This window comes from Melospiza georgiana, chromosome 3, assembly GCF_028018845.1.
Source record: "Melospiza georgiana isolate bMelGeo1 chromosome 3, bMelGeo1.pri, whole genome shotgun sequence".
Classification (NCBI taxonomy): domain Eukaryota; kingdom Metazoa; phylum Chordata; class Aves; order Passeriformes; family Passerellidae; genus Melospiza; species Melospiza georgiana.
In genome coordinates, this window is record NC_080432.1 from 26,712,404 (window position 1) to 26,783,492 (window position 71,089).

Consider the following 71,089-nt stretch of genomic DNA (forward strand, 5'->3'; position numbering starts at 1 on the left):
ACACTGCAGGGGTATTTATGCCACCTTCTGCAGCATCTTATTTCAGCTGTGGTAATTCACTCTGGTCTCTGTGGGTTCCCTATACAGGCAGTGGAAAGAGAGATGCTTCTCCAGAGAATGATTTAGCAGGGATGATTTTGATGTCCTGAATGGTTTTCTAGAGGCCTTAGCTCCAGTGTTTATAAAAGAACCTGGAAGAAACTCACTTCCAACCAAGCACCTAAATGTAGATGCCTGATCTCCTTTTCACACACATGCACACATCCTGTGTTTGAAGTTAAAAAAATAAATAAACCAGATATGGAAACAGTAGACCAGAGATAGGTGACTCCAGGTGTTTCCCTAAGTACCTATTAAGAAAGAAACCACAACCCTAAGAAAGTGAAAACCAGCAAAAGCTTTCAGTGCTGAAGGCAGAGGGAAGGTTATGCATAAATAACAAAATAAAGAAGACACTTGCAATTTTGCTTCCACAGAGGTTCACCTATCCTGCCAGGCTTGGAAAAAGATCTGAATAAAAGGTTCTTGAAGAAGCCAAGGCACTTAGGGAGTGCCTGCACAACATTCCACAGGCAGTGCAAGCATCTTCTACACATGGGAGTAAGAAACAATACACTCTTATCAACCAGAAATTCTAATGATGTGGGAAGGGCTCTGTAAGCATGTGGCCTTTATTTACTTTCAATTATTTTCCATATTGCTGAGAGCAGAGTTTCTTATTAGCAAGATCCAAAGGAATTATTGGTTATGGGAACTTTGGGCGGCTTACAAGCAGGGCCTGCATTGCCAGAAACAGGTGGCAATAGGAAAGCACTGTGTGTCTCCCCTTCCACTGAAAATAAAGCCAGATAAAGCAGAACTGTGTTTCAAGAGATTTATCACTTTTCTTAGACTGAACAGGGTAACTTTTTTTCACTGTCCTTTTTGAACTGTTCAGCACTGGCACGTGTAAGAAGACACGGAACATTGCCTTCTTGGAATTCAAAACATGCAATAGCTCTTGGCTGAGGAGTTTATATACAAACAGCACCAGAAATGACAAATGTCTCAGTACTGAGCCTTCATTCCTTAATGGTCTCCTACACTTGAATGTAGAAGAAACAATGCTGGTGCTCCATAGATATTGAGGAGGTTACAGCAGCAAACAAATCTGAGCTGATCTGCTTTGGGTTGCGAGTTTTGTGTGTCACTTACCATTTTTTCATAGAACCATAGAATCATAGAATCTGCTGAGTTGGAAGAGACACATCTGGATCATCAAGTCCAACTCCTGGCCCTGGAAAGGTCATCCCAAGAGTCACACCCTGTGCTTGAGAGCATTGTACAAATACTTCTTGAACTCTGTCAGGCTTGGTGCTATGAGCAGTGCCCTGGGGAGCCTGCTCAGTGCCCAAGCACTCTCTGGAACAAGAACATTTTCCTGATATCCAACCTATACCACTCCAAACCCAGCTTCACACCTTTTCCTCAAGTCACTGATCACGAGAGTGAAGAGATCAGTGCTTGCCCTTCCACTTCCCCTTGTGAGGATGTAGAAGACCCCAGTAGGGTCTCCCCTCAGTCTCCTCCAGGCTGAACAGACCAGATTACCTCAGCCATTCCTCAAATGGCTTCCCCTCCAGGCCCTTCATCACCTTCACAGCCCTCCTCTGGACACACTGTAATAGATCAATGTCTTTTTTATATTGTGGTTCCCCAAACTGCACACAGGGCTTGAGGTGAGGCCACACCAGTGCAGGGCAGAGCTGGACAATCCTTCCCTTGATTCCAAAAGAGCTGAATGCCAGGGATGGGTGAATGATCACTACCCACACAAAGCCTGATTCAGCCTGATGGGTGTTTCAGAGTGCTTTGCCAGAATATACATATGTCAGAGATTAAGTGACCAGCTCTGGGGGAGTGGGACAGAAAGCACTTGTTGGGCTCAGTCTCAGGTCACATCAATGTTGTGTGTGAGCGTGCTCACCCCCCTGTAAGGCTGGAGCCTTTACAAAGGACAGGGAATGGGCAGAGTGCCTGCAAACAGAAAGGGACAGGCCTGTGGCTCTGCAGAGACAACACCCCTCCAGCTGTTTGTTTAGCCATAGTCAGAATGCATCCTATTTTGTGAACCTGCCAGCACACAGAAAAAAACATGGGTTTGAAACCCCTTGCTCAGCAGATGCAGGACACAGCCTTTTTACTTTCTAAGACAATATTATTTTTATATGCACTCTTAGCTAGACTCAGGAGTCCTGATGTGTTCTAACCCACTCACTCTAAGTTCCTTGTCTACTTCATGCAGGTAAAGACTAAGAAAAGATTTGGGACTATGGACTCTCAACAAAGGGACAATGACATTTCGATAAACCTGAAGACTTCAGACCTGTAACCTCCTCCATATCTGTGGAGCACCACCATTGTGTAGAAGACCATTAAGGAACATTTTGCCTCTTCAAATATTTTTTATTGCTAATGGAGCTCTGGATGGTGAGGTCTTTGGCACACAGAGAATCAGTGCTTGAATTTATTTTATTAATTTTTTTAAACCTATTTTATAGTCTCCATATCAGGATAATTTGTTTTAATACTCCCTAGTGAAACGAGGAGAAACCCTCAGATTTCTAATCAGGTTAGGGCTGTAGTAAACCATGGGCAAGAGTGATCCTACTGTGACAGAGTGGCAGCACTAAAGATGTAATTTAAAGATAATGGAAGTCAAAGAATTGGAAGTCAAAGGACTTGGACACTGTCTTCTCAGTTTTAATTGCAGCTGGCTGCTCTGCAGTATCCTTTGGAAGAATCTTACATGGGAGCAGCACAGTAGCTATAAAAGACCATGCATCAAAGCCTCAAATAAACAATCTTCATGCAGACAAACAATATTAGTAATAAAAAAAACCCCCAAACAAAAAAAAAAGAAAAGAAAAAAAAAAGCCAAAATAGGCATCTCTTTCCTTTTTGTCCTTTGCAAGAAAAGTGTAAATACACACAGACAATTACACACATCATTATTCCTGATCTTCAAAATTGTTTTAACACCAAAGAGCCCAAAGCCTATATGTGTGTTAGGTAGATATCAACACAGCTTGTTGCTTTCTACCAATAGAGCAGCTTACCACCTACAATCCCTTGGGAGACCCCTCTCATCTAGCAACCGTTTTCTTCTTAAAAACAGTGATTCTGGTTTTTCATAGCTGAGCAATACCAGTGCAATGGGAAGCACAATGAGCATCTTTGTGCACCAGTGAAAGTCCTGTGGTGGTCATGCTTGCTCCTGGGACATGAGATGGTTGAATTCAACCTAGATCAGCCTAAGAGAATTCACAGGAATACTCAACAGCTCACACAATGCTGCATGTTTCCCATACGCTGCCTGCCACAACTGCAGAGATAATTTCCTGTTCTTCATGAAACTTACTCATTCAATATTATAATTTTTGACTTCCAAGAGAAACTTGGAGACTGCTGCAGAGGCTTACCCAGGCCCAGTGTTTGACTGGGGTCCAATACAGCTCTTACTTTCTCCTATCTGCTCCCTCCTCCCAGGTCTAGTACAGAAAAAGGAATGGCAAGATTCAGTTTGGGGTGTAACAGCCCACCCCATCCCACAAGGGACCTGACACTTTTCACACATGAAGCTTTTCCACCGGCCTGAATGAGCTTTGAAAACTATAGAGATGAGTTTATAATGCAGTGATGACTCCTTCCATACAACCAAGAGAGCAAAACACACACAGACACTTCACTGCACCAGGCCCTGGGGCACGCTTGCAGCTGTGAGATGCAACCAGAACACTTTAGAAAGCAAAGACATAACTAAGGTAATAATTGTGAAAGGGGAAGAAACCTTCTTAAAATGAATTAAAGGCACTACAATAGTGTGCATATAACAGGATCTGACTCAGAAGAAACTGGTCTGGCTCTGTAAAAGCAAACCAGCTCCAAGGCAAACCCGAGCATGCAGTGACTCTGTCATGTTTTATAGGGGTTATCACCCTGGTTTTCTTCTATATAGTGCAGGGTTGTAGCTCTGTCTGCCTGCATCTCTGTCAGATCAAGAAACAGGGACTCTCCAGAGAAGTGGCCTAGCTAGGGAGGGTGTATAAATTGTCAGTCAAACCCAGAGATGTGCAACTAACCCAGGCCTCTCTGAAGGCATGGCCTCTAGGATAATTTAAGCATGTCTTGATAGTGTAGAACTGCAGAGTGGAAAAATCTTCTGAGTGCAACCTGCTGTCAAATTGCATCTGAAGACATTTATACAGAAAAAAGATCAAAGACTCATGGCTCAGCAGCCACAAAGTGGATAATACACCAACCATCCCTGACTGGCTGGCCACAAGCATGAGAAGAATAGGCCAGTTTGTGACAGCTACCCCAGCATGTTCAGTCCGCATCTCCCTCACCTCTGAAGCAACTCTGCAAAGGGCCATCCGATAGCAATTGGGTTCCATCAGCACAATTCAGACAAAATGATCCCAGAAGATACAAGAGGACATGTTGGGGGCTGTCATGTGCTAAAATGCTGATGTTGTTTTTGAACAAAAGCTGGCTCATATTCAAAGAGGTGGTGACCTCTTTGAGTAAGAGGAACAAGCATTTGACTGGTGGGAGATCTCTGCAGTGCTCCTGAAACTCTTTCTTGCTTCACATGAGGATATGCACAGGAGCCTTTGCTCCTTGAAAACCTCAATACAGGTTTTGTACCAAGATTTAATTGCTGCTCAAAGGTCTGTGAGTGATCCCATAAAGAGCAGCATCAGAGACAGGCTGCCAAAGGAGCCTGATTCTGGGACACAGCTGCATGCCCAGCAAGGGTCGTGAGTCTTGGCCTCTCCACAGAGGAGAACTTGTTGGAAACTCCACCCAGCATGGAACATGGTATATACCCAGCATAAGAACAGTGAGTCACTAAGGATATGTTCTCTGCCCACGGGATATCTTGCCAAAGAAGACAAGGCCATTTGCAGCAAAATATGGATAAATATGGATATAATATGGATTGTGGCCAAATTTGGAAATAATTATGTCTCCTTTGCTCCTACAACATTCCACAACTGGGCAATTGGCCCAATGCCATTTCCATGGAAACCAACTGGAGGTTGCTATCAGTCATTTATTTGAATCCACTGAACTGCTGACCTACATCAGACCAAACAGACAGAAAAGACCCTGTGGCCTACATTGTAAACAATTCGATAAATGCAGGGAAATTGAGACAAAAGAGTCTCCTTCAGAACACCAGCTTGGGGATCAGCCTGTGCTGGGAATCAAGGCTCCTTGCAAGAAGCACCCAACCCTATAAATTAAAAGATTTATTATGTGTATTGCACTTTTTTCCAGCTCAGTAGTTAAAAACTGAAAACTGTGAGCCAAACTCCCTTGAGCTCAGTAACTTTAGAGATGGGGGTGACTGCAGCTTACTGTTCCCTTGTAGTGCCACAGGCTGCCCTCAGATTGCATGTTTGGTGCAGAGATGCAGAGAATGGTGAGAAAACAAGGCAAGGGCTCCTGCAGACCACATCAGTGACTCCAAGTAAGCTTGATGAGATTACATTTGCTTCCCAGAACCAAGAAGCTGACTCAGAGACAGCATCCTTTTCCCACTGCAGAAACCCACTTAGCCATGATTTAGAAAGAGGAGCCTAATGACCTTAAACAGATTGCTCAGGTGCTTGGATTTACCTAATCTCATCTTTGCTAGCTCTTTTCATGGACACAGAGCTGGTTCAGCTGTTCTCCAGAGATCTCTGACTGGTCCTGGATATAGAAGGGGTGGAGGTTGGACTTTTCATCTCCTCATCTCCCCCATGGTCTGTGCTTCTATTTGCCACCCTGCTGTTTCCCTCCCTGTTCTCCACACCCCTCTCTGCCTGCTCCTTCTCCCACTCAGCCTGTTCTTGATACAAATATCAGGTGTTCACTCTCTCTTCTTTCTGCTTGTGAGACAACAATGGGATGACACAGAGACCAACAGATCCCTCCATCTGAAGGTCTCATCCTGACTGCTGCTGCAGCCAAAGGTTGTTGCATGCAGGACTCTGGCAGCTGGGGCTGACATTCTGTTAGCATTCAAACACATTTTATCTACTTGGAGCATGGCATTTCCTCTCCTGATTCTGTCTTCTTGTTCATGACAACAGCTTTGTCAGGTAGTTTAGGGTCAGGTACAGCCAATCTCACACATTTCTTGTGTAAGAGCTTTCAAGGAAGAAATGCTCTTTTTTCTGAGATTTAGCCTTCTCCTGTGCCTACATCCCAGATGCTTTGCATCTCAATGAATGTAGATCAAGAAAGCAAACCTATTACAGAAAAATATGACAGAGGATAAAATTGGAACATATGGCTCTGAAACAAGGCATCAGATATGAGCCTGAAAGAAAACAAGAAGGATTTTGACAAATAAGGCAACAGATATGAGTCTGAAAGACAATGAGAACGATTTTGACAAACACCTGTGAAAGAAAGCACTTTCCTTGCATAGCAGTTGCATTTGAGACATAAGTTGTCATTAACCCAGAAAAACCTCTGCCATTTCCATTTTTGAACCTGGAACTGAATGCTACTATGTGTTTAATGGCCATTTTGTCATTCACTGTAGAAAACGACATGACCTTTGCAAAAAAAAAAAATCTCAAATTATTTTTATTGATAAGAATCACTGCCAGTCACACAACATTAGTTTATTAGGAAAACTTAATCAAAACATCTGAACCTGACACCTGAATTTCAGTGACTGTGTTGACATACAGAAGTGAGATGAAGTTGTGTGATTAAAATAGGATATTGCAGGTCTTCTTTAATATATGGGGGGGAAAAACAGTGGTAGAGGTAAGTTTCAGTGATCTTAAACCTCTAAAAGACCCAACCATACAAAATATCCCCAAACTCCAAAATGCCTTAGAAATGAAAATGTCTTCAAATGGACATAAATGGAGAATACAGGAATGTATACTACTACCCTGCACAGGTTGGTATGCAAGGGACTGCTGTCATTGTGCCTATTACACACATATTTATTACACACGTAGAGTGAATAGTTTGTACCTTGGAATTTCCTATCAGCTGATTTTCAAGGGTGTTGGAGGCTCTTGACTCCTCCCTCACACAAAGGAACTGATGCAGCAGGGAGGAGGACGACTTTGAAAATCAGCTAACCTTTGCCCAATAAATCAATGAGACCATTAAAACAGAATAATGGTCTTAACCTCTTTTAAGCAGTTTTCATCTTAAATGTAAAAAGCTCACAAGCCATACCTCTTAAAGCCAAGGCACTGTCATGAAATGAATTGTTTTGATTTCTTTCCTTATGGGCTTTCTGCATTTAGAGCCTGCATTAAAAAAAACTCAAAACTAAAACCAACAAGAACCAAACCAAAACAATTAGTTACACTGGAATGTTTTGCTGCTGTGGGCATGAGAGATCTTGCTTTCCTGCTGACAGCTGAGGTACTCAATATCATCTTCTAGGAGAGGGAAGTATTGTCAGACCTGGGTTTGGTTACAGACTCTGCTGACAAGCCTCATCACCATTAATATGTACATACACTAAAATACACTTTGCACACCTTGCTGATGAGTTATGTATGCAAATATGTTGAGGCCAGGTGCACACGTAGCATTGCCACACTGAAGTCATTAACTTGTGCCACCAGGAGGATGTGGTCTAGGCCACAGCAGGTAAAGTGGGGCTCTTTAGACATTCATGATCTGGTTAATCCACTGGGTAAGCCCTCATATGGCAAGAATGTGACTCTTCATCTTCATTAGATGCTCCAAGTCAGGTGCAAACATGGTCAAGACTCAGAGAGAACCTCTTTAAAAGAAACATACCACCAAACCAAGCCAAACCAAAGAGCCAACCCAAACCAAAACACACACACAGACACACAGACACACAGACACACACACAAAGCACCACATCACAAACCCCCCCACCACAAAACCCTCAACCCTCCTAACAAACACTGTTGAGTGTCAACAATTGTATTCTTGCCCAAATAAGCCTGAGCTAAACCTCAAAGAACCTACATTCAGATGTAAGAGACTTCTAAAATAACTGTTATTTCTGTTCTCTGTAACTACACTGGGTTCTTTGTAGTTAATACATTCAGGCCTGTTTAGGGACAATTCTGAAAATTTTAATGTTTTGTTAATCACAAGAGAATGAGCTGCTGACATAGTAATGCCTTCTCACTTTTGTACTAGGACTCCAGCAAAGATATCCAGGGAGACTTGTGAAAAGTTGTAACAAACTTACACTGCATCAAACAGAATACTTACACGTTGCATCTGAATCATATGGAACAATGTTTTATATTTTATGCCATTGCAACTGGAACAGAATGGAAACAGTCCCTTGCCTGGGGAGCTGGGAAAGGCTAAAGCACCTTTGCTGGATCCCCAAAACCAGAGAAACCAGTGCCTGGTCATTCTGCGTGCCCAGAGGTCAGTGCCAAAGGGAGTAGCAGTGATGCAGAAGATGTGGGGAAGTTTGCACACCCGGATGGGCTCTTCACAAGGGTCTCTGATGCGTCTGGGTGGTGCCCTGCAGCCAAGAGAGGCACTCTTGGCTCCCCCAACTCTGACACAGGTGAGAGCCCAGCGCTGCCCTGGGGAGGAGCCAGGCAGTGTGCACTGATTCGGGGTGGAGCTCAAAGCCCCAGCCACTCCCCAAAGAAACACTGCTCATAAATCTGTCTTATCACCTTTCCATGCCAAAGGACAGTGGGGTTCAGCAACAGGCTGCTTTAGCAACAGTTCATTCTCTGCTCAGCTGCAGCTTTGTTTAACTCAGCTAGCAGTGACTGCAGAGTTTTTCTTTTATTGACTGATGCCCATTTAGAAGCCAGCAGAAAGCACATATTATTCATTCAACTAGCTTTCATAATGCCCACCTCATGAAACCACAGCCACAAAAAACCTTCATATAAAGCTTTTGATTCTGATTGGTGAATTCAGCCAGGAAAGACCTTTCTGCTTGATAATGCAGTTGTAGGTTTATTTCAGCTATAAGGGTCTAAAATAAATGCAGTTTTACTGAATTTAAAACATTTCAGAGAAATGTGCCAATTCAGTTTCATGTCAGAATGAGAAAATGTCAAAACACTCTGGGAAGATGAATTGCAATGATTTCACAGAATATTAGAATAATAGAATATACTGAGTTGGAAGGGACACATCAGGATGGTTGAGTTCCAGCTCCTGGCCCTGCACATGACATCCCAATAATCACACAATGTGCCTGAGAGTCTTGTTCAAATCTTTCTTGAACTCTTCCAGGCTTGGTGCTGTGACCACTTTCCTGGGGAGCTGTTCCAGTGCCAGCCATCCTCTGGGTGAAGAACCTTTTCCTAATATCCAACCTAAACCTCCCCCAATTCAGCCTCAGGCTGCTTCCTCAACTCCTATCACTGGTCACCGGTAGAGATTTGCGCTGCCCCTCTGCTGCCCCCACTGAGGATGTCAAAAACCCCACTGAGGTCTCCCCTCAGTCTCCTCCAGGCTGGACAGACCAAGTGATCTCAGCCACTCCTCACAGCTTCCCCTCCAGACCCTTCACCATCCCTGTGCCCTCCCTTGGACACTCTCTAATGGCTTCATGTCTTTTTTATATCATGGCACCCAAAGCTGCCCCCAGCACTTGAGGTGAGGCTGCCCCAGTGCAGAGCAGAGTGGGACAATCCCCTCCCTTGCCTGGCTGGGGATGCTGTCCCTGATGTCCCCAGGACACAGGTCACCCTCCTGGCTGCCAGGGCACTGCTGGCTCATGTTCACCTTGCCATGGACCAGGATCCCCAGGTCCCTTTCCATGGCACTGCTCTCCAGCCTCTCATTCCCCAGGCTGTACATCCAGGGCTGCCCCATCCCAGGTGCAGAATCCATCACTTGCCCTTGTTAAACTTCACATGGTTGGTGACTGCCCAGCTTTCTAATTCCTCAAGGTCTCTCTGCAGGGCCTCTCTGACCTTAAGGGAGTCAACAGCTCATCCCAATTTAGTGACAGCAGCAAACTGAGTATTCTTTTGAGCCCTGCACCTAAGGTGTTAAAATAGGTAGTGAAGAGCACTTGGCCGAGGACAGAGCCAATAGCAGAAATGTAAGCATAAGGCATTAATGAAATTAAACTATTTGGTATCTTAAAAGACTATTTAAAATTCATTCTATGGATAATATAAAATCTTTAAATGTCTGATTGGATTGTGAATTAAAAAAAATAATAATCAGGAAAACCAAGGATGATAATTTCTCAGGACACTGGCTACCTAGTTTCTGATCAGCAGCATTGCCAGACACAGCAGAGAGGGAAGCACACTGCCTGAATTTTGGAGACTTATCTAGCCTTTGATTACAGCAAATTTCTTCCTCACTCAGTGGGGAAGCCAAAAATGTTTGCAGCGGCATGAGCCATGTTGCACTGTATGCAATTTTGAAATTAAAGAGAAAAAAAGAACTGCACTATCCACTACCAGCAGTATATGATCTTTCAGAAGATTTTCTGCATCACACTACACAATATATGGTACAGCTTATGTAAAACTAAAATTTACTAAACTAAAATTCAAGAGCCATGTTGTAGTCTTCAAAATGAGAAATAAACCCTAAATTTCTTCTCTGTAAATACTACATACTCCATTTTTTTGAGAATTATGAATGACTAAGCTTTATGAAGGACATGCACGCAGATCATAGCAAGTTCTTTCCGCCGTCCTCAATTCCCAAACCAGGAGGAGTGTCTGTGTCTCCCAGACCACGCAGGGTTTTGGGAGAACCTTTCTGAATCATACTGACACACCATAGCACCTTTTTCCATCTGACACTTCTGGGAAGGCTGCGCCCTCTCCTGACAGCTCAGGACTCGGTAGCAGTGACTGATAAAGCCACTTTGCTGCAGTCAACAAGTCAAGGCTCAGCCTCAGACCTACCAAGACCAGACCAGCTCGACTTAAAACCTCTATTGCAGAAGGGATTCACGTTGAGATCCAATTATAAATTTTATTACCATGCTTTAGGAAAACAAATTGCTTGAAAGCATTTGCTTTAAAAACACCTCACCATATATTTGAAAATGGATAGAACACTGTGCTAGAATCATCTCCAAACAAGATACAGTGTTTACAATCCATGCAATTGTGTAAAGGAAACTTTCATATGTTAAAAATACAACCTTGAAATTACTGTTGTAACGCATGAATTCCATTTCACAGAGCTAATACATGATATGGCTAATGCTATTATAAAGAGTCAGTCTGCCTTCACAAGCAAATGTAATCTCCTTCAACAGCAAAGCTTATGCAGGAACGACTGAAGAAATCCCACACATCTTGTCAATCATTCACACTATGCCTAAGTGAATATTAACTTCATTTTTTTGTGTGACATGCTTACCTCCCATCTGATCTTGCATTCAAGTTAAGTGAATTTTATGGACTCACAACTGCATACTGATTAACGCGTCTGGTCCTGGAAACTTCTGAATGCCACCAAGAAAGAGAAGGAAATTTTCACCACACCAGACTGGCAGGGACTATTTAGGGGAATTTTTTATCTTTATAGCTTAGGACATGAGTCACTTCTTCAAAGCATCTGAAATTTTACTTAACAAATTTCCTTCTAATCGAGAACCTGATTACTGACACCATTTATCTTCCCGGATTTTCTTCTGAGATACATGATTGTTCTGCAAGTGTGGGCTTTTGCACAAGAAGGGCTTTACTATTTTGTTTTTCTTTAGGGTGCCAGTGTTGCAAAGTGTGTAATATGTAAAATTTTCTAAAGAAAGGTTGTTCTTTAATGTTTGGTCTTTATATACTTTCAAGCCATATCAACAAGAAGGGAGATTTAAACAGAGAGCAGCTAACAAGCTCTGACATACAGGTGTTGAAAAGCAAATTATTTGTGGGTGGAATTGCCTTCTTAAGGTTTAGGGCTGGACTTGCTTCAATGATCTCAGACCTAGGGGGAGGTTCACCAGGCTTGGGAAGAAGGATGTTCCACTGATAGTGGACACAAAGAATGCAGAATTTATGGGCCTCAAGGACATTTAGCAGAGCTCCCAAGATAAGGAAGAAACCAATAAAGACAACTCAGTGACCATGCCGAATCAGCTCTGCCTGGGTAAAAGGTAATTCCAGCAGGGGCAGATCACAACCAGCAGAACAGAGCCCACCTCAGAGCAAGAGAAAGCCTGGGCATGCAGACTAATCAGCATGAGAAGTGAGAGAGTCATTAAACAATAGAGGAGAGAGTACCAATTAGTGAGAGAACTCTGTAACTTGTAGCTAATGAACACTAATTCCTTTGTTTGCTAAAATGTATAAATAGTAAAAAGTTTTTATAGTTGGTGTACTTGATTTGTGGAATACCACAGAGGATCCAAGCTTGTGCAACTCTGAGATAAATAACCAATGTCTCTCTTGAGTGTGTAATTATTGGCTTGTTGCACTGGGTAAAAAATCTGATTCTTTTGGACAACACTGGGACTTATGTTGCTGTCTGTGGAGTTTACAGGCAGCATGTTTATTTCATGCATCATTGAAATTATTGGTAAGGCAGATGTAAAAGAGAAGGTAATTATTATTTTACCTTCTCCAATTGTATTATTCACAACAGGAAGATTAACACTCATAGCCAATGACCACCAATTAAACACAGCTGGAATGGAAAATGAATCCTCACGAAGTAGCACCCCACAGTAAGAGATGCTGGAACTTCATGGCTACTGCCAGATATTAGGGGAAGGGGGCGGGGAAGATCTCGTTTCTCTGTTGCTTCACAGCAAAGTATTTCACTGTTTTTACACGATGCCCTCACGATTTGTAAATCGCATTGTTGTACACGGGGTGAAGGTCGCTGAACGCTAAATTATCCTATTTCCTGTTCCCTCAGGCTTCTCCTCCTATCCTGCCGGGTCAGCACAAGCTTCACTCTGGCTTCTGACACTAAGCTGTGAAAAGAGAGCAGCCACCAGGAGGCGAAGTAATAGAGCTTCATTAATAGTCACACAGACTCGTTAATAGTCATCCATTATTATCTTCAGCTATTTTAACAGGATTCAGAACGTCACAGAAACGTTGCATTAACAATATAATTCCCCCCTGCTTCACTGAAGCCTTCTCTTGCTGATTAAATTAGCAGATTAATTATAATTACCCTTAAATGCATTTGAGGTATTTTTATTCCACTAGCCTATGTTAAACATGAAATGTTCTGTTTTAAGCCTTTCTCATCCAAACTACTGCGTGTTTCAACATGGCGTGTATGGATCTAGAGTCTCTGGAGGAGCACAGGCTCCGAGGTGATCTTACTGCTCCTACAGGTGGGGTCGGCCTCTCCTCCAGGCCACCAGTGACAGGACAGAGGCCATAGCTGTAAGCAAGAGAAGGTTTAGGTTGGACACTGGGAGGAATTTCTGCACAGAAAAGGTGATTAAGCCTCGGAAAGGGCTGCCCGGGAGGCGGTGGAGTCACGGTCCCTGGAGGTGTTTCAGGGACGACACTGGGTTCCGCGGCTCTCGGTGCCGTGTCCGGCTGGCTCCGCGATGCAGGGTCACAGCCTGGGCCCGGTGACCTCAGAGCTCTTTCCCAACCGAATTCACTCCGTGATTCCGTAACAAAGCCCTAATGTTACACTTCGCTTGCTGTTTTATTAACGCAATTCGTGCCGCGTCGTGACCGCTGCACAGAGCCCTGTTAACCACGGCCCCAGGACGAATGGCAGGCTTTGCACGCTACTCAAACGCTATACTTTTAAACGTTATTCTTTACAATGTTAACATACGCTCGCTGGCGCATGGAACCAGCTGACGTTTAGGGTCCCTTCCAGCCCCAGGCTGCTCTAGGGCCCTGAGTCCCGCCAGCACAGCGCAGCACAGCAGGACGCGCTGAGCGCAGCGCCCGCTCCCTCAGCCCTTTATCCGCAGCGCGGTGCGCGGCGGGGCGCGGGCCGGGCCGGACGTGACGCGGGCGGGGGCGGCGGCGCGGTGCGTGCCGGGAGCGCGGTGGGCGGTGGCGGGCGGGAGGCGGCGGCCGGAGGGGGCCGGGCCGCAGCGACGCGGTTCCTGTCGCCCACAGGGGCTCCCCTCCATGGCGGTTGCCGCGGGAGGCCGCAGATAACCGGCCGCGGCCCCTCTCCCCTTCCTCCCTCCTTCCCTCCCCCTCCCCGCCCGCCGCCATGCCCACCCGGGCCCCGCCGCCCCCCGCGCAGCCCGCAGGTAAGAGACGGCGGGGGACGGCTCGTTCCCGCCGGGCCCGGCCGCCGAAGGGCGCCAGGGACCCCTGGGCGCTGCCCCCGGGGCGCGGCGGCGGCGGCCGGGGCCTGTCGGGGCAGCGCCGTCCTTGCCGTGGGCCCGCGGGGGAGGGCGGCGGGCCCGGGCGGGGCAGGGCAGGGCAGGGGGAGCCCCGCCGCTCCCCGGGCTCGTCCCGCCGCGGCCGGAGCGGGGGCTCGGCTTTGTCCTGCGGCGGGGCCCGCGCTTTCCTGGGGTTCAGCTGGGAGAGGGCGCAGGGATGTGGTGCAAGAAGTTCAGCTGTCCTGTGTGTTTGGCTTTTCCTGACAAGCTTTCTCTTTCGAGGGGCGTAGAGTGTGTCTGTTGCTAAATGCATCTGGACATGACAGGCTGAACAGAGTTACGATAATTTAAGTACGGCGTTTTTCTTTTTGAGGAAGAGGTAATGTCATTCTGAAATGAGGCGAAATTGCTCAAATGCTGTTAGGTCCTGACGCTTCGGTTTGCTATGAGAAGTGTCTACTTGGTGAACCAAAATATAATTTTTTCTTTAGAGAAGACAGTGCCTTAAAAACAACGATTACACCTTGGGATTCCTTCACAGTGTCAGTAAACTGGCCTCTTAATAGTGACAGCCCTTCCTTCCATCTTCAGCACAGAAATGGAAACCGGCAGTTTAATGCTCCTTAAGCAAACATCTGTTCATAAATGACTGGAGTGAGTAGAGAAACATTGCTGACAGGAGCTGCGCTGGGTTGGCTTACAAGTTTTGTTTCCATGCATGGTTTAGAGCCCAACATGCTTCATTAGAACTCATTTTTCAGCTGTTGAGCCCATGGTAAAGTGAGTTTGATGGATGCTGCTTTTTAGCTGGATTGGTCCTCGGAGATTGAACAAAATGAAAAGTATTTCCTCCTTGTTTTATTCTCTGGACATATATGAACTAGACTTGGAAAGGCAATTAGCCTACTTTAAAAATAAAAATGGTCTGTTGTGTTGTCAGCACAGGCAGAGGGTTGCTCATGCAATGCACAGGTAGCAGTTTCTCCTCCTGAAGCTGGAGCTGTACCTGGAGGAATGTGGCATTAATTGTGGCAGCCTGGGGAAGAGTTGGAGTACCTGTGGCTACTGAGGGCTTGTTTTGTTTATTTTAAACAGTCATGTCCGTAAGAATAAATAGCATGAATGTGAGAATGAGACTTAAAAATACGTAGAAAAGCTAATGGAGCTCTGGTGTTTTCATTCTGCACTGATAGTTGCATAAAGTACACATTGTATGACCTTTTAAGGTCATGTGAAAGTATGACCTCTTGTTTTTATTTCCTTAATTTGTTTATAAGTAAGCAGTTGAAGAATCTCAGCCTCATTTGTTTTTTTAATGTACTTTGTTTTTGCTCAGATTGTGTTTTTGTTTAGCAAAGGATTTAATAGGCTATAAAATCTGGAGTTCACACAGTGAATCATACTTGTGTCACATATTGCTGGTGATGAGGGCTCTATGTGATCTCTACATTTCTGCTTAAAAACTCCACCAGTAGCTTACTGAGCTAACACAAGCCTTTTAACACCTTAATTACCCAGAGTAATATTCTGAAACTTTCAGTGCTTTGAAAAGACTTGTCTTTCACAGTGGAAATAATAGAGCACCTTAGATGGACCTCAGTCAGCTCTGCGTTTTCCTCTTGAAATATTCATTGAGCTGTCCTTGCACGGCTGTGGTGGTATCAGTTGGAAATCCAGTGGTAAAGAAACTGATGCTCGATCGAGTTGTTTTCACTACACTCTGCAGCATAATTTTCTTGCAGATACCATTATCTCTCTCGACAGAACGTTCATTCCTCTCTGTGCTATTGTGCTGTTTGACAACTTAAACTGCTTCTTTGTGAACATTTCAGCGCAATGACATGCTCACCCTTTCATGGGGATTCAAAATACTTATAATTTTTCTGGATAGTTAGAGAAGTGCCTTAGATCCTACTCATTCCTAGGTGTTAGAAATTTTGTCTGTTAGATTTTCTCCTTTTGTGCAAAAAAAACACACTGAGTAAGCTGCTGCTATGCACACACACAGAGAAATAAAGCCTTGAAATGCCTTGTTTGAAAACTGACAGTCTCATTTTCTGTAGACTTTCTTTCATGCTAATGTCTTTGGCAATTAAAGTTCTCAATTGCAAGGAATATTTCTGTATTGGTGCCACTTGCAAGGTGATCTAAGAAATCTGCTGTAAAGCAAGTAATTTGGGTTTTTCAAATCCAAGAGCCCTGTGTTGGGAGAACCACAGGGAAGGGCAAATCCTCTCTTCACTTGACTGTGTTTGGAAGTAGGGTGAAGGAAACGTGACACCTCAAGTTCATATGTCTGTTGATAAGCGATGGAAAATAGATTTTATTCTTTGGAGTATTAGGTGTCCCTCCTGTATTGTGTTTTTAATATGAGGCAATGTCTGTAGGTGGGATAAATGGTGAATAAGTAAGTCTGCTCCCTGGAAAACAAGCAGTGAGTACATTTGCAGTAATGGGAGCAGACCCATGGCTGTTTTCCTTGTGCCAGGCTGTGGGAGAAGCTGTCACAGCAGAGTGCAGCCCTGGGCAGCTCTGATCCACTCTGTGCTGCAGCCTCTGTGAAGTTTGAAGGGTTTAGAAGTGATGGAGATCACACTGCTCTGTGGGCAAGTCTCTGAGAACGCTTGACCCTAGGTAATCTAGTTCTAATACTTTCTAATCTAGCATCTTTTTATCCTAATTTAGAACACATTCCCAGCTAGTATGTTTGAGGGTAACATCCAGAAATAGATTTATCACTGACTTAAGCACTGTTTTAAAATGAATTTAAGAAACCATAAGAATGAAAACATCTGAGTTATATGTTACTTGTAGCATCTGTCTTTATACATTGTGTGGCTGTGTGCTGTGTGTTGGACACAAATGCTGCATTCCACAGAGCCAGACTGTAACCTGATTGACTGTCCCAGCCACCTGTGTTTGCCCATATGAATTTAAGATGTGCTTGTTCTTACAACATTTTCCCCACTTTCTGTTTCCAGATTTATGTACAGCTGCAGCTGTTAAAGCATATCAGTTGAATTTGAGTTGAAGCATTTTTTTGCTTATAGTAACTTTGTGGACAACCTGGTCTTTTAGGTTTGGCGAGTAATGCTATTCTTGGTTAAAAAAGGATTTTAATGAAACAACAGAACATTCAGATTCATATTTTCCAACAGCTCTTCTGATTCTGCAGCTAAGCCAAAATGAAACAGGAAGAAGTGGAACAGCACAACTACTGATAATACATGTTTACTTCTTTATATAGTTTAACAACATTTAAAATGGAAGTGCTTATATCCAGGATCTGTTTAAATTTCTCATGTGTGCCACCTAACTTGGTCCTCCTGCATTGTCAGTGATGAGAGGAAGAGCAGCACTGTCAAAGAGGTTTGAATATGGAATAGGCTGGATTGTCTAGGGGTGCCTGGTGTTTAATGCCAGCCTGGGGAGCACAGGAGAACAGGAAGAATGAGCTGCCTGAGATTAGTGCCAGATTCTTGGTGAAGCTGTCCTGAGTTCTGTTACTTTAATGTTCAGTATACATACAACACTTTGTAATAGAAAGTGTCCAGCAAATTTAGTGTTTGAAACCACAGTAATGTATGGTGGAATTGATTAATTCCAAATGGTTGGTAGTGAGAAATAAGGCTTAGATATGTTTGCCTACTGGAACTGGAGAATATTGTTTTCCTCAACTCATCCATGTCCAAGAAAAGGTGCTCTGAAACTCCTGCTTTGGGTAATGGGCCTTCTGGCTGTAGCAGCATTAAGTTCAAAATCGAAAACATTGATTTCTTGGAGGCTTTATGAAGTAAACATTTTCTTGCTCTATTTTGTTTGCTGGTAACTATTTCCAAAAATAAAAGTAAGCTTATTAAACCATTTTAAGAACATATTGACTTCAGCCTGGACAGACTCTCTCTAGAGTGGATTTGGATTGCAGAAATGCTGTACTAACAGACAGGCTCTCCTCATTTACAACTACCATTCTAGAAATAAGTTCTCAGGTGCAGAAAGACTGGCAATCTGGTTTCCATTGTTCTTAAGCCAAAGAAAAGGCAAAGAGATAATGGAAAAGGATAGCTTTTCCTACTGGAAGCCAACACTGTGCTGTAATAAGAAGTCTAAATCTGGTCCTTACTGTGATATTTTTGGCATTTGCTAGAGGAATTCCCTTGCAGTAAGAGTTAAATGTTCTTGGAAAGATCAGATGCTAGCAGCTAATGACTTGAATCCATCTCCTTGCCATTGCAGGGCTTTTACTGTAAGGTGTTTCAGTAACATTGTAATTTCTGTCATGGAGATCTTGATTGTGCCATTTCTGATTATTGTGTTTCCTGTATGCTTTAAGGAGGTGGTTTGCTTAACTCAGCTTTTCTTCAGAATAATCCACAGCTGAGAGGTTATTCATTGCTTTGCTTCCTCTTAAGTTAAAGGAAACATTCTGCCTTACAAGGGGTTTCTTTTGAATTTCCATGCCTCGAGTGTTTCTTTAGAGATACTCTTTGAGACCTCCTGATTTTTTAGGTGTTATGTAAGAGCCAAACATGCTGTTTCAAGTCTTGCCTTAGAAGATACACAGAGAAGGAACTATTTATACCTGCTTTTGTGTAGTGTAATTGCATTGTTCTCTATGCTGCCTAGTCTTTGTTAGGCTGTTGCTATTACTCTACAAAAAGGTAGTGAACAAGGATGTGATCTGTGTGTGAGGAAAGCACATATTGTTCCCTATTTACTGCAAACAAATAAGCAGATAGCCTGGTTTTGTTGTAAATGTTTTGAAAACCTAGTTAGTGATCAGAAAAGGAGGATTTGCATTTTCTCTTTCCAGTTCCTTGCCTATCAAAATTTTTTTAGCATTACTGATTTGTTTTCTTTTAATGTTTCAAATTAATTGAATTGCCTTCTTAAATGCATGTGACTTGAGAAAAAAGGTTTGAACCTTGAATCTTAATTAATTAAGCAGCTTTTTTTTCCTTTAGAGTACAATGTCAATATGTTTTGTGATTGTATTGGTGAATTGCATTTATAGTATGTGAGGGCATTGGTGAATGGCATTTATAGTATGACTTACACAGTGGTCTCCTGTTTGTGGTACTGAAATTTTTTGAGAAATCCCTTGATGGTGAACTTTAGAATTTGAATATAAAGAAGCACATGGAAGCAAGAACTAGCATTTCCAGTTAATAAAAACCCAACAAGCAAACAGGTAAAAGAAAGAAATACAGAAAATGGCATCTGAAATTCATCTGAAATTCTTTATTTTTCCTAGAAAACCTTGCTACAACCACGTGCCATGAGCAAGTGATAGAAATCTGTCTTCAGTCTAATCTTAAACTGTTGAGATCTGCAGAAGTTACTGGCATTTGTCAGCATAAATCTGTGTTTGTGACTAAAGCAATCCACTAAACATGAACACTTTAGCTGTGTCAGATTCCTCACCTCGGGGTGTAAGGTCTGATGCCAGAAACCTGGGTTGTTACTTATTACAAATCACAGAAGTTAGGCAAGTTATGGTCTGTTACACAAGTAAAGGCTGTTATAATTGCCTTCAAATCACAATCCTTATGATATAGTGTACTGAAAAATTGGTGGTTTCTTTTAAGAAGTACATATTTATAGAATCTATAAGTGAACAAAGTTAACTTTATACTAGACTTTTAAATTTGGTCACCAATTGGCTCAAAAACAAGATGATGAATAATCCATATCATTGGTCATAGAACTTGTTCAAATTCTACTTTGGTTAAATCACATTGTAAACATCACTTGAAATACCAGGTTTACAGGATAATGTAGCAGAATGTCTTGACCAAGGATATGTCTGAGTTGGGTAAAAGGACTACAAAAGATGAAGCCACAGTGCCAGCTGTATTTGAAATGCCAGACAAAGCAGGGATTAACTAAATGAAATAAGGAACAAAGTATTTGTTCTGTCAGACCTGTGGGTTTTCACCAAAGGTTTCAATGGACAATAACTGATTTGGTTTCTAGCTGGCAGATAGAACACTTTTGGAAGTCATGAAAGAGGACCATAATGAAATTCTTTCTGAAGAAAACTACATTAAGACTATAAAATACCCATGCTGTTTTATATTGTGAGGAGAATTGGGATTGTGCCCAGTTTAAGAATTTATCACTGATTAGTCAAGAGGAGGGGGAATACTATTATGATTTTTTTCCTTTTCTTACAGTTTGAGTTCTGTCAACAACAATTAAATTGTGTCAGTTGTAACCTTACACTCATTTATAATGCAGATTCATACATTTGGAGCTCTCTGTTTTTGGCTTTTAAAATACAGCAGTAGCATAACTGGAAATACCTGACATTTAAAAAATAATTATACAGAAGTGCATACAGTTGGTTAGGCAGTGGGTTCATGTGGATTAAACACATAGTAGACTATCAAACTTGTGATCAAATTTTTAAAAGTACAGTTAATGTTCCTTGCAGATCCTGTTTTGGCAACTGTTACTAAAATGTAGCTGGAGCATTGTGCTGCTGGACTGCTGCTTTGTAAATGGTCCCTGTGTTGTTTTAAAAGTTCTTTGAAATGAAAAATTGAAGGAAGTTTCTTCTGCTCTATGTCAGAAGTTGCAGGAGAGAAAGTTTTTAAATGGTCAGACATCTTCCTACATGTTCAATTGGGTTTTGGCTGTTTGCTTCAGCTCCCATGCAGTTGTCTTTGTCCTGTGCTTATCCTTATTATTCTTGTCTCCCCTTTTTCATGTTAACTGGAAAGAAAAGGAGTCTTGTGGGTAAATTCCCTGTGGTTGTGATGCTTGCTCCTCTCACATTATTCAGTTTGTTTTCTGAAACTGCATATTTGGGTTATTTTAGATCATCCTTGCCTCCAAGGATGTTCTCAACTCTGTTGGGATTTATTTTTGGCTGAGGTTAAAATAGTCATACAGTAAATGGTCAACAAAAAAATGGGTAGAGTTGTTATGATGGATAGTATATGAATTTTTCTTGGCATATCTTACCAAAATGAGATCCACTAAGGTAAGGTGGTGTAGTTAGTAACACAGACCTGAATGTGATATTTCAAATTACTCCGGTGAAAACCAACCTCTAAATCTGAAAAGACTTAAAACACATGGTTTTTTATCAACTATACAGACAAGTTTTTCTTTTAATGGGAAAGTTCAGAAGTTTAGAGTGAGTGAAGCTCTTCTCTCAAATACCTTGTTAAGCAGCTGGTGCTGAGTAAGCCTATGTGGGAGCTTGTTGACAACTTAGGCTTTATTCTAAACAAAATTCCTTTGCAGTTCTCTTCTGTTTGCATGTTATGTTACAAATTACTTCATGCTTTCATCTGATAAGCATGGTGTACTTTTGTAACTGCAAACTACCCTTTCAAAAAGAAATTTTATGTTAGTCACCTCAAGGATGCCAGTTTCCTGGCAAATATCAAGTGCTTGGTATGTTGTGCTTGAGAAGAACTGCAGAGCTCCATTTGTTGCTTTTTTACCCTTTGTGTGCTGCTCTTGAGGTGCTTTTACAAACTTGTTTGCTAAAGGCACTGGATATAAGGATCATGTTTTATCTGTGTTGCAGAACTAGTGTTGTAAAGTCTGCACTTATTCTGGTGGTTAGAAGTTCAAATATTTGCCAGTATGTCTAGGTTGTTTCCTCTCTTTTTCTGTAGGTGAGGCTTAGTGTTATTATGGTTCATTCAGGTCAAGTGTCATTTGAAATGGAGAGAGATTGGTGTGAGCTCTTCTTTGAAGGGTTTGAAGTTATGGACCAGTTCAGTGATGTGTACAACTGTGAATTTATACATACTAGTAGTTATTGTTTCATTAATTGCACACAGCATTGAAAAAGTCAAGCTCATTCTTTAGGAAAGAAAATTTTCCATCCATACCTGGCTTGTTCCTGCAATGGTTTGCAGTGTTAAGACAGAGAAAGTCCTTAATCTGTTTCTATCTAGGCCATGGGAATACTTTCTTCTTTCTTCTTTTCCCCCTGTGGTTTAGTGATTTGTGGTTAAATATTTTATGAGTAATCGTGCTCAGCTCTCTTTTTGAGAATAAGTTTTGATGAAGTGTGTTTGGCTCTAGGCTTTACTGGTGGCATCATGATGGCATTTCTCAGCTGGTTCCTGAGACAGAAGCAGGCTGGTGGCAGCAGAGATGGAGGCAGTGTGTGGGCTTGTGGGTGGGAAATCCAGAGAACAGGGCAACCAAACGGAAACCCATGGGTTGGTAGAAAGAGAGTAGGGCAGCAGGTCATAGCTAGTGGTTCTAACAGCAGTTCCTTCCTCCACTCCTTCACCATTTCAGAGCTTATGGAAGCACTTTTTGAAGTCTTTGACAGTGATGAAGGTCCCTTGTGTGTATGGCTGTTGTGACATTGTCCATGGAGTGGCTTAATGCCTGTCACACACCTGAGCACACAAGGAAGGTGGCAAATCATGGACCAGGGTCACTGGCACTTTTGTGAACTGCTGGTGATGGGAGGTAGAGAACTGATGAGTTAAAACTGAATTTAGTTGTGCCAGTGTGTTGCACAACAGCTCAAGGTGATAATTTCAGCACTGTCTGCTGACAATTTGATCATGTAATAGTTTAGAAGAGACTTGAACTGTCCCAGTAGATTCTTTGTGACCTGTAAAACACATGGGTTTGGGGAGTGTTTCTTTCTGATACCTAATACAGATATTGACCTATATACACACTTTAAAAATGAGGCATGAAACTGTAAAAATGAAATATGTAAGAAGATGAAAGCTAGCCCAGTTCTAACATAGCTCTGTTTTCCTCTCATACAGAAATACATTAATGTTGAAGCAGAACCAAACAATGGAACCAGACATTATTCGAATGTACTCCTCATCCCCTCCACCACTTGACAATGGAGCTGATGATGATGATGAAGATGAGTTTGGAGGATTTTCTGGTGTGAGCACTGCTGGTGTAGCTTTTGCTGATTTTGATACAGCGGACTACAGTCATCCAAAGGAAGAGTTTATACCCACAAATCATTTCATCCCACTCCATGATTATTCTGACAATGTAGCTAGCATTGCAACTTTCACATCTGTTAAAAATGGTAAAGATAAAGACTGCATTGCAGAGCTTCCTACTCATCCTAAGGAGCTTTCTGATATGTCAGCTACTAGTACTATCAAAGAAAAATCTAAGTTTAGAACTTCAGGTACCGCTTTAGAAGATGTAAACAGAAGGGGGGAACAAAGAGACAACACTGGAAAATCAGAGGGTTTTTCTTCTCATGTGGTTAGAACTGGTGTAACAGTTGAGAGGCAGGATGAGCAAATAGATGCTTGTAATGGTGAGAAACTTCCGTGTCTAGAGATTCTAACAAACGGATTTGCAGCATCAGACCCTGTAAATCCTCAGGGAACAGAAGATCTAGACAGTATTGGTGACTCAAAGGGACTGAAAACTCTTAGCACCCATAGTACTGAGCAAAATTTGAACTCAATGCCTAGCTCAGGTGAAGATATTGCAGATTTTGCTACCTTCTCAAACAAAACCCCAATCCATTTAGAGGGAGCAGAGCCTACAATATGCAGTGTTCTTAATGAAAGAGACTCAGTGAGCATTCAGGAGAACAACAGAATAAACAGAGTAACTCAAAGTGAAGAAGAGCTTTGCATTTCAGAAATTAGTTGTGAACAAGGTCCCTCAGCACTGGAATTTGCAATTTCTAGTACGTCTCAAACAACTGGAAATTCAATATGCACTACAGAGAATGGAGAGCACAGTGGGAGGAGAAGACAACATCACATAGAGAATGGCAAAGATTTTAGTAGGTCTGAGGATTCTTCAAAAGCAGCAGACATCAAGACTGATAAGATCCAAAGCCTCAGCTGTGATCCTGCAGGAGACAAACTGGGTGGTGATGAAGATCTCAAGAATGGTGGAAGTAGCACTGAAGTTGTAGTTTGCAGTGACAAACATGATGATGTGTTTGGTGACTTTGGTTCAGTCAGCAGTGCATCTCCCACCTTCAGGAATGCTGAAGGCTCAGTAAATGCTCTCGATTCAGAGAGAACTCCTGAGCAGCCCGCACATGTCAGCCAACCGAACGAGGAGTTTGGTGAATTCAGGGACACGAGTACTGTGTGTCAGCAGCCAGCAGGTTTGGACCAAGCTGAACTAAATCAGGCTGCTGGCACTTTAGAATGTGATACTACCAGTAAAACTTCTGGGGTAGACTTCCAGCATACTACTGAGGTAGAAAATGGTGACGATACTGAATTTGGAGACTTCGATTCGGTGCCAAAACCTCAAGATGAGAGTGTTGCTTTCCAGGACTCGGATGACTTTGCGGACTTCAGTTCAGCAGGTTGTGACCAGGCCACAGACTGGAATGCTTTTGAAGATGAACAAAAAGACAGCTGTTCTTGGGCTGCCTTTGGAGACGAGCAGGCTGGTGAATCTCATCACAGAAAAGAGACGTGGCAGTCACATAGGACAGATGTGTCTGCCAGGAGCGATGGCCCAGCGTTCCACAAGACCGACAGTGCTGCTCTAGCATCTTTCCAAGGGACTATCAGTAAGCAAGAGCTATCACCTTCAGTTCAGGTAACAGTTTGCTTTGATTTTCTTCAGTCTTGTTCTGCCCTTGTGCATACAGTTCTTCCTGGTTCCTGCTTCTGCGTACAACAAATATTTGAATAGTCCTTGTTTGCCTTTCAGGAGAGATTTAATGTGCTCTGTGAGGTGGGCTGGCATGAAACATTATGCTGTGTTTGGATCTTGCAGATCTTTGCAGCACTGTTACTTCCCACAGACAAATGAGCAAGGTGTGCTGGAACTTGTAGGAATGTGTTTTGATGATTACATGTGATCATTTACATAAATTGATCAAAGGAATAAGCCAACATGAACATTTCAGGGCCTGTGATAGATAGTTTTTCCTTTTGCTTCATTGTTTACTGCCTTTTGGGGAGGCACTCTGTTGCCTTTTTGTAAAATAGTGGTGTGACCAGAAGCTGGGATTACTGGTTCCCAAAATTTTCCATCACCATTCTCTATCTGTGTTTTCAAAACCTGATTAAAAATGATGATTTGATTTGTAAGTAGTTGTACTAATTCACTTAGAGCAGACAGCATGATAAAACACAAGCTGTGGAATTCTGTCTTGGGTATTCAAACTCCTGGGAAGTTAACTCTTTAAAAGTTCTGTTAGGTATTAATTGTGGGGAGCTGCACATTCTAACAACATCACAGAGGACTGGTGATTTGTTAAAGCTGCTGCTATTTCTAATTAGAAGTTTCCAGGACAGGGAAGTAAATAGGTTTATTTCTTACCACTTCTCCTATGTTTTCTGCTTTCATTGCTAAATATTCATTAATTCCTAATTAGTTACTTCCTAAACCTTTATGACAGTCATTTTGAGATTTGTGGCTATTCATTCAAAGACTTTTTTTGTTAAGCATTTAATAATACTTTTACAAAATCCAGAACAAGAATTTCAGTTTAGAATTTTCTTCAAAGCTTCTTTTTGTTCATGTCATTCCATGTGAGTAGTTTGGAGTATGCCCTGTCTTTTTGAGGCGTGCAGCAGCACCAGCAGTAAAGGGTGTTAGTGCTAATATGTGTCTGAAAGGTTTGGATCTTCTCTGGCAATAAAAGGAAATGAGGTAAGTCCTTTCTTTCAGGACCTTGCTCAGTGACAGCCCTGCCTCTTCCCATTTCCTACCAGTGACAGGTGAAATGGCTTTTCAGGAGGTTGTGCCAGCTGGAGCTCTGCCAGCATCAGCAAATGGAATGGAGCTTTTGGGACTTAGCACTGATTTCTCGTCACGTTAAAAGCTGTGAGCCTCAGGTCCTTGCTCTTCCTGCCTGCTGTTCCGTGCAGTGACTAACACTCCAAACCTCAAAGAGATTTCACAAGCCAAAAAAAAAAAAAGGCTCCTGAGTAAACCTGCAGGCAGAGTTTTGTGTCTGTGTCAGACCTTGCTTTATCACCTGAATGTGTTGGTCCATTTCTTAAGCTGAAAGCACAAATCCATTGTTACCTATTCACCCATAAAATTAGAGAATACTAAGATTATTGCAATTAATCTCAATTGTTTCTCTTGCCACTTGAAAGACTGTCCAGAATCTGAGAAAGAAATGGGGTGGGGAGATGATTCTAGTAAATCATCCCTTTTTTCTTGTAATTAATTAATATTAAGGGATACCCTGAAGGTTTCAAATATTTATTTTCACCTAAAGTTTTCTGTGATTTTATGATAGATTTTCAATAGAAAACACTTCTGAATGTAGATATTTATAAAAACAGAACCCTCAGAGGCTCTGTAATTAAGTTTTCCCTCCCCAAGCCTGCCTTAACAAAAGATAAAAGTCAAGTAAACTGGAAGTTCCTTACTTAAAGTCTGTCATGAAGTCTAATTGTAAAGCAAATTTTAAGACTTCAAGTTTTTTCATTCCTTCTCTTTATGCTACAGTCAGTTGTGACTGTTTGGATCTGAAGTGATGTTCTTCTTCCTCTGCCAATGAGGAAGTACAGCTGAGAGAATGTTTTACACAAATAAACTGGAGAGGAAGTTGAGCTGGACATGTTTTCTCTGTTGCAATAGTTTCCTTAGCCTTGCAGTATCAATTGCTACATTTTTTTTCAGTTAACTCTTAAAGCAGTAGTTATTTTGTAAGTACTTGAAGTTTCGGAGGGATCTACTAAAACGTTTTTTATATTAAAAAATCCTTGTTTTAAAATTAAATAGTAATTCTGTTTATAATCCAATGAGCCACAGTTTGCTAAATTGCTGTTAGGAACAGAGGTTAACTAATGAGTCAGCATGAGCCAGCAGACAGCCCTGGTACTCTGAGTGCAGAAGCTTAGTAAAATTAAACTCAGATTTTGATCAGCTTCCTTGCTGTCATTTAAGAGGTTGTCACTGAGGTCAAAACACAAAATATGGCATTTTAAAGTAGTTGCCAATCTTCTGTTTGGCAGGTATTAAACTTGGTTCTGCAGCTGTTTGATGCAAGAGCAGAAATACTGGCAGGCAAGATAAATCTGGTGAGAGGGAAGAGAACAAAGTTTGTTATTACCCAGCCTAAAGAAGGGTAGGGAGGAGGAGATTATCTGCATCAATGTGTTGCTGGCAGATCTAAAAAGCATTTGCTGTAGCAACCCAAAGGGAGCAGGCTGTGTACAAACAGTGCATGTGTTAGACACTTGAGATAGATGGGAAAATTGAGATCTCAGCTTAGGCTAAAGGTGAGCTGGGATCGTTTACAAGATACTGAATACACTTGATCAGTGATGGTGAGGCTGGGAGAGTCACTGTAATGTGGTGATGAAAGAATCCTGAATGGTTTATAAACAGAATGATCCTAATGGAATTCTTTGCAAAAGCAGAAAATTGAAAAGGCTACTTAGCCAGCAGCAATGCTGTTTAAATGTGGAAATAATGTATACAGCAATTTTCATCCATCAGAATGCAGCATGAAAGCAAAGTTATTTATCAGTAGCTCAAGTTTCCATTGAAAAGGTCTCTATGTATTTTCCTTTGTTTCTTAGTTTGTAGATTCTGAACGTGGAGATGGCAGTAAAATATTGTGCTTTCTGAATGCAGTCTTGATTGCACAATGTATGTATGATGGGCAAACTGTTTAAAGACTGTGGATTTGGTATAATCTTTAATTAAAAATAGGCTTTGCTTCAATTCAGTTACTTAATACAGTTTTTATTAGAAAATATACAATATAAAGGAGGAAACTAAGAGGTGGGAAGTTCACAAAAATTCCCTTATATAGTCACATGTAGTGGCAAAAAGATCATGGCCTTTTCTTCCTTGCCTTTGGTCTCAGGCTCTCTGAATTCTGCTCACAATTTGCAGTGCAGGATTTGTAACATGCTGACCTGTTCTGTTCAGTGGTTCTGTGTGGAGGGGAGAGGAGGAAGGGCACACAAACTACCATCTGAACCCATATTAATGCTGCATATACCTTAATCCATTTAGTTTCTGTCTGCAGCAGAAAAGATCTAATGCCTGGTTTCAGTATGGCTGCACTCTGCATTGGAGATGTGCCTTTGTGTTCAGTAACAGATTCAGGATGTAGTTGTGGGTGAAATGGTTGATCCAACAAGTCTTGAGCAAATCTGCACAAGCATTAGTCCTTTCCATGAAATCTCATTGCACACTACCAGGTTTTGTTTATGATGAATATAAGGCTTGTAGGGCAGCTTTTTCCATGAGATAATGCTGAGCATTAGTCAGCTGAGGGAGTTACTCTGCTGCATTAAGAATATATATGTGTATATATATATATATATATATATAGGATTCAGCAGTGAGGCACAAGAGCAGTAATAATCCGTGGTAATGGTGTGGGTGGGGAATATGGCTGTGCCTGCCTTTGTGCAAGGAGCATGGGCATCTCCAGAGCAATAGGAGCTAAAGAAGGGCTTGGTTGGAAGGCCAGATCTTACCTGAGACTTAACAAATCCTGGCAAGGGGTGAAGGAAAAGGTGAACAGTCCTCCAAGTGGGTTTTAAGGTTCTCCACTTATTAGAGAGCCTGTGCAGGCTCTGCCTCTTTGGATTAATCAGTGTGGGCGAGGCACAGTTACTGAGCCATGAATAGGCACCCAGACAAAGAAAGCCCTGGATCACTGTCATTTGGAGTGTACTCTGTCTTGGGCAATGAGCATCCTTTTGGAGAAAAGTAATTATGACCATAAAGACTTCAGCCCCTCAGTTCAGTAAGGTAAATTAAAATAGTACTGGCTGCTTATGTAAACATACCCTTTTGGAAAGGTTTGGGGGTTTTAAGTCAACAGCACAGTTCTGAAGTATTTGCAGCTGTATAACAGTAAAAATCACACTATTAAAAGTAGCCAGTAATTGCTGGCTTTCAGAACAGACTGGCTGAGGGGAATCTTGCAAAAGAAAATAGTTTGAGAGAGGGTTGTTTTAGCATTACTATTTATGGACAAAATTATTTTCCATTTTGTACACGTAAGTGTCATCTGCTGTACTTCCTCTCGGAGTCTGACTGAAAAGTTAGTACAACACCAGTAGGTAACAACAACGTGACAAACTGGAATGGTCAGTGAGTTTTATGTACTCACAATAAATAACTGTTAAACTGGACTTTGCTTGCATGGAAGATGCAATATTTGATGCATTCTTCAGCTGAGGGAGAATAAATGGTGAAGGTTCCAGCAGGAAGGAGAGAGACAGCTTCATATTTCTAGCCTGAACTTCCCTGCAGTTTCTAACACTCTCAGATCAAGCAGTAAAAAGAGCAGAGAAATCTTAACTTTTTTCCCCCCTTAAGCCACTACATTTTCAGATTTGCTTTGCAGCTGAGCTCAAAACTTTTATAGTTATGCTTTTAAAATGGGTTTGGGATATTTAGGACTAACATTGCCTTCTTTAATTCTTTAAATTACTGTTTTAAAAAATCTTGATTCCTCATTTTATGTTGATGAAGGGTTTTTTAGCTCTTGTGGCATCCTCTTTGTGATTTGCAAATCTCAGTTTAGGATCAGTGTTTCCATTATAAATTTCCCGTGTAAATAAAAACGCATATTTCAATTCAGTTTTTTACATCTAAGAAATTTATGGCACTACCTTATACTAACCAGCTTTTAAAGTGGGGATGAAGACATGCCATCACATTTGAAACATGAGAAGTTAAACCAGTTTTCTTTGTAAGCTTTGCTTCTCTTTACTCAGGAGTTTTTCTGCCTGCATCTGTTCTCCTATTGCTTCTGAGGAGGTGTTGCCTCCTCAAAGAAACAAATTGTTGCTATGTGAAAAGGAAATGGATTCATAGTTTATACAGTCCATAAACTGTTTCAAAGAAAAAACCATCCCCATTCCATTGAGAACTTAGGGATTTGTTCATTTGCTTGTGGGGTTTTAGTTAACCATTTAGCTTTGTTTAATGCTTGAGTCCAGAAAGTTTTGAGGAAGTTGATTGGTGTGTTCCCCATGGGGACTTGCATCCATTGAAATTGGTTCTTCAGCTCCCTTGTGTCTATATGGTCATGAAGTTTAGCTCTTAATAAATCCCCAAACCCACCCCCCCAGAGTACTCCAAGAACATCAATAAAACTGTCCAAACAAAAACCCCAAATACACCCAGCCCATGCACACACATGGTGAAGGTAGAAGAGTAAATGGCTACTTAGCTCTTCACAGGCAAATGTGTTGCTTGAAAATGTGGTTTGGTTGTTAAAAAACCCAGCAAAGAGAACTTCTTATTTAACCTTTATTATACTAAAATAGTCATAAAAAGCTGTGCTAGGCACTCTGAAGAACAGTGAGTTCATGATTTAAGTTAAATAAAATCTCAGTGGTTAATAATTTTCTTTTCTTGGCCCCTGGGCTTTGTTCTGTCATTTTTTGAGAACTTTCATTCAGCTTTTGAGTTCCAACCAGAAGCCAGTCATGTTCATATGGACTTTATTCCTTTCCTACTTTATATGTTTAGCATTTTGGATCTTTCATAGGCTCATTTCCATCTCCTTTAATATGTTTTTTTCTTTTATTACTTTTCACAAAAGGTTGAATATCTAAACATGCTCAACAATTTAACTATTACACTGGTTTTATTTATTCTTAGATCTTCCAGTGTTGTGTTTGGTAGAGGCAAAGAGCCCAGAGTTTGTGTTGCTTCCTCTGTGGCCTCTTTTCTTGGCAGCAGGATGAGGAGGGTTGAAGGAATGCCTCTGGTTTTGACTCTCCCCTTCTTAAAGCACCTCTGGAGGCTGCCAGAGCAGAGATGCTGTGGGATATAAGAGATTTCCTCAGGGAAAATAAGGGCTTGTGTTAAAAATGGGGCTGTGCCCTCCAGAGGAAAGGGGAGAGGGTGGAAGGACAAAGTGCCACTCCACTCTTTGAAAGGGAGTTCACCTGGGTGAGTTCTTGTGTCTGCTCCACAGCTTAGGTGGGACCAGAACCGTGGAAAGAAAGAAGCAAGACTGGCTTTTTTCCACTCTTGCACACAGAGTTCCCCTAAACTTTACCCACAGAAGCCTTACAGCAGTTACATGGTGAAAACTGCCATTTGTGTCCACTGTTTCTGTAGTAGGGCTCAAGTGTGTTGTTTTTATGGCAAATTTTATTATCTCCTCTTTTGATAGCTCTGAAGAAAGGCAGTGCCCTGTCACTGCTGGGTTCATGTGGGGGCACCTGGAGAGGATTTGGTGTGCTGGGTGGTCAGTGAAGAATTGCTGTGTTGAAGGAGGTTTTGGATTCTGTGACCTTGTGGTGGAGAAGAAGAACAAACAAATTGTGTAAACCAAGTACTTTGGGCTTTCAGCTCTGAGGGATGGATCTTGACCCCTGTTTAATTACCACAGAGATAAATTCTAATCTTGTGGTTATGCTTATTTTTAAAAAGCATCTCTGATACTTTCTTTGGTTCTGGTGGTGATTACCACGTCTTAAGTGTCTGCCAAAATGCATTTACAAAAACTATGAATCTTTAAATTTATTAATAAATAAATTTACTCATCTATTTATCAGCTGTTTGGAGAATCACAGCTAATGTTTAATGGCAGCTGTAGCCTTTTCACATCTTCTGTAAGTGCCTTCAAGAATTATTCTTCTTGAATGGCCATGCAGAACAATCATGTATCAGATACTTTTAGTGACATGAGAAGTGGACAAAAATTATTGGTTTCTGCCTTTTTTTTTTCCAGAAAGACAGACATGACATTACTTCTGGTCATGTACAGTATTTTCTTGCAGTCTGATTTATGCAACAATAGATTAGAGTTTGTAGGAGGTGGACATTTACACCAGCTTTAAAATCTTGGTGATGCCCTTAATACCTGGAAGCTGTGACCACAGGATTTCATCACCAAAACAAGTTCAGTTGCTTTGGAATTTCATTACAAAACCAAGTCCAGCTGCTTCCATTGCCACTGTGTGGAGATGTGTGTTTGTGCACTCATCCCTTTGTCCATTTGCACATACAGAATTAATTATTCTGCTTTGCTATGGAAACCATTCTTTGTCATATAGAAATAAGGGCTGAGCATCACTGGGAATTTAGAAAAGATGACAGGAAGTGTAAAGAATGCTATAGTTAAACTGTTCCTGAAATTTTGGCACAATTCTTAAACTCAAATTTGAAATGTGACACTGACTGAGATTCTACTTGGTTCTTAGAGATGTTCTGTTAGTTCTTTCATTACCTAAGCAAGCATATTTTTAGTCACTAGCATGTTCTCAAATGTTGATCCTTTTCAAGAAATGTGATGCCTTGCTGTCTCTGTGATCCAATGCCATTCATCTGCCTCTTGCTTTTCCCTGGGGATTTGTTCTCTTGCTGTATTACAGAAATGAAGTAGGCATCACCTGGTAATGTAAGATAAGGGGAAGTGATATATTGTAGGCAAAGTTAAGATTTAAAATTGAAGCAGAATATGCTTTAGTGTGTTAAAGCATTCGGCTAGAATCTGGAATAGTGTTTAGTTTTACTTCCTAAAAATGTAAGGTGGTGTCTTAGTTCTGGTTAACAAACAGGAAACAGCCTACAAGTATTGCAACTTAGTGTATGGCCAGAATGACTGAGCATTGAGAGATGATTAAAAGAAGAATTGTTTACTGTAGAACATGGCTCATTATGGTCAGAATTTACCAGAGAGGTAATGAAGAAGAAAAGAAAAAAAAAAGGGGGAGGGTGAGTCAGGTATACTCTGAATTCAGATCTTTGCACATTTATACATTATGTTTTACAAGTGGCTGTACCTGGTGGCTGTCCCTCTCAGGCATTTCTTTCCCAGGCAGTAAAACTGAAGAGCTGATGCTCTAAGCCAATTCATTTTCCTGATTTTTGCAGTTAGAGGCTGAACAGACAGAATAGTCTGGACAGACTCCATCCCAGTTCCTGACTCATCATCCCAACTCCAACACAGAATCCAGATATTCTGATAACATGTTTACCTCTGTTATGTTTGGTGATGTACATGGTCAGTGAGTTGCTTAGCTGAGATGAGAGACAAGACAAATTTTCAGCTAGAAGTTCAAATAAGAAATGTTGCAGATAATGATTGGAATTGTGAAGCAGATATTTTGCTGCATGGAGGTTTGTCCCAGTTGTATCGATTGGCCTAACTAAAATAGGTAACTTCCTCCTACAGCCTTGCTTTTTTGAACTTTAAATCATCTCAGTTGTAACAAAAACCCTCTGTTTTGAGGCCTATGTGTGTAAATTGGACATTGTTGCTGGAATATGCTGCATCTCCACAGGAGGGCTCTGCTGGCACAGCTAAAACAGCACATGCTGTGGGATGCTCCTGGGATTTCCGCCTACTCTGTTTCTTTTCCATTTCCCCAGTAGAAAAGCAGGTGCTGGAGCTGCTGGATGCTGCCCTGTGTGTGTTGCAGCAGAGCACTGGGAAAGTGGTTGTTGAGGAACACTAAACTAGAAAGATGGAAACACTCCACTGAATGCCAGGCTTGTGTCTCCTTTCCTTAGCAAGAAAAGAGATTCATGTGTTTCTGGCAAAAATGAGTACATTAAAAAAGGCTTTAATTTAATTTTTACATATTTATATCAAGGTATTTTTACCTTTCAAAAAATACCATTGAAATTGATATTTTAATAAATAATAAAAGCTTGATGTTTACCTGTTTTTAATGGGTTGAAAAAAAATTCCATATCATTAGTACATCTGATGTCCAAGACCGGTTAACAGAGGTACAAGAAGCTGAAATCCTGTCTATATGGAAATACTAAAGAGAAAAGAGAAATGTAAGGGAAGAACTTGAAAAGAAGAAAGCATACTATGCTTGTCAGAAAAAACAGAGGGATTTTTTTGGTTTTGTGAGGGCAGGAGGTTGTTTGACTTTTGTTTTGTTTTTCATGTTAGATCCATCTGCCATGGCCCAGTGCATGCTTTGGAATTAAAATGTCTGGAAACCATTATTTCCAATATATGCTGTTTATATTGCTGAGACATTATCCTTATATAGCCTAAATCTGGTTGTGTGCACTTTCTGGTAATTTCTACCAGAGTGACTTTGGACACTTCTGTTAGAACTCACTTTGCAGAGGGCAAACAGTCAATGTACAGGATCCTAGCCTGTATTTGGTGTTTAAAGAGTCTTGTGGTCCTCTGGCAGTTAATATTTTGTAGTAAGTGAAATCTTGTATTAGCTAGAAGTTGTTTTCCATCTTGCTGTATTATTGGACTTACCTTTGTAGCAGTTAGCAAAACTTGACATAAATATTTTCTCTTTGGTATAGACAACATTGCTAAGTCGTCTGGAACGAATATTTGAAGTCTGTTTTCCTTCCATTCCTGTTGCTGAAATTGAAGAAGAAATAAGTTCCTTGAATCATTTGCTGGAAGCAGGTGAAAAACAGATAACAACTGAGGAGACCTTAGGAAGTACTGGGTAAGAAACCACAGTGCAACAAATATAAGATGAACTTGAAACACATATGACAGTAATTTAAAATGAGGTGTTTGCTTCAAGTATTTTGAGAAGCCATCGAGTGAAAATCAGCTATCTCTCAGAATTCTTGTTTTCAATGACTACATACACCAGGAGTACTTCACTTAGCAACTCAGCAGCCTATCATCTTCTTTTCAATTATATCTCTGAATTAACCAAATATGTCTTATTAGTTACACTTGCTATAAATTACTGTATTTATTCATGTAATGATGAAGTCTTAGCTGGCTTTGTCCTGCCTGCCATGGACATCATTTTCCAGTAAGAAGTCTGAACTATAATTGCTCTGAGAACACTGCAGTTTTAGTTCCCCTGGGTATTGTGCTTGGGCATAAATTCAATTGGAATGTATAATAAGTCACTTGCATTAAAAAACAGAATAAGTATTGGAGGCTGCTAAGCTGTATTTCTGAATGATAACTTGATTTATGATGGGTTGTGCAGGGAACTGATGGATGTGTGGACAGAGCTGCAGGACATCCACGATGCGTACGGACTGAGATACCAGTGGGGTGGCTCCCACAGCAACAAAAAGCTTCTGTGCTCCCTGGGAATTGACACAAGAAATATTGTGAGTCTGCCAGTAAAACTGCCTTTTTAAATAAGGAAGCTGCTTTATATGTAGAATCAGGTGGAGGTGTTCTGTGTGAGTGCCTTCTCCTAATTGCATCATTGCACAGGACATGATTGTTCATGACTGACCACCTGGCAACCTTTTACAACCCCTATTAATGTCAAAAGTTGCAAAAATGAGTTTTTAACCATTGTGTTATAAGTAACGTAGCATTTATTCTGTGATACTAACCTTATTCAAGTTATGTAGCATTGAAAAACATTTCCATCACTGACATAGAAGAAACTCTTAAGTAAATTCTTTGTTGTTTTATCAGCTCTTTACAGGCAACAAGAAGCAGCCTGTTATAGTACCCATGTATGCAGCAGGACTGGTAAGCTTTTTTTAGTATTATTTTTTGTTATAATTCCAGCAACATCATATAATGAAATATATTCAATGACATTAAACACCAAGTGTGCTGAAAGATATTTTTGTGAGTACAGTTATGGCTTAGGCATCAGTAGAAATGCTAGAAAAGAATTACCAAATAAATAATTTTCATTATGTGTGCAAGCAGATACTTGATTTTAAGTGAAAGAAGTATTTGGTAAAAACAAGGAGAAGATAAGGGTTGTGATCTTTGCTGGTCTGAGCAGAATAAATGCTCTTTTTTTCTAAAAAAACAGAGCATGTATATATATATACACAGACAAACACACCTATGTTTTCATATGACCTTCCACAAATGGAACAGTAACAAAATACTTTTCTTTGGTTTATATTAGGCTGATTTAATTACGTAGGGTAGTTTTATAGAGTGAATTCTACAGTTTTCTGGTGCATCAAGGTCAGCTTGTGTGCTTCTTTGGATGTTGACATGGTATTCTGATACAGGTAGTTAAAACAACTCTGAGATATTGCTTTTTTCTTCCTGTTTGTGAGCAGGACTATGTTTGCAACACATGCAGTTATTTTTTGCAGCAGATTGTTGTTGCTGATAATTGTCTCCTAATTTTTTTTTATATTTTTGCACACAATAAGCTGGATAGCAGCAGTAGTAGGAGTAAAGTGGCTTGTTGCTTTCTGTTTCCACATTGCTTTCTGTGTTTCTCTGCTGTCCAAAAGAAATTATTGAACTGGTGGGTAAATTCAAAGCTCCCCTAATAAAGTGTAGGAACATTTGTGGGACAGTGGATCTTGGCAAGTGACTTTCTGAAAGTTGTTTAAAATGCTGTAGTTGCAAATCCCATGCTTTTATTTGGGGGTTTCTCATTTTTCTCAGGTGGTTGGCATGTCTCAGTGCAAACTTTGGGCTTTCTGTAGATCTTCTCTCCCTACATTTTTTTCCAGATCAGATTTCAGACATTTTTCATAATACTATCTATATTTTAAATGTTTGCTTAAAATTAAAATATGAGTTTATTTTCTTAATGCCTCAATGCATTTATTGCATCTCAGTAATTATCATTCTGAAAACTGATAATTTGGTTTGTTTCTTTTGGATTACTTAATTGTTGAAATGGAATGAATGCAGTTGTACTTTTGTGATGGGTCATTTGATATTTCTGGAATAGTCTACACACAATTGGGAGGAGAAGACATCACCTTATCAAGTAACTGTTTTCTCCAGCTTAAATTACCTCACTGAAAGTTGAAAGCAAGCTCCAGCTCAACACTTGGGTTTTTGTTACTAGCTCTAAAATGTTTCTTAGGCCTAAGGACCCACGATGATTTTCCCCTGCTCCATCTCAACACAGTGAAAGTGTCCCAGAGATACATGGTTACCCCCAAGCCCTTAGTTGAGGGTAGTACTACCTAGTAGTGTGTTCTAGTTTTTGGCATCTACAGTTCTTGAAATGTCTGTAAATGTGTGTGTCTGTGTGTGCAAGTCATTTTTAAAAATCAGATTATTTATTTAGTTGTTTGTTGCTTGTTTATTCAGGGTATGTTAGAACCTACCAAGGAACCTTTGAAACCAATATCTGCAGCAGAAAAAATAGCTTCAATAGGACAGACACCTCCTGTATCACCAGAGATGAACACATGTGCATCTGATCAGTTCCAGGTAAAAAAACAGGGAGAGAAGGGAGAGCAGAGGCAAAGAAAGAATGAGGGAAGTAATGGGGTGCATTGTCTCTTTATGTTTAAAATATCTGGATGGTGTATTCAAAGACACCTGTATGTAAAAGGCAGCTATTGGTTGTGCCAGATCGAAGTCCTGCTCTTGGATCTGCTTTTCATGTGTGACTGGGAGTCCCTGTGATGAGGCTGTAGCAGTTGGTGGCCACCATTTCAGAGTCCTGATGATCCTTACTGTTACACAGCAGTTTGCTCTCAAAGGCACTGGGCAGGTAGACAGATTTATATGTAATGTGAGACTCATCTGACCTCTGGCTAGGGTTCTTCATCTTTGCTTATTCTGGAGCTCATTGTTGGAGGTTGTTCTACGTGTTGGTTAGCACTCAGTTTTCTGAATGATGCTATTTACATTTATACTGTTCAGGTTCATTTCCTTTTGCCCTTTCTTACTTCTTCAGAGTATCATGCAAAGCAGCCCAGCTGCCCCAAGAGAGATTTTTGGTGTGGTCATTACAAGCATACATGTCTGACTTTTTGATTGTATGAATTCTCTTGGCCCTTTGTGCCAGATTTATTGAATTATCTGTTACACACAGTTGCTTTGCTGGCTTCTCTATCTTTAAAGTCTGATACAAAATTAATTCAGAGGAGTTTGGGAGTGAGCTTTTGAATTTCATGAGTTCTTTGTTGCTGTTGTTTTGATGTAAGGTTATTAGAAGAGCACTTGAATGCCATGCATGCTTCAATATGTGTGGTTGTCAACAAGCTAATGGGATATGCAGAGATACTTCATTTTCAGTGTCATTACAGTGATGCTCAGTACATATTCAGACTCAGCTGTGTCCCTTCTTAGTGCAGGTCTTGTTTAATCCACCCAACATCTTCAGGTACCTGCTATGCTCGTGACTTCTGATTGAAGGCATTCCAGAAAGGATTATTCTTGGGCTACACTTAACCTTAACACTAGGTACTTGTGACTGTAGTGATGTTCTTGCAGTCCTTGTTCTGCCACACTGCAGAGCTGTGTGACATGCTTCTAGCAGAGGAGAATTCTTTTTCATTATTGAGCAGCAGTTTGTCAGTGGGCTCAGAGCTCCCATTGTTTTATACAGCAATACACATTTGGTGCTTCCTGTGCTGCTCCTCCTGTGCAGTGGAACTGAGCAGCTGAAGTGGATATAGGAAAAGGTAACATCAGTGCAAGCAGTCTGACCTGAAGAAATCTACTGTGTGGTAAGAAAGTAGGAACATTTCACAGTCTTTTTGCAGCATTCAAAGTACCCTTTTTTTACAGAGGAGGAAACATAAATGAAGCCATACACTAAACAGTGTAGATAGCTGAGAGAGCCTGAAGTAACAGCATCTCTGACAAGTGCCATTTTCTCAGTTGCTTGACAGTCATAGTGCTGAAAATAAGAACCTCTACTTACCAAAGTCTCTCTTTTTCTGTAATTATGAATTCCTGCTACAGAATTTCCCATTACTTGTCACAGTGGGATAATCTTGACCTACAGCTTGTTCTGATAAGGCCATCTCTGTTCAATAGTTGTGGTCCATGAATACATCTGAGAAGTTTGTGTGCTGTCTGTCTGCACTGGTGGCATTAGGTTAGCTTTTTCAAAAAGACAAACACTAAAATAAGCTTTTGGGGAAGAAATGGGTTAGGGATTGTAACCATTCAGAATTCTAGGAGGCTACAGTTAGATGACATTCTGAAAGTTTCAGGGCATGAACAATCAATTCTCCACCTCAGAGACCTCCTTTCTTTCTTGGTCTCATCTTCTGTCAATGATTGATGGCTTCTGTTTGCTTTGGGGAAAATCCAGTTTCACATCACATTGTACAAATGGCTCTTTCAGAATATTCCAGATTGTTGTGGTAATAAGATGATGTGCCCAAGCATTTCATTAGGAGCTCTGCTAGAAACATTGTTAAACTATTCAGTAGAAATACAGACAGTTTTAGTGGACTCTGAAACTTCTTATTCTAAAATTATTCTTAGTCTGAAACTTCTTATTCTAAGTGCAAGTTATTTAGGTGCAGCAATTCAAACATCTCTTTAGTGTACCTGGTTAATGTGTAATTATTTAGTTAAACTTCTAAATTCCTCCATTTTCAGAATGAAGATTTATCCATATTTTCACAAACTTCAGAATATTGACATTCTCTTTGGAAGGAGAGGCTCTGGTTGATAGATTCATGTTCTTTGCTCAGGGAAAAGTTCTCCTCTGAGGGCTGGCATTTATGGCACTTGTATACAGATCAGTGTCTGTGCATCTGTGTGTATGACTTCCTGCTAAGGGAATAAGACTTTGGAAGACTGATGAGGCAAAAGGAATACTGGAAAGAACACTTGTAGAAACACAGAAATGCCTCCTAAATGGTTTTGTTGTAGGCAAACAGACAAAACCATGCAGAGATTTAAATTGGAGAACTTCAGAACTAATAGAATGAGGTAAAAACCAGCAAATGAGCTGCAATGTTTCTTCCTAGTTATGACATAAACTCTGAATGTTTTGCCTTCATTCCCTCCAGTGTGTCTGACTGAGTTAGGCTGGGGAAATAGAGTGGACAAATTTCCATCTGAGCCATTTAAGCTATAGGGACAAGGGTTTTGAAATTGAGTTCTCAAGCAAGTCACTGGATTGTCACATTAGTTTGTTGTATAAAGATGATTTTTGTAGAGTCATTCTCTTTTATATTTGAAGGTAGAATCTAAATTCTTCTTTGATCTGTTGTTTATCTTGACAATTGAGGGGTTTATTTCTCTGTTCCTCTGTGCTCATAACTGTAAGGCAGTAAACAGAATATAAAATAATCCCCTGATTACTGTTGCCTTGATCTAACCATGGTGTCTCAAAGACTTCACAGGGCTGAGGTAAAAGGCTTTGTCAAGGCACATCAGGTGTAAGGAGTGGCTGGTGAAATAGGCACCCTTTGATTGTGAGACCCAAGACAGGTGCCTTTCTCTTCTTTTTAGTGCAGCTCTAGTGGGCTTCTAAATCACAGCCAAGTCTTCAGGCAGTGCATGCAAATTACATTCCAGTGTTTGTCTAAAGGGTTGCTGTCTGGACTTAGTGATGACTGCTTTCTCTTGGTTTGATACTGTTTTCTGGTTAATGTTGTTTTAAAGTTTATTTATCTGCTTCTCTTTGGATATTTTGAAGAAAGTTGTCCAGATATTTCTGCTCTTCTGCTATTGCTTCAAAGCATTCTCTTCTCTCTGTTTGGGACTATGTTTCTTTTGAGGGTTACCTGCCAAATTTTACTTAGTAAGTTTTTATTGGAATAAAAATCTGCAGTGACCCAGACCTTTGTAGAAGAAAATTACCAGTGCTTCTTTTCTGCAGGTGCCCATTACAGCACATCTGCTTGCATGTAAGCCACTGAATTAGGGATCAGGTTATAATAGAAATATACATCTTACACTTGGTGGCTATTAGGGACTGAACCTTAATTAAACCCCATGGGGTGACAGTCTCTAAAAACACTTTTAATTACATAAGAGGCCATCAGGACTTCTAACAATGACAGATGCAAACTACCATATTATTGGCCACCAGCCAAAGGCTCCATCAGGAACTGCTCTCCAGTTATACATGTGAGAAAGATCCAAGAGTGTGAGAGTGTGTGTGGCTTTGTTGACAGAGTAAGGAAGAAGGATTTGCAGGTAAGATGCTGCAGAACTTGCTGTTCTCTCAGATGTGACAGCTGTGTAAAGGGGTTGTCTGAAAAGAGCAGTTTTCAGAACTGATAAAATTTTGCCAATGAATACACACAAGGAAATGTATGAATTACTTGCATGTAAAGCTTTTTCTGGAATGTGTATGATGCTCTTTTTTGGGATCCATCTGAATATTGACATTATATTTGTATTACAAGTCCTTTTATTCTTTTTGCCCAGCTTTAAGACAGCAAAATGCTTCTTTTTATTTATTTTGTTTAATTTTCTTTGAGTAATTATTGGCACATACACAAACATTTACATTTTACTCTTTTGGATTATGAGAGCTCTTACATAATACATTCTAAAATTACTGTGTGAGAACATCTCTCACTTGCATCAAAGTGAAATATGATGCAGTAAAACAGGCAGGCATTTTAATTTCCTCTTTCTTTTTAACATTCAGAGTAGTACTCTGACAGCTGAGTGTACTTTTTCATTTCTGTACTGTGTCCTCTAAGATGGAGGCCTTGAGGAGTGAAAGCAATGTGCTCCATTTCTCAATATTCTCATAGATTGGGCACTTTTCCTTAAAGCATGTTACTAAAATAATAATTGCAGTAACCTAACAACCTCACAGTTTCAGAAAGGCTGAACATTGTATTCCCATTTGCTGGGTATGTTCCCACTGGCTGAGGTTTCAGTGCCTGTGTTCAGGTGTTTCTTAGGGCTGAAGTAGCAAGAAACAGAAAACTTTCAGTTTAATTTTGCTTTTTCCTCTGCCTTTTCCTTTCACTTGGTTTGCTGCTGTATAGACTGGGACTTGCCAGCATCTGTGTAGGTGAGGGCTGCTTTGCCTACCCTCTCTTTTGCAAAGTACTTGAAGTCAGCAGGGTGGCCTCACCCACAGAGCAGACTAATATATTTGGTGTATTCTTACTGATTTGGAGTCAGACTCGTTTTTTCCCATTTTAGGAAGAATTCATCACATCCTTTGTCCTTTCCTTGTCAAATCTGAGAGTCAGGCCATCATTAAAGGCAAACACTTTGCAAACCATTGCTGCCACTTTTTCCATGCAGCTCTGTCAGTCATCAGTCCTGACTCAGGCCTTTGACACAAAATCAACTGGGTGTTTTCCTCAGTAAGAGCTGATAGGAAGCCACTTTATTTCAATTTGAGTTCATTTTGCTCAGAGCAGAAAGCTGCTAAATTGTTGTACTCACTACCCTTCTCTTTTCCTACAAACTCCTTTTAATATTAATACATTTTACATGTGACAAAGTTTAAACAAGCTACTGATAATGGTGGTCATTACTTCATCCGGTGGAGCTTCCACACTGCTGGCATTATATCTACATGCAAATCATTTCATAAGACCATTCCCAAAGCAAAGTAAAAAGTGAAGAATCAGTTTATTAACCTCCATGGAGAGAATACTGTTCAAGCTGTGCTCAGTGCTGAAAGTATTTTTAAGGCATTAGATAGTAAATGTCTTGCTTAGAAAAATCTTTCCTATAAATAAATACAGAAATCTCCAGCTCCTTTTGTTTTGCTTCCTGCAAAGATCTCACACTGAGGAAATTTACAGTGAGCTTAATTGTGCTACAAAGCTACCTCAGGTTGCTGCAGCCTCAATTAGTGAATCTGCATTTTTCTTCAGTGTCAGATGGTTGGAATCTTTAAAATTAAAAATGAAGGCTGATTTTCTACAAAAGCAAAGAGAAAGTATGGCTCAGCCACTGGAAGCTTAACAAGTACTGATGTGTTGTAAAGAACATTGCTGAGAAAATCCATTGTTTTTCTTCCATACTGTGATTGTTTCTTTAGAAGTTGAGGGCACATCCTTTCCCAGTGCCTCATGACAGTTGGCTTCACTGGGGAGAGAGCAGAGTGTAATGCAGAAAGAAGTAGAAAGGTTCAGCTTCTTTCAGACATTTTTGCTACTGTCCCATGAGTTTGTGTCCTGGGAGTACAGGAAGACAGTGCTTGCAACTCACACTGCCCCTGTAGAGCATGGTCCCTGCTGCTTGCTTGTGTCCAAAAGGCTTAACAAGAGGAAATCAAAAGGCAAGGATGGGCTCCCAGGAGGAGTCAGTGTTTCCAATCTCCTATTGTTCAAGCATTGCTGCCCATGGTTTGTATATAGATCAGGATTAATTAACTGTGAAAGGATAATAACTCACAGGACTTTTATTTTTAAAGGGGGTGGAGTGGAGAGGGTGTTGATACTTTGTCCCTCATGTGTGGAGATTGTGTTTCTTAAGAGCAAAACAAACCAAAAGAATGATTGGTTGTTTGATGATAAATGATATATATGATCAAGACAAAGAATGGATGCACAGACAGCATTGACTGTTCTGAATTTGCCCTGTAATTGTGTATACATAACTATTTATGCTAAGTGCCTCATCTTCCATGAAAGTAATAGTTTAATTTTCAATGTTGCCTTAAGGTTTGTTATTCATGTTTTAGTTAATTTGCAAATCCTGCTTGAGTTAGAAGTTACTTAATCTGTGCTGATCAGAATTTAATGGACTTCCTGTGGTAGAAGAAATCTACTTTGAATCTGTAGTGCATATTATGAAAAGACACACCTCCCAAAAGTTGGGGCTTGATCATTTAGTTGTCTTTTTTAGTGTTTAGACGCTAAAGAATCTGTTGTTTGAACTGCTTTGCATTGTTGTAACCTGAACTGACTATAAAATCTGATTTCTGACTTTTCAACTCTAGGAATCTCTACCACCTGTCCAGTTTGACTGGAGTAGCAGTGGCCTTACTAACCCTTTAGATGGTACGTCTCTCCGTAGAGCCTCTAGCACCAGAGCTAGAGATAAGAAAGCTACAAAGTTCAGACAAACATCTATCTGCTGATTATTTTTTTAAGATATATACACACACACATATATAAAAATATATATATTACTTATTTCTTACTCCTAACTTTGGAAATTCAGGCTTTCTTTCTGATTTACAGTTCCCCCGTGTGAAGTATTACATAGTTTGAAAAATACAAGTTAAGTATTATTTTAGATTCCTGCCATATGCTAGTGACACAGTGGCAATATTAACACTTCATTACGTATAACTGCAGATTATAATGAAACTCTGAACAAATGAGCATTTTAGGTTGATGAGTTTTACTTCCTAAAAGTATTTTTCACCAGTCAGCTATCTCTTTAGACATCCTCTAAATGACAAACTTCTGTAAAGTGGCTACTTCAAAGCACAATATTTTAACCACAAACTGTTTGCAAAATGTACACTTCCTGAGCTGAAAGTTTTCAGATTTAAAGATAATTTTATATTTCAAAAATGTGACTTCATTCATTATCACTTTTGCTTACACTAAAGAGCTAATTATAGCTATTATATTAAAGAGGTAGCTACGAACTTATTTATATCTGTAAATGTATATAGTTATCACCTAAAAGACCCTTCACCTATGTCTATTTTAATAGCAAAGTGAGTTGTGCCACTGCCTCTAGTGTCAGAAATGTAAGTGCATGCAGAGGAAATAAAACAAGTTCTGGAAACTTGTTTGACTGACAGACTAGAAACCTATTAAGAAACTCCTTTACAAGGAGCCTTCTGATAGCAACTGATTGATGACACAAGTTCAAAGGCAGGCTCAGATAAAGTGCATCTCTTACTGCACTGGTGTTGCCACACTGTGTTGTTGCAGAATGTGTGGGGTGTAAGAGTTTGGATAGCAATATCATGGTGCTGAAGGAAAGCCTGGATGGACCCTTTTGCTGTTGTCTGGTGTCTTACTACTTCAGTCAATCATCATGCTTTCTTTTAACAAACAACTTTAAAATGTATCTTGTTTTGATTTCTGTTTTAGTGCTAAAGGGGAACAGTATAATTTGCCAGTGAGGAGCTGGACATAAGAGTGGCCTTTGTTACCCAGTGGTCACACTGCTTTAAGATAATGATAATTTATAGCTTAAAGCCGCTAAATAAAATTTTGAATTTTTTTTCTTTTTGTTCTTTGCTAAGTTTTCCTGATGAAAGAATGGCTTTCAATTTCAGTAAGGGGAGAAAAAGTCCATTATATTTTAACTGTCAATTGACTTATATATTGTTTCCCTTTAACTGATCACATCTCTCTCTCTGGGTCGTGCTGGTTCTCTTTCATTTTTAGATCGAAATAAATATTTATATTTTAAAGTTACTAGTGTTGATTTCCTTGCTGCATTGTACATGAGGAAATGTGCATTGAATTAAGTTGTTAACATTTTAGAAGGTACAAACTAATACTGTAAGCATTGTTTTCATGTCGATTTTTAAATTGCGTACTGAGTACTAATTATAACTTGCATGTTCAAGTGTGTGTCTTACCCCTTTTTACACATAAACCCCTCCCTTGGCTTACCTTCTATATGGCTGCCTACCAACACGGTCACTGAATTTCAAGCTAGTGGAGGTTCCACTCTTCTGAACCTTGATTTCTTTGGGCCCGTGGATGACAGTAGCTCTAGCAGCACCACCACAATCCCAGGTCAGCAGAGTGTTCAAACCACAACTGTTACGAATATAACGACTTACTAAAAGCATGAGCACATCACTTGACTTTCCTACAAACAAGGAGAAGTTTTACATTGCATTTCTCTAAAATGTCTCTCTACTGCGTTTTTCCTTTAATCTGTGTTCTGTTTTCTGATGTTTTGTATCGAGTACGAAGTATTTAAAAGGTACTGTCAGCTCTGTATTTGTCACCTGCTGAAGGAATGAATGGCTTTTATGCTCTTGCAAATAAGATGTTAAAACACTTGTTTCAAATGAGAAATTCCAGAAGTTAACTCTTCTAAGCACTTAAGGAAATTTGAAAAATGGTGTAGATGTGGCAATTCCTAAAAGATGAGGCTTGCTCTCTTCTGAGTGCCTCCAAATTACAGGATTATGACGATGTTTGGAAGCCATGTGTGAATATGAATTTATCAACCTTGATACGTGATAGCTCAGGAGGTCATGGGCTACTACCAATAATACAGTGAAAAAGGTGTTTTAACAGCCTTTATAATAGAAAAGAAGGATAGTTGCATGTTTGTGGGGTATTAGAAGTTCATGAATGTTAATTTTGAACCCAAAGCATTTTATCTGCAACTTACTCCCTTAAAAAGGAGATGAAAACACCACTCTCTCCCAGAATAATGTGTGAAAGTAATTTAATTCATTTTTCACGTGGTTTTTACATGCTCTGAGTATTTTGCACGAGCTTGTGCAAACCTACACTTTGAATAAATTCCTGCAGGAATTTCAGGGAACACTGGGGATTTGTTCTAGTGCATAGGTTAAATTGATAATGCAAGTACTCCTTCAATACAAAGCCTGAAGCCATGATAATCAATTTAGTCACAGGAAAGATATTTTTCCTCTTAGTGATTTTAATTTTTAAAACCTATTCATAAGATGTTTGGGGTCCTCCCATATTTCAAACAAATGATAATAATTATTATGGTATTTTTTCTTTTTAGAAACACGCTTTTTTAGTTTTAAAATCTAATCACTGAAAGCAATTTTATGGCATGGCAATCTAAATGACTTTTTATTCCACCCTTGAGAAATACCATTATCAGATGAAAGAGGGCAGATTTGTCATGGAAGTGACAGCTAACAAAAGGTGCTTGAGTCCTACAGGTTTTTTTGTAAGTGTGTGCCAAGTCCACTGACACGAGTCACCAGTGCCCATTACACCTATTATTGCTTGTGTAGTTGGGTACATGCATTATTGCTTGTGCAGAAGGAGTGCACACTGGAAGGTGTTACTGGAGGAATACTCTGTTAGTCTTTTATTGCATTTTATTTTTTATGTTGTTGTTTCATCAAGTTACAGGTATCACCTTCTATGGTATGCCCTATAGTGCCTTTTTTTTTTTTTTCCTTCATTTCTTTTGGTTTGGCTTTGGGTTTTTTTTTCTTACTGACTTGTTTCTGGGAAAGTCATTTGTTTCATGGCTTGCAGCTCGTGTGTTTGTGTGTGTGTTTAGGAGCTTTGTGTGGGGTTTGGTTGGCTAACTTTCCTTCAATATCTCATTAAGGTTTTGCAGTGGTTTACTTAAATACTCTCTCATCATCTGAATAAAGTGGAGAATATGCAACTCTTAAAAAATACATAAAATAAATGAAAGACAAATTGCTAGATTTTTTTTTTTTTTGCTTAAGGAAGATACTTTTTTCAGTAGAAGTTTATTCTTTCTTTGGATATTTAGTTTTACTTGCTATAGATTGACATGGAATTCTTCTCAGTCTGATTTCATCAGTACTCAAAATGACTTTTTAATAAAAATTTTCATTCCACATTATGAATAGGGAGTTACTCATTTCTTATATTTTCCCACAGATTTAGTGTATTGTTTTATTTTTCATGTTAATAGTTTAATATAAATGCGGCTGAGTAAGAGGTGCCTAAAGAGCAGTAAATTGAGCAGTGACATCCCAAGACAGGACTGTAAATGGCAGTATCTAAATGATGTAACTTCCAAGGTTGCATTTAATGTTTGCTGCAGAGTTGCATGTCAAAGGGCTCCTTCCTTCAATTAGCTTTCCAGTTTGTACCTTAATGGGATCTCGCAGGCTTCTGCAAGTCAAAGTGTATTTCTTCAAGGCTTCCTCTCCCTGATTGAAAGTGGATATTTTATGGAATATTCAGGCTTTTTCCTATTTCTAAGTTCTGTAAACATCTGACATTTCTAGAAGTCTTGGTATACCGGTCTCAGGACAGTACATATTTTGATATTTTGCATGGAACTGGATCAAATCAATTGTGAAAATCCAGATATAAAAAACCATGTGTGTTAAAAGGACAGCTGATTAATTTCTAATCAGCTCATACTATGTGAAACAAATCTTCCACATCCTGCAACTTAACCAGATTATTTTCTTTATTTCACATTTTGGTCAGCTAAGTTTCCTCACAATAAAAGAAGAATTAACTTGTCCCAAAAGGATAAATTGTCAAGACACTGCTTGTAGAGAGCTCATGCAAAGCAGGTTTGGGGATGATTAACATCATCTCTTAGCACTCACGGTGCTGCAGTTACTGGTGGTAAAGGCAGGACAATAGGCACTGGCATTTATTTCTGGTAATCTTTTGGTGTTTCAGGAATACTTCTAAAAGCATCTTGATCCTGAGAATTAAACTGGATACAATCTTCAGCAAACATTAAAAAATGCTGGTTTTGTATCTGGGAGCTGCACAGGAGCACCAGGCCCCAGTATTTGCAGTGTTTGTTCTGCAGTAGAGTGAAATGCTTTTGTGTTGTCCACACCAACAGGCACAAGTGTGACACCTGTTTAAGCTCAGAGGTGTCTCTGAATAAACACAGTGCTTATGAACAGAAATTCTGTGCTGTCTTTGAAAAACACCTTGTGAATGGCACATATGCACGCTTCATGAAACCTCTGAAGCATAAAATATCTGAAACTGTAACTAGGGAAGTATCAGCAATTTCAAATGCAACAGAACTTGCCGTAACAGTCTTTTCTCTTGATTTATTTTGGTAATTCTAATTCCTAGAAGTTTTTTTAAGAAATAGTATGTAATATTTAAAAATCCTAGAGCTGCTTCCTACTGAGATGTGATGCTTGATACTAAACAGATAGAATTTAGCTCATACATATATATTTTTTGCATATAGCTTTCCATTGTTTGCAGTGTTTTCAGAATGACCTCTGCTGCTAAAATTTGAAATCCATTTTCAGCAAAAGTGATGTCAAAATTCAGCATCTGACCTCAGATAACTGAAGCTAGAAATTCAAGGCTGAAACATTCAGATTCTTAATGCCATTAGAAATACTTAGGAATAGTTGAAAGTTGAAAAGGGAGCATAGACTAAAAGTTTTGGTGGTCCTGTGCATATTAGTATGTAACTTTTTTTTAATGCCATTCCACTACTGTGTTTCATAAAAGCTTCTTTTCCTCACTTAACACAACCCCTAGGGAAAAGCCAGATGCTAAATGCACTCTATTGCATGCCAGTGTTGTTTGTAATCTCTAGGTGAAGAGTTGGTCCCTGTTAACATGCAGTGTTCTTTTAATATAGGCAGTTGAGTTGAAATAATTGAAACAATCTATTTTTGACACAGCTGACATTTTTATAGAGGTTTCACTCTGAAAAGTCAGACTGTTGGTTTTTTTTTTATTCACAGACTGAGACCTCGTATGCCAGACTTGATCCAAAGCATGTATTTTCTACTACAGCTGAAAAAGCTGCTGAAAAAGGATGGGGAGAGAGGATGATGCTTCAGAAACACAAACATGTTCTGTCATGTTCTTTTCATGTATCTTCAAATTATAAATGATTCAGATGTTTACAGAAAGCAGTCTCTAGCAAGTTGGTCTGTGACTAATTATGACTTAACTTACCTCCAACCATCACTGATTGTTGTTTTATACTATAAGGTGTGGATCCTGAGCTGTATGAATTGACAACCTCAAAACTGGAAACTTCCAATGCAAGCAGCAGAGTGACTGATGCTTTTGCAAGGCTCATGTCCACAGTGGAGAAGGCAAGCACGTCCACAAGGTAAATGCTCTTCATTGCACATTATTCTTCTGTTTCTAAGGGGGGTGTGAAATGTGAGATGTGAATGTGTGTGCAGTTTTAGGGCAGAAGCTCCTGAATGATCAAAAGGCTTTAGATTTTAAATCTGAAGTTCATTATACTGTAGTTCCTATTTTAAATTATCTCAGAAGTCTAAAATGAGATGGGTAAGAGTTTATGAGCTGAAGGAAAAAGATCACCAGGACCTATGCTGAAAAGGTAGACCCAAAGACTGAACTGGAGGAAGCAACTTTCTGAACATCAGAGCTCAGAGTGGCTCCTGAGAGTGGCAGGGTAAACTGAATCAGCTCAGTGACCTAGAGCTGACACAGGAGACTCTCCTTGGTCTCTGTGTAATTTATAAATACAGAATGTTGCACAAGTTAAATGATAACAGACTAATAATTATGACTATATTTGTCCCTTCACAAATATTCCTAACACCTGTCAAAACTTCAGTGAGCAAACATCAGTTTAATTTTGCTGTTGCACCTTGAGAATTGAATGTGTAGTTGGTTTAGGATGTCACTTCTGCCTCAGTGGAGCACACATGAAGTAGTGTTGTGCTTTTTTTATAGGTAGCATCTGTAGAAAGGCTTTAGACATCAAATGGCTTGCTTGAAGTCTGGGCTTTGATTTGGTCCAGAATCATCTCTCCATTTACAAGCTTGTATTCTTTGGGTTTATTTCTTTATGTGTGTCTTAGCAGTAGGGTCCTAGACTGTCTTAACATATAACTAATGCCCGTGCCCTTTAAAAGAAATGCTGAGGAGTCTTTACCAGGTAAAACATTGGCTTTTTGGAAATGTATGCCTCAACATGCAACAAGTGCATGATAACATATCTTCACTCCCCAGTGAGCCTTAGGGTTTATTCAGCACTCTTGAAGTGGATGTGTTTTCATGCAGCAGCCCTTAGGAGGAGGCACAGTCATGGTGGGGTGGAGCTGGCTTGTTTAAAATGACTAATTTGTAATTTTCAAGAGTTCTTGTCAAACATGCTCTTTTACTAAGAAAACGATCTTCCCAGTTTTCCTGCAGTGATAATTCTGAAAGTGAGCATGAAATCAACCAGCCATGAAATTTCAAGGGAGAACCAGTAGAGGGAACTCCCCACTTCCATGCTGATTTTTGGGTCTTCTGGATTGCTTCTTTTTCTATCCATGGAGTGCACATGCTCTTCCTGGAGATACTGTAGTGGAAGTTTGGCTTTCAGGAATTAGAAAACATAGTTACAGTTGAAATACTTTTGTATTATATTCTAAGCTTAATTTAAAAGTAACCACAGCAGGACATGCAAACTCTAAATGTATCTTTGTTGTATCTGCACTCTTAGATTTGTACCTTGCTTTAAGATGTCTTAGCTTTTTGTTTACAAAGGAACTTTGCTTAAGTAAGTGTTGACCCTCATTTTTCTGTACTGTTTTTTTGATATGAGGGGTTTTGTTTTTTCCTGAGTGCTTCCACAATGCACTTGAAATCTCTTACTTGTGCTCTTAAAGCTCTTTATCCAAATGTCAGAGCTCTTCCCCTGTTCTGGAGAGCATTGCTTGCCAGCAGGAACTGGTTCTAGATCTGTGATGTAGCATTATACCAGGCTGACACCTCAGACTTGGAGGCTAAGTTCAGACACACACAAAGATTTGCTGTTTTCATGGTTTAATACATTTTGTATGTTCTTATCAACTCCTAATTAAAAAAAAAAAAATCATGTGCTTTTACTTCTTGATTTCATGCTCCCCAAAAGAAAAGCAGTCTGTTATTTCAGGCCAGAAGCCTTCTGTAAAATAAGAAGGTACAGCCTCAGCAGTATGCCAACTAGTGTGGCACAATGTTAGCTTTTTGTAATAAATTTGTTTTTCTTTTCAGTTTTATAAATTCTTTTGTAATGAACTGGAGACTTTAAAATAGAAGTGGCTGGGTACAGCCAGGTCAGTGAGAATGAGGTTCATGCACCAGCCTGGAAATGTTAACTATTAGACATCAATGATAACTGACTGAGGAAGACAAAATCAGTGGGTTGGGATCACTTTGATGGCAACTTCAGTACTGCTGAGGCTATCCCATGTCTGTTGGCTGAACTCAGGATCTTTAGGGTAAAGTTTAGAGTGGAAATACCACTGTTCAGCTGTGGGATGCCATGTGGAGAGTTGTCTTTGTCTAAAGTAGCCCTGTCTTTGGTTGCAAAGCCATCTCTTGAACCAGAAAGTCTGTTTCTCAGCAGGAAAGTATTGGGAGAGGAGGGAAACTTCCTCCTCAGCTTGAGCCTGAAACTTTGACAGCAGCAATAAGTGTTGAAGGTCAGGGATCCAGAGCAGCATTCCACAGAGTCTCCAGCCTTGCCTAGTTCCATAGAATTGGCAGAGATCAAAAGTTTATCTGCTGTCTTTTTGAAGGAAAGCAGAGCACTGATACCTTTCCAAGAAATGGCCAAAACCCTCATTTAAACTGGAAATACTCCTTGGGGATGGTGTTGGATGGAGCAGGCTAACTCTTAATTACAGAGTGTTTTTAAAGTGCATTTCTCTAATCAGCTCATTGTTGCTGATAAAGCCTGGCCTTGCTGGTGCTATCCTAAAAACCCTTTGCAAACATGAGAGGTGACTGAAGCCCTGAAAGACTTGAATGCTGCAGGAAGGGGTTGGAATGCAAAACAGAACAGTGACATGCAAGTGATGGATGGACAAAGCATTCCCTCTTTCTTGCCTGATTTTCTTCCAGCAACTTTCCTGCCTGTAAGTCTGGTTCATTTCTTGTGGCTTGGTGTTAACAGGCCTTTGAAAAGGAAATTTAGTGCCTACAGACAGAGAGGCTGGTACAAATGCTTGGGTAGGGGTATATCCCTCCTGTCCTTCTTGGGAGGGAATGTAACCTAGTGTAAGAAAAGAGATGGATGGGGCAAAGTGTGCTGTAGAGGATTATTTTGAAACCTCAGTGAGGCAGAGAGTTTGTTTTGATCCAGGGATGGGTCCTTACATGGCTTTGTAATCAAAAGTTGTGATCCTAAAGCAGGACAGCTGGCACTGACAGTCCACTCACTCAGGTGTCTGTTCTTTGAGCCATGGCACCTAGAAATGAGGAGTGCTTGAGCAGGAGAAGCTCTGCAAGACTCCTCTCCACTGATCAGGGCTCAGCAAAAGATTCTCTTGGCAATGGGAAATCTTCAGCAAAAGTGGTGCCTGAAGTTAATGCACAGTCACTTCTCTTGCCTCTATTAATGGACATCACAGTTAGTGGGCAATTTGCTATCTTTAATAGGTAAAACCTGTCTGCAGTGATGATGCTACTTTGTCTTTTAACATTAGAGTTAGTGAGTAACTCTTTAGGGTTGTCCTGGTGATATTTGCTGCCAGAAGTGTTGGTTGTTACCCAGAAAGGGTACTTGTAGTGTCCAGTTTTGTTGTATTGCAGGGGAACCTGCTTCTCTCCACTGAGGAATGGAGAATTTTGGCCATCTCATCCCTTTCTGCACTGAGGTGATTTCAGAAAAGGGTTTGAGTCTCATTACCAAGTGATTGTATCTGTAGTTCTGTCTTGGTCACAGTTAAGCAGTGGTTGCTGTTAGTCAGTGTATTAGTGCAGTTAGTGTGTGTTAGTGCATTAGCTTCTCCTGCTTTAGAGATACTTTTTACATTGCATTGGAGTGGATAAGTTATTGCAAAGGGGAGTGTTCCAGCCAGAAGGGGAGCAGTGGGTAACTGGGTGGGAATTGAGCCCTCACTAGTATGCCTGTTCTGCAGAGAGCAGCTGCACAGCAGCAGTGGTGGCACTGTGCTGTGACAAAGGTGCTGCATGTGACCACAGAGGGAAAAGCAGCGCTGCCTCTGGACCCAGCAGTGCCATTGCTTAGCATGCTGCAGAGGAGGAAGAGGAATATAAATAGCAAGGAGTGTGTGAGCTCCATCTAGCCTGATGAACAATTACAGGAACATCTCCAAGGCAGCCCTCTTCCCTTGGCTTCCTCTGCCAAACACTCCTTTGTTAGCTCTGAGTCCTTGATCATCAGGAGTTGGTACCTTTAAGGGGCTTGTGGTAAGTCATTATTAATAGTGGCACAGGCTACTGATAACACAGTGGTGGGTGAGAACCACATTTCAACAGCTCAGAGATAGTCCTTTGAGTGCAAACAGAGCTGACTGTGAAGTTGTTAGAGGAGGCACATATTGGCTCTCTGCTTCTTCCTTCAGTAAAACCAGCACACAGCTTTGTTTATCCTCCAGAATTTGGTAATCTGCCTAGTCAGTAGCTCATGAAATTCCGCTGTAGCAGAGAAAAAAAAATATTGCTGTTCTGTGAAGGTAAGTCAGATTTAGTGTTCAGGCTGCCTCATCTAGAGGACTTGCATTGAGTGGGGATTTCAGTGGCAAACAGAAGGGATAGTTCAGTGTCAGCACTGTGATCAGTGGTGATGGTCACCATAACCATCAGATGTCAAGGATGCATTTGACTCCAGCTCTTTTTTTTCTTCTAGCTAAGGAATTCTGAGCTTCTGTGGAAGCAAACATGTGGCCCCTTGCTTTCCACTGGTCTCTGCTCAGCTGAGGAAACAATCCTCGTGGGGGCTGACAAAAAGTACATGCTGCTTCGTGATTGGAGAGGACATTGCCCTCTCATGGGCTTGGTTTAAAGCTTATAAATAAGACCAGATACAGAAAGGAGATTTCTGAAGTGCTCTAGGGAAAGCAGTTTCTTTGGTTCAAGCATTTTGTCTCAGCTTTTATCCCCACAAAGATGAGGGAGCTTATTCAGTTGCAATTTCTTACATCATTACGGGATTTAGCAGGTGCCTTTTTGAAACTGGAATCATGTTTAATGGAAAACTGAGTATTTCTGGTAGTAGTCAGTGTTCTTCAAAGATAAGCCAGATATGTGTAAAGTATGGATATTTGGGCAAAGGAGGGGGGTCTGTAGCAGTCTGAGCCAGGCCTCATTTTACTTGGGAAGTGTGAATTTTTTGCATAATAGTGAGAACCAAGTGACATGGGATTCAGACTTCTTTATTCATTTGTGCTCAGTAATTCTTGTGAATAATGCAAAAGGCAAAGTAAACCCTAGTGATTCCCAAACTGCTCTGTGCATCATGGCTGCTCGTACTCCTGCACTTCAAAGCAAGTAGATAAACTTATTTGTGAGGCACCTTCTGCTGCTGCTGAATCCTGAGGGAAAAAGGTTTTGGGATCACAGTGTGGAGTGGCATGATGGGCAGTGTAAGAACACTCATGAAAACACAGCATAAGTGCTTTTTTATTTTAAAATTACTGAGAAGTAACTTAGACATTTCTTAATGTCCTTTTAAGATCTTTTCCATTGTATTTTTGAAGAATCGTACCAGATTTAGGTAGTTTAGAACCAGTGCTCCAGCTGTTTTATCTGTAGAATATGGGCATTCAAGTGAGTCTCTTGACTCTTGAAGCTGCTAACAAAAAAATCTGTAAAAATTATCATTTGAATAGGACATTTTTTTCCTTATTGCAACAATATACACAGGAACATTTTGCTGACTCTCTCTGTTAACACATTATTGGTAGGCAGGTAGGTATTATAACATTAGACTACCTTCAAGGAGCTTGCAGAAGTGCCTGTCAGTGGGAGACAAGCTGACAGAACATTGCTTCAATCAGTGATTGTTTCAGTGATCCCAGGGTTATTAGGTACTGGATTAATGCACTTTGTTCTCTTCTTCCCAACAGGAAGCCTAAAAAGGAAGAACATCTTAGTGAAGAGGCTGCCAAGGTGATTTCTAGCCTTCCTGACTTAACTTTCATGCATGCCAAGGTGTTGATGTTCCCAGCCACATTAACACCTTCAACAAGCTGCCAAGAAAAGGTAGACTAAAGTGATGTGAATTGGACGTTTTCTATTGATTTTTTTTCTTCCCTCTGCGGGTCGCAAAAAGCAATCTTGCTTTAATTAAAAAAATATCAAGTTCAGATGATTTGTTGGTAAGCAGCACTAGAAAGGTATACATAGTAATGTATATTTATTTACATACTGGAGTCCTAAATTTATATTAGAGAAAAATGTAAATAATTGGGGGTAAATCTTTTTGAAGATCTATTCTTTTTGTTGTGCTGGGCTGTATACATTTATGTCTTTGTGAAATACACTGGTGGTGTCCTTCTTAAAAAACTTCTAAAAGTTTAAAAAAAATCCTATAAACACATAATGAAAACTTCAATCTTCACGATCTGTGAAGTTGCCCCTTAAGACTTTCAGATTGCATTGAGCAACTTTTTCTTTCCTGCATATATTAAAATACTTCTTGCTGGAAAAAAAATCAAAAGGTAATGTTGTCCCTTTTGTGGGTTTTTCAGTTCTTGTTTCTTTAAAACCCAGTAATTTCTTTTGTGTTTTAACAAGCTTAAGATGTGTTCTTCCTTTTCTTTTCCCCCATCCCCTCCCCCTGTTTGATTGGTTGGCTGATCAGTTTTTATGTTCTTGAACTTCAGTGGTATGGCTCTGTCACTATATAGCCTTTTCAAAGGTATGCTGTCAGTAATTTCTTGTTCCAGTTATGGATTACTGTCTAAACACTTGATTTAATTTTTGTTTGGCCATTAGAAGGTTGTCTGCTCTTAATCAGTTTGATTTGGAAAAGAAGGACCAAAACAATATGAATGTCTTACAATGAAATTTACCTGTTAAAAATTTTTATGTTCTATTGTACCACTATTCCTGTTTGATTTTGCACAGTGTAAAATGACATAATCATAGATTGCTATGGTTTTAGGCTGTATATACAGTAAAAAACTATGGGTTGTAAATGTCTGGGGAAATTCCTATGGAAAAAAGAGAGCTATGTCGAAGAACCTCTAAAAAGGTCAATATGCATGCCCAAGGTCTTTTGAGATTTAAGTGTGTAAATTTCCTTTTAGCTTACACAAAATAAAATAATTTAAAAGATATATATGTATACAGCTTGCTGTCTTTTTTTTTTACAGAATGTGTGCATTGCTCACTTTTCTGGTAGTGGTAAAATTGATGTGCTGTAGGACCTTCTGATTTGTGCTGCTCAGTCCCACAAACCACAAACCTGGCAGGGTCCTGCAGGTTTTCCTTCAATTCTCCTATCTCTTTATCATGTTGGGAGTCAGTCTTTTACTTCTGTCTCCAATTTCCCTTCTGGCTTGTAGGGCAGTGTGGCTCATGATATTTAGGGTTAGAGACTTCTTCAAAGCAATTGACAAGATTCAGCTGTAAGAAACACCAGCTATGGTGAGGTGAGAAAGGACAGCTGGGTTTGCTGATTTCTTAGCTGCAGAAAACCAGAAACACAGCAGTCACAGAATTCTCCTCTCAGGTTAGCTCTGTAAACATCTCATCAGAGGGTCTCAGTGGAGGTAAGGCTTGGAGCTCTCAGGTAAGCCATGTTCTGGGTGCTGCTGTTTCTTGATGGTGCATGGAGATGGACTCTTCCACGTCTTTATTATGTGCACAGCTCTTTAAGTGCTCAGTATTCACCACCAGTTCATCACCTAACATCTTGTTCTGAGAAATCTCTAGTGTGGTTTTTTTTATCTGTTATTTGAATTCTTTATTGCCTGACAGCACTTGGGTCAGAGAAGCCTGAGTTTGATGTCATCAGCAGGGTAAGCTGAAAGGTTGTCCTTGCAAAAGGAAGCTTTTTACTCTCCTTGAGAGACCAGTGCTGGGATTCCATCTTTGTGAGTGCAGGAGATTCAGTGAGTGGTGGCTGCTCAGAACTGAGACAGCAGCTCCTATGGTTATGGTAAAGTTAATTTGTAAAGGCTAAGTTGTCTCCTTTGCCCTCTAATTAGTACTGCAGTATACAATGATGGGGTATCAAACTGCACCCTGTTGTAGCAGAAAAGGTTTGAGCAAAAGCCATCTGCTTTACCATGTAGCCCCAAACCCACTTCTGTTGGCTGTTTCTGCAGATTTGCATTGCAGCACTGACTTCATGCCCGTTACATGTCAAAACGAGCTTTGCTAATCTCCCAGGTTTAGCACAGTATTCTTTAGTGCATGCTTTTGTATCCTTCAGTTCTGGGCTTGGGCTGCCCTAGGTTAAAATTGATGCCTTTGTTTCCGTGGCTGTGGCGTGTCCCTGGGAGCTGGAGCAGTGGGGTGGCTGCAGCACAGAGCTATAGCCATTGTTTCAGGGAGAATATGTTTAGGAGCTGACTCATGATCCTTGTCTGGCAGCGAGTGGACTGAAGTATTAAGGAGAGGTGGGGGTGGAAGTGCCAGCTGCAAGTTGATCTTTAGTCTCCTCACAATTGCCTCCAGAGGCAGCTGCCCATTTGTCTTCCAGTCTCTGAGTGCAGTTCTGGTGGCCTGCCGTGCATGGGGGAGGGGAAAAAGGAGATTTCTATTGTGACTGATGTACCAATCTGAAACTTTGTGAAACCTGGTACTATCCAGAATGTGTTTATGGGGTTTTTATGTTCTTTCTGCATCCCACAGACCTTCACGCTGCTGAAAGATGTAAAGCTTACATCCAAATTCAGCCTTTTGCAGTAGATGCTGCCTGCCTTAAAATGTAAGACTGCTTTTTGTCTTCTAGCTTAAGCTTCCTTTTTTGTTGTTGATGGTGGGATGGACAGACAGGATCCTCTTGCTTCTCTCCTCTGTCTTGTACAGGCAGCTTTGTTCATATGCAGAAAGTTTTGGCTAACAGATTCAGCTGCATCGGGGTTGTCCTTCCATGCTGTTCCCATTGACACAACATGCAGTGTCTGGTTTAATCTTGCCAGCAGCCCCATGGGCAGGATGGCAGTGGATGCTTTGTGCACATTTGTGTTGCTGTGCATTGTCACCAGACATGCCAGGGTGCATCCCTTTCAGCCCAGAGCTGGTGTCACTGAGCAGTGAGTGCCTGTGCGCCTGCCCAGGCCAAGCAGCAGAGCACACCTGGTTCACATGCAATCCCCTGAGCTGGCACGTGGCCAGGAAGCAAAGTCCAAAGATCCCAATGTGAAGTGAGCTGCAGGCTCCTGAATGACTGCTAGGAAGGGCTGGCTGCTCAGTGTTATCTGAAAGACTCTGCTGTGGGAGCTGGGGGTTCAGCTCTGCCTTACCCAGAGCACCAGCACTGCTGCAGGTGCTGGCAGTGCTGCACTGCCCAACACCTGGAACGTTGACACCTTCTCAGAATATCATTAGCTCAGCAAATTCATTTTGAGATGCCAACAGTAAAGCTTGCAAATAAACGTGTGTACATGTCCTCAAATGCAGAGAGTGTGTACTGAAGTTAACTCTTCATCACATTGAGTTGTGGTACAGAATTCTAGCTGGTAATGAAATCATCATGTGGAAAGTTTGGTTGTTGGACTGCTGCACTTGAACTGAATATCTGTGGCCTTTTAGGATGTGAGAGAGATGCAGCTCAATGCATGTAAGATGAATCACCCTTGGTCCAGCCATTTACATTTTCTGCCAGTTCTGCAACTCTGCATATTTATCTTGTAAATTTCAGAGCATTTTGAAAATACACGATGGTTGCAAAATACACTTGAATATCATTTATAAAAGCATAGGTCATCTAATAATTGCACAGTACCTGCTAGGAGTGTCTGCTACAAAATCAGAGAAGTTTTTTGTCTTCTGGCCTCTACCAAAGAGCGTAGCCATTAAAGGCAGCAAGCAGCCTGGTCTGCTCCCTCCAGAGAGCCTGGAATGTGAAAGGAGATGGGAAGAAACACATTTAAATTCAGAAGCCTAAAAACAACTGGAGGAGGAGCTGGAAGAAAACACAAAGCAAGAGCTCAGCAGAAGAAGAAATAGGAAGGTGAAGCTGTACTCAGAGTAAAGGCAGCTGGGAGAGCTGTAGGGAGAGCAGATGGTGGAGAAAGTGGGATACAAGCATGAGGAGCAGGAGCATTTGGAGAGAAGGGAAAGCCTGGGCTGGATTACAGGTGCACACACTGTGCCCACTGGCTGCTGTCCTCCACAATCTGGAAGTGAGCCTTGGAGCTGCAAGGGTCTGAGTTCCTGTTCTGCAGAAGAAATGTGTCACAGCCATGGGGTGCGTGGGAGCTGCATCGCCACAGCCCCCCATTGCTGTCAGTTATTGTTGGTAGAGAGCTGGACTGCAGACTGAGGGAGTAAACGCAGCTGCTGGTGCCTGTCCCAGCACTGATACAAGTCCAGATGTGAGAAGACCTTTTTCAAAAATTATTTTTAGATAAGGAGGCACATTATAGTTCCTCACTGTAGGTATAAAATAAAATCCTCCAAAGCAAAGCTCTGCTGTGGATTTGGAGCTGCAGCTTCAGTCCTGTCATGTGTCTGCAATGTGACAGTTGTTGCTCACACATCCTCCTGTCCTCACCTGATCTTTGCCTCGTGCCCTGTGCAGATTGATTCTCTGAACCAGCACAGTGCAGTGAAACTTCTCTGAAGGGCCCTGCTTCCTGTGGCTGCAGCAGAGGGGTGGCCTGGGTGGAAACTGCAGAGAAGGCACAGTGGAGTGTGATGCTCTCCTGGCTGCAAGCAGCTGGCCATGCCAGCTTTTTTTGCAGGGGGTCACTTGTGCGCTTCTGTCATTTGGTACCCAGCGTGGGTTCCCTGGTTGGAATGTGCAGAAATGCTCATTTCTCTGGGATGTACTTAAGCAGTCGGGAGCTTTGCTTGTTTGATACTCAGTGGCACTGGGAGTCAGGTTCACAGGTGATGCATCCAAAACTGATGGAGCTCTTGTTTTCACCTTGTCAACCTGTATTTTACAATGTAATATATGTTGTTAACCCTGTGTTACAGACAGGTTACAAAGAGCAACTCTGTCAGCAATATCTGAGAAGGACTCAGCTGGCGCAGGTCTCACTCACATCTCAAAGGCAGAGGGGGATTCTGTCTCATGTCTGGATTCACTCTATGCTCACCAAAGAAAAGGATTTTTCCTAGTTTAGGGTCTCTGAGTCTTCCTCTGCAGGTCCAGTGATTCTGTCAGGACCCTGCTGACCTGGCACACATCTGCAGAGGTTCCTTGTGCTGTGCCCCATACAGGAATTGGATTGTGTGCCTCAGGTAAGGCTTGGGACTGCTTCTAGAATGTGAAGGGGCAAAAAAATATTTCTCCTTGAACTAAAAGACACTGGGGTCCTGTGGGAAACAAAATAATTCAAAGGAGAGTCAAACTAGGCTATTGTACATATTTTTAATGTTTGCCTAAACATCCTTAATGATTCTTCTGGCTTTCTTTCCATATGCTTGATGATCCTGTTGGCATAGTTTTGTGTGTTTAGAATGTGTACCCTGTGTGTGCAATATACTGATCTGAGGCTCAGGTTGGGCTGTGTTCCCTGAGGGATTCTGCTGGGCTGTCACCTGTGCCCTCACTGCTTGTGTGCCCAGGTGGCATTTGCTCCACCTGCTGTCATGGACCTGCAGTGAGTGATCTTTGCTCACCTTGCTCATCAGGGTTTGTTGGTGCGGGTGCATGGGCAGGTCCTGGTGTCTGCATGGTTCACACCAGGTCCAGCAGGCAAACCCCCAAAGGAGGAGAAGGTTCCCTGCTGGGATTGCTGCCATGGTGTGAGCCTCACCTTCCATATTTAAAGCAGTGAAGTTATCTGGAGAGGGAGGGGAAGCCAAGGGGCAGGCTCAGCTCAGCAGCCATGTGTGTGCTTCAGTGAAATGTGTCTGTTGGTTTTAGACTCTTTAAGTGATTAAACACTCAGTGTTCATTTCCCTCAGCACAGAATTGCAGTCAGGGCAGTTTACTGAGGCCAGGTGTAGTTTTCAAGACTGCCTTCATCTTACAAACAGCACAAAGTGTTGCCTTGCCTGAGCTGGCCTTCAGGAGGCATTGCACAAGAGGAGAAAAGCAAGTTCCTTGGATCAGACCTCACAGTGTTGCCTGGCCTCCAGCAGCTCAGCAGGACACCTGGCAGGAAAAGCAGCTGTCAGGGGTTCCTCAGGGAGCTGGGTCCCCTGCCATGATATGTGGGCACCCCAAACCTTGCTGCAGTACCAACCCCAGAGACCTCAGTGGTGTTGAGCTCCATCCTGGTGATCCAGGCTGGGCTGGGCTGAACCCTCTGCACAGGGCTGAACCCTCTGCACTTGTGCCCTGGGGGAAGAGCCCATCCCACCCCAAGCACTTTGCTGGCATGGATGCAGCCCCTTGTGCCACACTGGGGAGTTTGTTACAGACCCCAGCTCCAGTGATAAAAGGAGCAGACAAATTGGCCTCTCCCATGTTAGATCCACGTTGCTAATTGTCAGCTGCAGCCTGTTGGTGTAAGTAGCCCAAAGAGCCCCTAGGAATGGTCTCCCCTATTGCTTGAGGGAGCAGCCAGTCTTGGCCACAGCAACACAGGGGAAAGGAGGGCAGTCCTGCTGCTCCTGCCACACAGCTTTATCCCAACATGTCTTTCCAAAGCCAGTGGACAGCTCTGTGATCAGAGGAGCAGATTGAGGTACAGTGGGATGTGCAGAAGACACGTGTGTGGTCATGGCAGAACTGTCTCTGTCTAATGTTCTAGTTCTGTGTTCTATGTCTGTGTTCTCTGTCTAATGTTCAATGTTCTAGTGTTCTCTGGGCTGTCACTCAGGTCTGCAGGGCTGTGATACTGTCTGAATTGTAATTTTGCTGTGGTTGGAGCTGGTTTTTCAGGTCTTCTTCAGCTGAGGAAAAGAAGTGTGTGAGGAGACTGACTGGAAAGAACAAGTGAACTCTGGCAGCTGTGTGCATGAGTAGCTGGACCACTGGTTTGGGTTGTTTTTTTTACTCCTTTATGCTCACCAGTCTAAGGAGTTCACAGAAGACAAAGCAACAAGATTTGCTGAATCTCTTCCTAAAGCACTTCAGTTGCTCACAACAGTCTTGGAGAAGGATGTGGGAGCACCTTCCACAGGAATTCAGAGCAGAAAGTACCTAACAGGCACTTTCCAAACTGCAAAGGCTGGCTCAGGACCCATAAGGCAGTTTTGGATCACATTTTGCCTTTTAAACTACAGGGAGCATTAGCACAAGTAGAAAACATGGATATTTTGGAAACAAATCAAAAGCAGTCATGAAGTGTCCCCCTAACACCTTCAAATCCTCCCTTTCCTCTCTGTCTCCAGCCCCAAATATCACACATTTTGTCCCAATCTCAGCAACTTGGACCTGAAACCTGTTTGCACGAGAATTCTACTACCAAAAAGGGATTTTTTTTCAAGGCTGTGTGATTTTACTGGTGCAAGGACTGTGTTTTCATTGGGAGCACTAAAGCCTTTTGTCACTGAGTTGATGGTGAGGCGAGTTAAGAGTCCAAGTGCAGCTGGTGGGGTGTTCTGCAGCTGCTCAGACTCCTGCAGGTTGCTCCACTCTCCCTTGGGCTGAGCTGCCTCCCTCTGACAATGGCAAAGGGAGCAGTTGTGTGGCTGCTTTGTGCTCCTACAGGAACATTTTCTCCCCTTTTCCATTTTGAAGGGGTGTCCTGTCCCTTTCTCTCTATCCATGGTACCTAGATGAAGTCTCTTCTGGCAACTTTCCCCCTCCCTTGGCTGGGGAGGAGGAAGCAGGGTGGAAAGGGAGGAACAAACAGCTGTCCTTTAGATTTCCAGTCAGTGCAGCTCCTCAGCAGGCTGGCAGTGTCAGCTGAGTCCTTAGGAAAGCTGTTCTTTTTATTCAGGAGGCAGCCTGAGCCAATTCCCCCAGTGCAGGGCTGAGGAGGTGTTGGGAATTTGGTCCTTCCCAGCCTGTGGGACCATTGCAGCTGGCACAGGCTCCTGTTCATTCCCTGTGCTGGGTTTGTGCAGTCGCTGCAGGACCAGGCTGGCACTGTGCAGGTGAAGCTGTCTCAGGACACTGCTGGAATGTTGCAGTGTGTGCATTTCAATTTCCATCTCTTCCTGAAAGCCACCTTCCCCTGAGGCTGAGAGTGGGTGTAGGGAGATCCCTGGTGAGGGGCAGCACTGCCCAGGCCAGCCTGGCACCACAGCATGAGGGGAGAGAATCCAGGACTTGCTGGCAACAAATTCCTGACTCTACTGATCCTGGAGTTTGCTTTGGGTTGGAAGGATCACAGCTGAAATCCTGTTAGGCCTGGTGTGCAGCAATCTGCCTCCCTGACATCTTGGTCTTACTCTGCCACTCGTGGCCAGCAGGGTTGAAAATTCCCCCTCGTGTTGGCAAGTGTGAGCACGATGTGGCTGCCCTGGTTTGCACGTGGTGGTGAGAGAGCCATGGTGTGTGGTGGCAAGGGGACTTCAGTGTGTTTGCAGGAGGAATTTTACAGTTCTGCTGCTTTGCTGGAGAAATTCCCTTTTTGATGGACGCAGAGATTGCTGTCTGCAACTGGGATTCCAAGGGTAGATGTGCCTGTAATAAGGCATCAGGCCTCATTTAGCTGCAGAAAGGTTGATCAGTGAAAAAAGTATTTTTTCTGGAGCTCTCTGGTTTTCCCCATGAATTTGGGTGTCTGAATACCCATATCTCTCACCTGGCACATTGCTGAGTGGTCCCTAAATCAGAAATGGTCCTCAAATCTGAGAGCTTGCAGGGGCAGAACATCGCCACTAGCAACAGATAAAAAATGAAAAAAAATAATTTAATGCAATGGTGTGCTATACTGTCCCAAATTAAATGTTTCCACCTTCAAAAGCAGAGTCCTCCTCTCCAAATTTTAAAGAAACCTTGCAAAATGCAGCTGAGCTGCAGGCAGGGACAGATTTGCAGGAAGGGAAGCTGCATTGCTTCACCTCAGATGTGGGCATGGGACTTTCTGGCCTTGTCCTCTACCCTGGCAAAAGGTCACCAGCTCTCCACAAATTTTTGAAAAAGAAAAAAGGATAGAAGGAAGGGGTGGGTGGGGGAAGCCTGGTTTTCCCCCCTGTAAGGGCTGAGTTGGTTCTGCAGCGATGCCTGTGACAGGCAGAATGCACCAAAGGTGCGCTCAGGGTTTCTGTCAGCAGCTGGCCTGCAGCAGGGGAGCAGGAGCAAAGCTGAAGTATCAAGAGGTGGGGAAAGGCTTTGATTTATGCATTAGTAGGGTCTAGTCAATCCTTGGTCTACCTGGTTTGCCTGTTTTCTCTCTGCATTGCTTACTTTTGCCTCCCTGGGTGCTTCTCCCAAGACTTCTCAGCTCGTTCACGTTTAATCTCCGTGATTTGTCCTCAGCCCCGCTGGCTGTAATCTCTGCAGGTCCGGTTCTCTGTGGCTGTTTGCTGCCATCAGCACATCTGATCGTGCCTGAATTTACATCAAAGCAGCACCTGACAAAGCAGCCGGCCTGATAATCGGCTCTGGTTTCTTCTCAGCAACGCAAACAGGTGGAGGCGGGCAGGGAACGCTGGCAGGACCACAGGGGAGATCCTGCTCCACTTCCAGCCGGGCTCGGCTCTCCCTCCTGCCTGGCTGAGCGCTGCAGCCCCACTGCTGCTCTGAGCTCCCCAAAACCAGAGCTGCCCCTGGAAAAGAGGAAACCGAGACAGAGGGAGGCCTTGCTCTTCTCCTGCAAAGCAAACTGGCATGTGGGCAAGGAAGTAACTCACAAAAGTGAATTTTAAGGCTGCAGTTGCTGTTGTAGCTGCAGAAGTGCAGCCCCGGAGTTAGAGGTGCCTTTTCCCTGCAGAGGGAGATGCCAGGGTCAGGAAAGGTGCTGCAGTCTCAGTGTGATGTTTGGAGCTGCTCACAGGAGGGGCTGATGAACTCAGGACTGCACTTTCTAGCCAAACCCTTCAACTCAAGTGTCAAATAATAGGGATTTACATTTACATTTGCGTTTTTGTCATTTATGCAGCCCAGACCATTTTCCCTGTCTAGTTTGCTGTGAAGAGCTGATTTTGGATAATTACCATACACAGTTATGTATGATTACACACACACACAATTGATATAGGGAGACCTTTCCTGCAGCTGGAATTATCCTGAGAGGCACTGTTTGGGTGATCCAGCTGTGTCTCATGAGCACAGTGCACATGGGAGCTGCTCATCTTCAGTGCTGCAGCAGTGATCAGGGTGCTTACAGAACCCCAGCTACTCTTCTCTGCTGGAAGTGGCACCACATCCCATCTCCTGTGGGCTTCACCTGGTGCTGTTGGGTCCCTGCTGCTCTGAGGGCCTGCAGCTTTCCAAGGAATGAGTGAGTCTCTGGGCTCTGCTCCGTCCTGGCAGGCTGCATGTGCTCACCCTGGGCTGGAGACCTCTGACAAGGGAAAAGCTCTCTTCCAAAAGGCTCTGAGGGGAGGTTTGGAGCAAATCTGGTTGATCCCTCTGTTCAGCTGGCACACCACAGGAGATGTGAGACCAGGAGTAAGTGCAAGGGACAGGAATGTGTGTGCTGGGAGTTCCTGCAGCTTGTCTCTTCCAGAGGTGAGGCCAAGGACTGCAGAGGTCCTGGCTGCAGGAACTCCAGCTTTCCGTGCTCTTCTGCACAGAGCCAACCTTGCTTACTCTAAGTCAGGCTGGGGACCCCCTGTGCAAAGCCTGCCTGTTCTGTGGGGTGCTGTGCCCTGGAGAGGGACGGGATGAGGAGCTGCTGTCCTTGGCTGAAGGACAGAACACAAGTGGGGACTGGAGCTGTGCAGTCGGTGCTGGAGCTCCCTGGGCTCCCACTCCCAGGGTGCAGGGCTAAACCCAGCTCCAGCCAGGAGGGCTGTCACTCCTTTTGGCTCTGAGCAGGGCTGGGGATGCCTGGTTCCTCTCTGCTGTGAGTGCTGTGTCCTGGGAGGGCTGAGGCTGGGAAAGCAGGACAGCCCTTCCCGCCTCACCTGAGGGACCAGAGGTGTGTGCTGCCCAGTGCTCACCCCCAGCCCTGCTGTGCTCACAGCCAGCTCTTTGGGGATTAAAGGGGCTGTTTGAACAAAACAATAATAATAACACTGCAAGCAGGTTTGATTTATTATGTAGGGACTCTGGTATTCAAATGAGCTCATGATAAATGGAAGTATTGGCTCATTAAATATTGCTTTGGAGTTTGCCCTCAGGAAGGCCGTGGTTTCATAGCGTAGTGGTGATTTGAGATGGTCCAAATTCTCCTTTGGATGGGTTTTTTACCTTCCAAAGATTTCTGTGGGTTTCAAGCCACTTTCAGTTGTGATCTGTTAAAACAATTTCCAGCAAACTGTCACTGCATGTCTTTGTCTCTTTATGACATATGAAAACCAGTTTTATTTTTTTTTCCTACTGTTTAAAACCCAGGCTTGGGTGAGGCATTTGGAATATCTGCTCTTTGCTTTCTTTCCACTGAGGAGTGTGGTGGGATGTCTGGGAGCTGTGAATTACGAAGGCGAGCTGTGTTATGGCCTGGCTTAATTTAAAAGTCCACCACTTAGAAAAACAAAATGCCTCGCTCCCACTTCTTCCCTGGCACGTGGAGCAATTGAATCCTGAATGAAAGCATGAATAAATCTGGGTAAATCCCATCTCTGTCTCTGGTTCCACAGTGTTCCTGTCCCAGCTGGCCAGCCTCTGTCCCCCAGGGCATCAGAGCCATCCAGCAAACTCCAGTATTAAACTCCCAATGGAAAAGGCCAAACAGGAGAGGGGTGAGGTCATCCCACTTGTACTCTCTGGAAGTCCCTATGGATGGGTGCCTTTCCTCCTCTACCCCAAGGGTTTAACTCCTGCTTTCCCTGGTTCTTAAACGTTTGCAGCCATGGGGTGAGATGCACCTACAGAGCACAGGCAAGCAGAGGCTCCAAATGAAACAAGGCAGGAAGTGAAATGAGAATCTCACTGTGGCGTGGCATGAAATCCTGGATTTGCATTAGGCTGAGGGCAGAGTCAGGAACCTGCAGCCCGAGATTAAAAGCACCACGGAGCTAATTGTGGGTTTGCAGGAGAAAGGCAGGGACACGCTGAAAAGTTGGCTCACAATGCCACTTGCTGCATCCTAATCTCCTGGTTCCTTTCTTGCCTTGCTAATAATAAGTAAGACTAATTTAATTTTCACAACATCCCAAATCTGTGGCTCTATGATTCAGAGACTTAATAAGATTCTCTATCCGAGCCAAGAAAAGCTTAGTGGTTTTGAGCTTACTTTCTGTTGGGTTTCAGTTTCAGGACATTTGTGCAGTGTTGTTGTTTGTTTTGTTTTTTTAAAAACAAAACAAACTTGTATTCCATCAGGATTACTTGTGTCTCTCTTTAAGTTATTGCATGTGTAAATTGGTTGTGCTGGAGCTGGGTAAAATCTTGAGCAAAAAAGGCAAATTTTGGCAAAATGAAAATTCGTTGTTTTGATTTGCCACATTTTTTTTTCCTAGCTAGAAAAGAAACAAACCTATTTTGTTTCAGCCTTTTCTGAATAAAAGGCGTTGAGATTTTCCTATTTGAAGCAACTTTTCATTTGGAATGATCTTCGGAGCTAACTTTTGTCACAGGGGCTGAAAAGTCAAAGCGAAAGATTTGTTTCAGTCGACCCCAAATGAATTTTTTTTTCCTTTTGAAACTTTTTTCAGGGTTGCCAGTGAACCGAAAAATCAGTTATTCACCCAGCTTTATATCCCATATCCTGACAGAAACTTCAGAGCCCCACCGTGACTGTTTATGTGGTGCAGCTGCCCCTAAGCCTCCGTTCATATGTTGGTAAATTCTTCTGCTGCTCAGGGTGCTGTGAGACACTGAACCAGGAGTGGGTGCCTGGCTTTGCTCCCTTGGCTTAACAAGGAGGCAGAGTTTTACAAAGTGTTTTTAACTCTTCTTCTCCATGGCAGGTGCTGCCTTTGCTGGCCCAAAGGTACAGCAGCTGCAGGACCTGTTTCCTGCTAAACGCTGTGTGAGAGCAGGGGATAGGAGCTGGGTTTGAAGCAGCAGAGTTGAGCTTGGCTTTGGGGGTAGCTGAGCTTCAAAAAGAGGAGTACAGTAATCAAGAAAAGAAAGTCCCTAATTTCAGGGTTAACCACAGTCAAACCCCACATTTAAAATGTGCTTTTCTTATGGTTACTCTGGGTGATAAATTATATATTGCAGGAAGCTATTGGGTTGTTTAACTCTGTTTGTCAGGGCACATTCTCTCTGTGTAAAGAATCATCTGCAGATGGCACAGGGTGTTCTGGAACAGCAGAGCCAAATTTGCCTGTTTCACTGAGGTTTAGATCAGTTGCTTTAGAACAGACACCATAACCAGCAATGGTTGGGCCCTGCTCACCTGGTACAGATTGCAGGTCTGCTGGAGAGGAAGGAGCTGGGCCAAATGGGTTTGTTCCTGCTGTTTATCTTAAATCTTAATTTAGGCTTCAATCTTGATGCCTCTCCCTTGAAGCAGTGAAGCATTCAGGGCAGCACAAGAGAGCAGGCTCGGTGTGTGTGTGTCTGTGTGTGTTCCTGAGGCTGCAGTTTTCCCTCGGTGCCGCTGTCCCAGGGAGCCCTTCCCAGCCAGCTGGGCACGTTCTGGCACCCAGAGCTGTTGCCAAAGCTGGATTTGCCTGGGCAGGGGTGCTGGGCAGGCTGGGGCCACCGTGCCTGCTCTGAGCCTGGTGAGCACCAGCCAGGCCAGGATGTCTTGGAGAGAACCACTCTTTATATTTAAATCACATCTTTTTCATCCATAACTTTGGAGAGCACTTCCCCTGCCCCAGGTGCGGGTGTGAAATGAAGTCAGAGCCACATGGGTTTGCTGTCCCCCAGGAGCAGCCCATCCCCTGTGGGAAGGTTGGCTTTCCTCCCATCCCTTCTGCAGGATGCTTCTGTTTGGCAGGTCCTGAGCCCTTGGAGCCCTTCTCCTTCCCCAGGCTCGCTCACCCCATCCATGCCCTGCCCCTCTGCTCCCCTTGGGAGCTGCCTGGGAGCGGCTGCGGGGTGCTGGGCTGGGAGGAAGGTCACACCAGGAGCACAGGGCGTGGGAGGGCAGCAGGAATAGGAGTTTCTGGCAGGAGGAGCAAGCTGGGACTTGCCACCTTTCCAAGCTCATCCGCAGGACCTCATGGAAGAGTCGTCCCTCCTGCCCAGCACATTTCTCTCCCTTTTTCCCCCACTCCCTTGCCTGGCATGACACAGTCCTGGGTTGTCCTTGCCTTTGTGTGTGGGACTCCAGACTGGTTGAAGCAATTCCTGGTGGATGGGTCACCAGGCACTTTGGGCCCTTGCCTTGCTGCTGCAGTGTCTGGTTTTGGGGCCAAGCTGTGGCTGCTGTTCTGCATCTCTGCCATTCCAGAGCCCCTGTGACACACAATGGGTGTACAAATCATGGCTGTGGGCTGTGCTCCTCTCTGCAAGGGATTCTGGTGTGCTGGTGATCCCTAACCCACTAAGTCGAGGCTTTTTCACAACCCAAACTGAGTGGCAGAGATGATGAGGTGATTTAATTTTTTTTTTTTTTTTTTTTTTTTTTTTTTTTTTTTTTTTTTTTTTGCATTGGAGTTTTTCACTTGGACTGGATACAGGAAACCATCCAGAATTCAGCTTGTAGTCAGTAATAAGCCATGAGACCAGTGAGGCCACACCGTGTTTGGGGTCATCTGTAGCAGGAGAGGGATGCAGGGGGTGTCTTGAACTCTGCTTAGAAATTCTGCTCTGTTTGTTGCTGTTGCTGTGTGTCTTTGGGGTGACATCCAAACAGGGGTGTCACCCAAACGGGGGTGGCTTTGCTGATCTGGCAGAGCTGCATCTGAGAGGGCAAAACCAGCAAACTGCAAGCTCAGCTCTTCCCCAGCCCCCTGCCCTGTTGTTTCCCTGAATCCTTTTCCTTTCCAATGTGGGAACAGCCTGGTTCCTGACCCCCCCAGCCTTTCCTTGGATGGAAGCTCCACAGCTGGGACCAAGTCCTGCTGCTGGAGCTGGATTGCCTCTGGGCTGCACTGGCCAGCCCCGGGTGGTTTTTGAGCATCACTGCAGTTGTACACATTTCCTCCTGGGGAATATGATCTGGGCCCAGACCCTGCTCTTGCTTTCATCCAGTGAAAGCCAAGGTCTGGCAGCTCAGCTCACCAGACCCTCCTCAAACCCTGGTGTAGCCTGAAGCTGAGTCCCCACAGCCACCAAAGGGAGGCAGGATGCTCTGGTGCTTTGAAAATGGAGTTACATTCAGGAAAGATGTTCTCCAAACTGAGAATAGGTGCTCCTCATCCCTAGAACTGGAGTGTTAGCTTGAGGCTAGAGAGGACAGTGGCTGAGGTGACCCTCAGTCCCATTCAGGGTGGCAGAAGCAGCTGCTTTGCACTTCTGGCTGGAGAAAGAGGTGCAGGAGCAGAGGACTGGGCCCCCCTTCCATTTGTGTCCTGATCCAGCTGCCAGGCCTCACATGGAAATGCTGCTGCTAAACCAGTCAGCCCCCAAAGCCCCCTCATCCACAGCCCCTGGGTTTGTGGTGCCTCTGGATTTTCCCAGTGGGGTCTCCTCCTTTCTCCCTCACATCCTTTAGTTAAGGTTACACCAGGCACATCTGCTTCACCAAGTTTTCCCACCAAACAGCAGGGAGGGCAAGCAATGCAGAGCACTTTGCCTGACACTTTTGAAGGATTTGGGTGGAAACCTTTGGCTGAACCAAGGTGCCACTTTGGCTGCCATGATATTAACCTCTGGCAGGCAGGGGAAGGGTGGTGGCAGCTGCTTTGTTCTGCCATCAGGGCAGGGGGAAGGGGGGTTTATCCCTCTGTGCCTCCTGCCCCAGCACACCTCCCCACCCCAGGAAGGAGCAGGCTGGCCAGATTAGCTCTGCCAAAGGGTTGGGGTTAGGGTTTACTGCCAGC

At 42.2% G+C, this 71,089-nt stretch overlaps 1 protein-coding gene across 2 annotated transcripts; it reads left to right on the forward strand.

The window, feature by feature from the left end:
* Positions 1 to 14,095: 14,095 nt before the first annotated feature.
* Positions 14,096 to 56,412, forward strand: AFTPH (aftiphilin). 2 transcript variants are annotated; one of them, XM_058019852.1, is made up of 10 exons: positions 14,096 to 14,194; positions 23,029 to 24,808; positions 34,451 to 34,602; positions 35,107 to 35,233; positions 35,553 to 35,609; positions 37,161 to 37,283; positions 43,693 to 43,753; positions 45,380 to 45,463; positions 49,367 to 49,490; positions 55,198 to 56,412. In XM_058019852.1, exons 2-10 carry the CDS (start codon positions 23,039 to 23,041, stop codon positions 55,340 to 55,342), a joined length of 2,643 nt encoding a protein of 880 aa, XP_057875835.1. In that variant the 5' UTR covers positions 14,096 to 14,194; positions 23,029 to 23,038; the 3' UTR covers positions 55,343 to 56,412. The 2 variants fall into 2 exon arrangements, with proteins under 2 accessions (XP_057875835.1, XP_057875836.1); XM_058019853.1 differs by lacking the exon at positions 45,380 to 45,463.
* Positions 56,413 to 71,089: the final 14,677 nt, after the last annotated feature.

Coding starts and splice junctions, on each gene's coding strand:
- AFTPH (XM_058019852.1), top strand. CDS start 23,039: ATGTTGAAGCAGAACCAAACAATGGAACCAGACATTATTCGAATGTAC. Junction 35,234..35,552: donor GAATTGACACAAGAAATATT/GTGAGTCTGCCA, acceptor TTGTTTTATCAG/CTCTTTACAGGCAACAAGAA. Junction 45,464..49,366: donor CAGCACCACCACAATCCCAG/GTCAGCAGAGTG, acceptor TTATACTATAAG/GTGTGGATCCTGAGCTGTAT.